This window comes from Cibotium barometz, chromosome 47 (assembly GCF_041138505.1).
Source record: "Cibotium barometz isolate CiBa-2024 chromosome 47, ASM4113850v1, whole genome shotgun sequence".
Classification (NCBI taxonomy): Eukaryota; Viridiplantae; Streptophyta; class Polypodiopsida; order Cyatheales; family Cibotiaceae; genus Cibotium; species Cibotium barometz.
The window spans coordinates 43,680,929-43,753,017 of NC_141092.1; the positions used below are offsets into that span (position 1 = coordinate 43,680,929).

The 72,089-nt window shown below is 43.6% G+C and overlaps 1 protein-coding gene across 1 annotated transcript; it reads left to right on the plus strand.

Annotated features, from left to right (window-relative positions):
- Positions 1 to 4,983: 4,983 nt before the first annotated feature.
- Positions 4,984 to 57,273, plus strand: LOC147611728 (mitochondrial outer membrane protein porin of 36 kDa-like). Its single transcript, XM_086784774.1, has 7 exons — positions 4,984 to 5,091; positions 6,661 to 6,711; positions 51,050 to 51,117; positions 53,387 to 53,497; positions 56,110 to 56,196; positions 56,347 to 56,555; positions 56,681 to 57,273. Exons 2-7 carry the CDS (start codon positions 6,663 to 6,665, stop codon positions 56,985 to 56,987), a joined length of 831 nt encoding a protein of 276 aa, XP_086640900.1. The 5' UTR covers positions 4,984 to 5,091; positions 6,661 to 6,662; the 3' UTR covers positions 56,988 to 57,273.
- Positions 57,274 to 72,089: the final 14,816 nt, after the last annotated feature.

Here is a 72,089-nt window from a genome sequence, read left to right on the forward strand (position 1 = left end):
AGGCACAAGGATACTACCAAAGAAATACCAAATCTTGGGTCCCTAAGCGCATCACAAAGTCCCCTAAGTTTGCACAAAGAAGAGAGCCTCAACACCAAGAACATCGACCACCAAATTACAGTGTTCGTCAAAGATGGGTGCCTGTGCATGTGCTTCAACAACAAGGATACTATGATGGTAATTCCATTATATGGTTGCCAGAATCGAACAATGTGAACAAAACCTCACCACCAACTTCAATCCCAACAACTTCACCTAAAGTTCGACAAGAATGGAGGCCCAAGCAAATCACTCAACCACTCTCGTGCATTCAGCACCAACACAAGAGCTTGTCTGTTCAAGCAAACAATAAGCAGTCTTCCCTACTGCCTCAACATCATTTTAGCAACAAATTCAAGAAGCAATATGGAGACTTAAGAGAACATCAAGAACAAAATAACAATGCTCTTGTCACCCCTCTCGAAGTGAGAAATGAGCACACAAGAAGCTGTTGCTTGCAAATCATGACATAGATGACCCATTAAAAAAGGGTCAAATCTACAAATTTACGGAATTCCATCTCACGGAATTACAATTCAAGGAGTTCCATTTTACGGCTTAAGAACCTGCACTTTCACGATTTGAGCCTCATCACGGATTAAGTCATATCATGCAATAGCCACTATATAATTGTTAAGCTTATTGCTTACTATTCTTTTGGCTCAACTAATGTAGCAGTTGCTCCATGAGTACATATCCATACTCATGCACTAGAGAACGTTTGCACCAAAGCCTCACCATCGACAACTTCCAGGTACATCTCTATGGATGGGGGGGTTATGGTGGGCGAAAGCCTAGTCAATGGCACAACCCATTGCCTGGAATTTTCCTTCAAATTACAAACCTCTCTAAACAATGCCACCATCTTCACAAATCAACGATCTTCAATCCTTAGCGAAGATATCTATATTAGCCTCGCAATTCGACGTAATTCTTTCAATCCTCACCACACAACAAGTGGCTACTTTAACACAGAGCAGTTCAATAAGAGTCTATATGACTCAATACTTATACTTCATGTAAATATGCTTCTAAGAGTACTTAAATATACATAAACACACAAAAAGCACATGGGCAAAAGAAGATAGGATCAGGTCCTACACTCAACAACATTTGACAAGAATCCTGCTACACAAAGGGACATGATCACAAGCCAATTACTTCAAATGATGAATGTCGCTTCAATGAATCAAATGAGGAACTGAGAATCATCTCATTCTGATGATTAAGTCTACGTTCCTCCGGATCCTTCTCTCTCCTCTCCTATTATTAACATCTCTTAGTGTCCCCACTAACAAAAATCACATGTAACCTTGCCGATGATTGCCAAAAACAAAGTGAGCCAAAAAAAAAGAGAGAGAAAAAAAGAGGAGGCTCACACAAATGTAAAAATGCAATTATTCGCAAAAAACCCACCCCCACCCCGTTAGGAATTCCCAATACACCACTAACCTCTTCATTTATCAACTAGCTTTTCTTATTCCTTTCCGAGGAACAAAGACCATTGAACGCCATTCAACATCAAAGCCATCGCCAAAGCTTGTTCATTCTCCCCACACAAAGGTCTTTAACGCGATCACGCGGACGCGATCGCCATCAGGAAGGGGGGAATGTTAATCCAATTCTAGGATTAACAAGAGCTACTGCCATTATCTTATATCAAGGAGTCACGGTAGATACAGCAAAGGGTCATACATTCAAGATATGAAGCAATAGTATCCAAAGGTACAACTTGGATGGGCGCCCGTAATGGTGCGATGAAGTATTTATGGCGATTCCCGCTTCAAGAGCGTGTGGTAGCAAGATAGGGTGAAGTCCTAAGTGATGTACTTCCTAGATATATTATGAGAGTAGTCATTGTAATAGCATTAGGCCTCTTATGAGCCTAAAGTGCCCGGTCGGCCATAGTTTAAGTGAGTGTGAACACTTATGGCCATGTATATAAGTGAATTTCTCTCATAATACAACAAACTCTCCCATTGTGCAATTGAGTCTTGCTCTTGCTAATCTCTCTCCCTAATGCATGCTAGTGAGTGTGTGTGAGTGAAGTGAGGTGAGAGAAGGGACGAGGACCCGTAGTGCAATGCGACGGTGTGACAACGCTCGCGGGGGAGATGCAGTGGAATTGCTTCTCAAGGAGTTGTAGAGCTTGGAGACCTTAAGGGTTACAAGCTCGGCCATTGGAAAGATCCTCATTACGACGGTTGCGGTTCACTAGGTAATCTCTTTTTGGATGTGTTTCAAGGAGGGTTAGGGTGAGCCATAACACGCACTTATCAAAGTCGTAGTAGTGTCTAGACCCATAAAGATGGTCATGAAGCCTTTTGCTCTTGAGATCAATCACTTATCAAAGACATAGTGTCTAGACTTATAGAGATGGTCATGAAGCCTCTTACTCTTGAGATCGATCATGGATCACTTATCAACAAAAACGTAGTGTCTAGACCCTAAGAGATGGTCATGAAGCCTCTTGCTCCTTGAGATCGATCATGAATTGATTAATGAGCAATAAGTCATCTAGCCTTTCTTTTCAAATTACATCTCATATATGGAGATACTTGGCTTTGGCAATGTAGTCCCAAATGGGCTTCATCTGGATCCACTTGGTGAAAATCCCCCATGATGAGAGTGTGTCTCAAGATCTCATAGTTGGTTTTTTCGAGTGGGTTTAGCGACCTCTTAAACCACTGGTCTAAACCATTGGCCTGCTTTGCCTTCAAGGAAAAGTCCCAATGAGAAAATCTTGGTGGGATCATCAATCCTTCCTGTGGCTTCACAAACTTGATCGAACTTCTCTAGGTATTTAATGGGATCTCCAATTCCATCAAATTTGGTCATCAACCTTTTAGCTTGGTCTTGCCTTATCTAGGCCTCAAGGTGCTACATTCATGGTGGCAACCCCCCTTCCCATTTCAAATGCTATCCTTAGCATATCCTCTACATATTCATGGGGTGGCCAAACATAAGGGGGAATGGTTGTGAATAACCCTTTGTCTCTGGGTTTGGGGTTTCAAGACTCATGGGTTTTGCTATGCAATTTCCATTGGCATTGATCCTATACATGCTTGTTCTTAAGGCAGGTTTATATGGCCTAGGGCTTGCCTGGCCTTAAGGCTATAAGCTTGCAAAGAAGAACATGAACTTGGTTCCAAAGTGAAGAAGCTTCCAAGGCGGGCTCCTTTGGAGGTGGTACTCTCACTTACACTGTGTGTGCTTTGCAGAGCGGTTTAGGGATTCGATTGCCCTATGGATTGTGGGCTATTGGTTTGCCTGCCCTTGATGGTGTTGTAAAAAAGATTGCAAAAGAGATATGTCTCGATTGCCGTTTGCGGGCAGTGGGAAGTAATGGCCCAACTTGGCCAAGCCACGGTTAGCAGGCCACGGTTAGAGGCCATCCCAACTCAAGATATCGATGCCTAGAGTTTGGAAATGTGTGGCATATGACATGGTTTGAGCACTTGAATTGAGCACTTTTGACTATGGCGAGCCTTGATGTCCAAACCTTGTCCCCACTCCCTTGTCTCAGACTGAAGAGAGGACGGCTCCACGCCCTTTTTGCATGAAATGAGCGTATTTGGGGCTTAGGGACCATGGTGCCTCTTGTTTTGCGGTTTCTCCACCCAAGTTTGTGTTTATTTTGCTCTTGCCTTCCCAAAGCTCCTCACTTAAGGTAGATTCTTGCCTTTGATGGGACCAAAGGCTGGGTGGGTTTGAGGCAATGCATAAACAAGAATAACTTCCACCTTCTAATCCACACAATTTTTGGAGCTTCTGGCCAATGTTTTTGGAGTGGATGTCACTCTGAATCACAAGGCTAAGTAATCACAAACTTGCAAATCCTAACCTAATGCACAATTAGAATCAAAACAAGATCGAAAGCAAGAAAATCAACTCATCCAAGATTCCAAAACTGTACGTTTTCAGAGTGTGACCTCCTAATAAACACAAGGCAATAACCCAATAGCTAGGAATGAAAGGGAATTAAAGCTAAGCTCTTAGGCTACTCCGCGAGGATGGTGCCAAATATGTTCAAGTCAAGAGCTTACCTTGCCTATGCTAAAACAATTGTCATTGGAAGCTTTGCCTTAGAGTTGCAAGAAGCATTCAAAACTCAAAAGTTTGCAAGTTTCCAAAACTCAAAGGCTTTCAAGAAACAATTTTCTCAAACAAGGACACATTTCTTCGTCTTGATTTTTTTTTTTTGGGGTGGAAATATAAGTGTTCCAGCTCTCAAGACATATGAAAATATGTTTATTTATAAATGTATAAATATAATTAATATAAGTATGCACAATAGCATAAAACTACTACATTACTTACACTAACTAATGGCTTAAACATGCACGAGCATTATGATGTGCTCTTGTAAGATCCATGCCTACTTGTTTCTATATGCTTAGTATCAAGGTGTGAGCTTTGACAAAGTGTATCTTTTGAAATTCAGGTTTTCAAACTCAAAGGTTTGCGAGATTAAAGGATTTCAAGTAACAATGTTTCCTAGAAAGTTGCCATCACTCCAACCATATGAAAATATGGTTATAATATAATATAATATATAATATATGTAAATAAATAAATAAATATATATATATATGTAAATAAAAAAAATATTAGTATACATTTATATGTAAATAAATGTACACTTATATATATATAATTCCTACATTGCTTACACTAATAGCTTAAATATATGCACAAGCACTATGATGTGTTCTTGTAAGATCCATGCTTGCATGTTGCTATACATTATGTTGTTATGTGTGCATGTGCATGGAGAGAGAGAGAGAAGAGAGAGCAACTTTTTCAATATCATTATTTGTTGTTTGTATTTTCAAATCTTCCACTTGAATAATGTTCATGGTATCAATTTCAAGTCACCTTTGCTTGCCGACCTCTAGTTTTAGCAAAAATAAAGATAGTCTAGGCATGGGCGGCCACGGTGTGAAACCTCAAACAGTCTTTTGGTGGTATAGGGTATCTTTCATTTTGAGCAGCAACAACAATAGCGGAAGTTCAACTTCAGCAGCGTCGTCGCCTTCTGCGTTTTGTCAGGTATCCCTAACCCTAAAACCTAAATCTTTTGTAGAAGCGTTTCTGCTGTCACCTTGCCATGTCTCGCTTTTTACTGCGTTTTCCTGAAGAAAACTGTGATCCACTCGTGAGTTTGAATCGGGCGAGGGTTTCCAGTGCTTGTTTGATTCGGATTGGTGTTCATTGGATCTGGTTAGACTCTATGTTTCTCATTTGACAAATTTAGGGTATCTACGCTGCATCACAGTCTGCTACTGACCTTAAAGCAACAGTGCTGCGGTGATTACATCATTACAGTAAAGCTATGTATTTACTTTTCTCCAGCACATTGACATAATGAAGAAAAGGAGACCCTAACGGCGTAAGGATCACAGAAAAACTGGAAACCCAAACTTAAGCCATTTTTGATCGTTTTCTGGTTTCCTTTTGATCCTTCATCGATCATATTATGCATGTACAACCGTGGAAAGACCGCACACTTCACTATGCTTGCACACGTGCAACACGAGGTCACATTATGCTAGGACACATGCGAGTGCATATTCTCAACATACCCACGTATGCATGAAGGCACACTCTCACAGACACGGACACACACCTACCTCTACACAAACCCACCACACACCCCCCCTTTCCAAAAAACACACACACACACACAACACACATACACTTACCCCCTCACACGTTTTTGTATGGATGGGCAGTCATGCCTCTACACAAAGTTCAAACACACCATCTACACCACAAACCCCTCACCCCCCCACCCCCCGATACACACACTTAACCCCCACACGTATTTTGTATTGGTGCTGATCTTTTTCTTTCTCCTTTTTACATCTTCACCCCTATTTTCTACACCTCTGCTTTCTCCCTTCCTCTTGCTGCTCCTTGACTGCATCCCCTTTCTCCTAGATACCTGTTGACCCCAAAAAGCTTCTATTCCAGAAGTGCAATTCAAAACTCATAGATATTTCTTGCTTGGGTCGATCTTCCAAAGAACAAGGTTCAACAAGCCCTTATAGACCTTCTCTTGACCTACCAGGAGCCTATTTACATAAGAAGTGTCCCAAAAGCTTGTGGGGATAGTAGGGGTCCAATCATTTCCATGTTTATCCTTATTTCCCATAAAAAAGGGTCCAAAAAGCTAGGGGATATAGCAAAGTAAGAAGTCCACTGTGAAAATGGAGTATGTATCTCTTGCAATTTGTCTTGTGAACGAGGCTTGCATGTTGCATATATATTTTTACATTAGATTGAATTTTTTAGGTTATGCATAAGTACTTGGGATCTCTCATTTAAGAAATGGCAATGTGCCTGACAAACCTTACCTTGATCAATACTTTCCATACTTGATACACAATGTACCATACCTAACATTTCTAGTGACGTTGATGCATGCATATTAGCAACTTTTGACTCGCAAAAAAGAACTTAGAAAATGTTTTAAAAACATTTCTCTATGTTGTGCTCAATTTATGTGCTTGATTTGAGTAGTTCTTTGTTTGTGTTATATGATTAGAACTTTCTAAAGGTTCTTTGCCTAATTTGTTTCTCCTTGACATTTAAGTTTTTTATTTTTTGGGATTCTAGACATGGGAAAAGGACCTGGGCTGTTTACTGACATTGGCAAGAAGGCAAAAGGTGCGACATATTTTTATATTTGTTTATTATAATTTATGAAAAATCTTTGTGGGTTTACTTGGACCTCATGGTGACTTTATCCTCAATTTTATCAATAAATACATCTTACTAGTGTCTATTTAGTTACAAAGCTTTGAAGTTTCACCATTATAGTCTTAATTATGTTTACTAGCGAGTCCATTGCTAGGTGCTTTTTTATGCTTGAACATCATGAAGAACATGTATATGAAGCTTTTAGGATCATGATTTTAACCTTATTTTACTTATGTGAGGTCTCACTGAAATGTATGGCACCAATGGGTGGCTATATTAGGTTAGCTCTCTCTACTGTGTATGGAGGATGCAGAAGAAGCAGCTTGTTGTGCATGGGTATCTCAGGATCATGAAACAAAGGTGGAACCATGTGGGCAAGTGATGCCCAAAGTTGTCGTTTCGGAGTTTCGAACCTTTTCCCATTCTGAAGAAGTTGGTCAAGGTGTCCATGAAGTTGAACTTACCTGCTAGTTGGACCATGCATGATGTGTTTCATGTTGCTTGGTCGAAGCACTATGCCGGACCTCCTTCCACCACAAATGTCCAAGATGCGTCGAACCTGATATTGCCGACAAAGTTGAAGTGATTGTTCTTGAACAGATCCTTTTACATGGCTTCAAGCATGGCTCTGGGCTTAAAGAGTGTCAATTTCTCATGAAGTTTTGGGACCCAAAGGACGCATGAAGTAGTTTGTTGACAAAAACTTCTTTGAAGAATACTCAGTATTTTTGACATACTATTTGGAGGCTATGTAGCTTCCATCAAGTTAAGAAGAAGGGGAAGCCGCACTTGGATGCCATACATGTATAAGTCTTAGAGTGAGCAAGGGATCCACTGTAGAGGATCATGGTCACGTGTGCACGTCCTGCACATGAGGTCAGTGCATGTCCCGCACGTTTGGAACTCTCTGGAATGATGTAGAGGTGTATTGGGCATGTACTAGGCTTCCAGTCGGATGCACGGTCACTAGTTTAGGTTAGAAGATGGACTCTTTAGGAGTGTGTCTCATGGATAGTCGTGGAATGCTTGTCCAAGGGCCACCAAGGCCTTAAGCCAGGGTAAGGTATTCACAGACCATGCCCAAGGATTATCTAACCTAGAACCAAAACCCTCTTGAGGTTTCATAAACTTGACACTAGCGTATGCATCACATGAACCATGATGGATTGTGGCTAGCAACTCACCACCCAACCGTAGGTTCAATGCCTTGAACCACCCCTGAGGTTGAGGTGTAATTGTCGCGAGCCTGCTTGGTACCAATGGCCCCAACCTAGTGTCCCTTACCACAAGGCCGAACCACCATCCTTGTAGCTCCATGGCCATGAGATCATGCACACTTCCTTGGTAGCCATAGGCCAAGGCATGACTATTTGACCTCTTGTCTAACAAGTGACCCCAAGGTCACTCATATAGCAATAACGCGGCAATTATTGGCCGTTGCTTTATTTATTAGCTTTCTTGCTTTATTTATAAGCTTTTAGCCATTATTAGTTCTAGGCTATTAATTATAAGCTCTTAGCCAATCTAGATTTCAACTTGCTAGCGCTCTTAGTTTGTGTGTGAGCCCTCCAGGTTTCCATGTTCTAGCTAAGCTTTAACCCTTATCTTAGGTTAGCACACGTCCCTAGCCCTAATCTTAGGCCTATTGGGATGTAACATACTTTCCCCGTTTTGTTCATTTCACGTCCTCGTCGTGAATGCATAAGAGACAAATCTCTGGAAGCGAATCTTCAGATTTGGACATTCGTCCATAGATCTACTCAAGTGTGCTGTCTCTTACCTAGGCCAGTGTCAGAATATGCAGCGGAGAAGATGACCAAATCTGGAAACACGAGCAAGTGCAGAAAAATAGATAGCAATGGAGAGAGAGGCGTGTAACTTTACTATGTATACACACGAAGATTCGGAATACAATACACAATGACAAGGGGGCTATGGGGCCATTTTATATGGCCCCAACACTGCAGTCGGCTTGCTCATAGGCAGCTGACAGGCCTAGATCTCCACGACCAGCACATAGACACCTAGTCGGCCAGTTATGACCCGTCGGCTAGCAATGCCAGGGTGTCCACGACCTGTACCAGAGTCGGCCAACACCAGAACTGAAGTCGGGTACTGCAGGTACAGTCGGCCACCTACCAAGAACCACCAACATCAGTATTGGAAAGTTCCTGCCAACTGCTGCCATTAACTGTCAAGCTATCCACCATCTGGTGTGGGAAAGCTTGCACCTGCAGCGTATCCACATTGAAGTGGCCATTACCAGATTTCCACTCATCACAAACCTCAGGACCTAGGAGAGAGTGCTGAAAGCTTGTAAACTCCATTCTCCACTCCGCCTTCCCAAACTACTTGGCTTGTTGCCTTGTCCCGGAGAGCAACAAAATGCTCATCAAACTCCACCCGTACGCCAGTCTTGCAAACCTGATGCACTGACAACAGATGAAAACCAAGTGACGGAACATACAACACCTGGGAGGAATGCTTCCTCCCTTTGCCATCGGGAACTATCTCCAACCTGCCCTCACTGTGAACTAGGATAGTGGATGTATCCCCAGTAAGAACGTGACTAGAATACTTGCAGAGATCCTGTAAATCTGAACGGGAAGGAGTCATGCGCCTGGAAGCACCACTATCCAGAATCCATTCTCGAGTATCCATTGCGGAGAATCCTCCAACCTCCTCCCTGCCTGAAGAAAATGAAACATCGGTGTCCATCACCTCTAGGTGCACAAAAGCCGGAGTCTTCATGATTGCTGCTGAGGAATCTTCACCCTTCTCGGTCCTCTGCTTGGGACACTGCCTCCAATAGTGGCCTTTCTCGCCACAATCATTACAAGTCCTCTCTGCCTTTAGTTTCTCGCGGTCAGCGTCGGACTTCTTCTTAGAAGACTTCTCTGATGAAGCCTTCCCTTTGCCTGAGTTACGGCCTTTCGACTGTTGGCCAGTTAAGGCCTCCGAACCTCCACCCTGTGGAGGGTTCGTGAATCGTTCCTCCTGGTCCAAGACCATGGGCACAAGCTCCTCCCACGTGATGGTGCTGAGCTTGCCATTGGTAATCAAAGACCAGTAAAATGCTGAGTACTGAGAGGGCAAGTGCGACAGCAACGTTTTGGCCATGTCCTTTGACGATATCTCCTTCCCAGCCTGAAGAACTTCCTGTTGAAGAGCCTGCAGCTTGTTAATATGCTCCCGCATCGTCGACGACTTTGCAGGGCTCATAACCCGCATCTATACTTCCAAGGAAATCCTGTTCATGGGCGATACCCTGTTGTAAAGAGAAGCCAAATGCTGCCATATACCTCTGGCCAGCGTCATATGCTTTACATGATTGATTACCTGCGGTGTGCAGTTGAGGAAGATAAATGAATGGACCCTGGCGTTGACACGATCCCACAACTGTGTCTGTGCCTCCCAGTCCTTACGGATCGACGGTAACTCCCCTTCCTCTACTTCCGGCCGTGGATTCCCAATAACGATGAAATCAGCAAGGTCGTAAGACTCTAGAACAGATTCCATCATAACCTTCCATATGCCGTAGTTCTTCCTGTCCAATTGACGGTCCACCGAGAACGTGGGGAGTGTAGGGATCTTCACATGCCTCTCAGCCATCTATAACAAATCTGCCATTGCGGGGATGTAATCTGAAAAAGGGTGGGTGGGTGGGAACAAAGAAGAACTTACAACTGCAAGTGGCTGTCCAGCAAATCAGCCCGCCGTCCTCTTGCTTCTCCTCTTCCCAAACAGTCCCTAATAGTCCACCAATTAGGAACACAACAATCCCCCTCTTGCTCACACAAATCCCAAGAACAATCAAGAGCCTAGGGCTCTGATACCATGTCAAAATACGCAGCGGAGAAGATGACCAAATCTGGAAACACGAGCAAGTGCAGAAAAATAGACAACAATGGAGAGAGGCGTGTAACTCTACTATGTATACGCAAGAAGATCCTGAATACAATACACAATGACAAGGGGGCTATGGGGCCATTTTATATGGCCCCAACACTGTAGTCGGCTTGCTCATAGGCAGCCGACAGGCCTAGATCTCCACGACCAGCACATAGACACCCAGTCGGTCAGTTATGACCAGTCGGCCAGCAATGCCAGGGTGTCGCCAGTACAGAAGTGCCACCCAAGCCATAGAAAAAATGGGAAAAATGGGAGAAAAATACGGGGAGTGAGGAAAAATGAGAACAACACCTACAAGGGCGGGCACACCCACAACAAAGGCCTTGGTGTCTACAGAAAGACAAGAGATGACTTCTAACAGCCAGTGTAAGACTCCTCTTGTAGATCCTGCTATAATGTTCTAATGCTTATTGTCAATCCAACTCTCATCCAAGAGCCGAATCTCAATAAGACACCTAGTCACAAAGTGCATCAAGCTCTATCGTAACAAACTAGCACTGACCCATAGCACGACTCAACTGTCATACCAGATGGCATCTTGCATTAGTTGTCGACAAACACTAGTCCATGGAATGCACAACCAAGTCCCAATGCCTTGTACTTCCGGTACAATAGACCAAGTGCAATATCCCTACTGTCTAATCCTCATCCAAGATTGAACAGAGATTATGTTACCACCCACCTTGCAGCTCCATGGCTATGAGATCCTTGGTAGCCCCTGGCCACCGCGTGACTACTTGACCTCTTGTCTAATAAGTGATCTCAAAGGTCACTTATATAGTGATAACTAAGCTATTATTTATTAGCTTTCTTGCTTTATTTATAAGCTTTTAGCCGTTATAAGCGCTAGGCTATTAATTATATGCTCTTAGCCAGACCAAACCTCCTCTTCCTAGCACCCTTAGCCCACGTGTGAATCCTCCTGGTCTCCACACTCGAGCTAATCCTTAACCCCAATCTTGGATTAATGCTAACTCTAATCTTGGGTTTAGCACACACCCCTAGCCCGAATCCTAGGCATGCAGGGATGTAACAACCAGCCCTTAAGCACTAGAACTTGTCAGCTTGTAGACGTGTGAAGTGCTTCATTAAATGTTGTCTTACTCAGTCGTGAGCAAGGCAACAACCTATGAGCATACCGATCAGCATATGTAGGGCATATATAAGCGATGGGTAGCAATAAGCATAAATCATCTTATTTATTCTGCAAGTGCTGAAGTGCAAGGGCTAGACCAAACCAAGAAGGGGTCAAGCAAGGTGGAAAGTGTAGCTCAAGGGATTATCTTTAGGCTGAATGCTATCTCAGCCAAGGGAAGGTACCCAAGTCAATTCAGTCTTGGTTATTTATAGCTAGCACTCTGTCAGTCTACTCGTTCAATAAAGTAGATACACCATACGTGGTGTGGGTCCTTAAGAGGGTATTTGTTGGGACCCAATACGGTGTATTCGTCTCTCCTCTCTCTGCACTCTTATCTTCTCTACATTATGCTATTCATCGTCAAGAGCCAAGGGCTGAGTATTTTTCAAAGTATGCAAGCTTCTCCATGTTACAATAAGTATTGCTTTGCTTATTAAGAGTCTCTCTCTCTCTCTCTCTCTCTCCATATTTTTAATAGTTTTGTTGATTAAAATTTCATCTTGTTATGTTTCTTGTTTCAATAGCTACTCTACTAGGTGAACTTCAATTTTTCCAAAAGTTATGTTCTTGTATTTTTTGAAAAATTTTTTCTAGTGTTTTTCTTATTTGTATTTGTTTGTTGCTAAATCGTGCAATTATTCTCTCAATTTGTAAGATTGGATTTATTCCAAATCTTATGACTGCACATAAAGATGAAAGAAAGTGTTTGAAAGTCTTACAGTTTGGTGCTTACTTCTGGGCAAGCTTTGACAAGATACCTTTATGGGTTATTAGTCACCAGTTGCACAAAATGTTCTAACACATTGTCAATAGAATGTGAAAACCCTTAGATAATGGTATCTTTGTAGAATCCGACGCACTCGCTGAAGCTTCCCCCCCCCCCCCCTCCTGCTCGAGCTGCCTTCGCCCTTCCCCGCCTGCTCGCACCTCCCCTCCCCGCCTTCGAGCCTTCCCCTCTCCTCGCCTGCTCGCACCCCCCCTTTCGCGCCCCCCGCCTCCCCTTTCGCGCCCATCGCCCCTGCCCGCCTGCCCCACCGTCTCCTTCACGCCCCCCCGCTCCCCCTTCCTCCGCGTCCCGCCCCCTGCCTGCCTGTAAACCGGCCTTCAGAAACCAAAGGGCGGTGGAACAAACACTCGCACATAAAACACTTCAACACCATTGAGGACCTAGAAAAGGAAAACAAACAGGGGGAGCTAGAGTGCTCCTGCAAAAAGTACACGGACACCGATTGGCCCCAAATCGCAGTGGCGCCCCTTGCGGTATTTCTTTAATTGAATATAAGAGCTTTGATTACAATATAAGGCTGGTAATTCAGCCGTCCCAGTAGAACTCCTGAAGCCTGCAAAGAACCTGCATCTGGCTTCTTGTCCACACGGCATCCACAAATAAATCCAGCCATTGTTCATATCGAAAGACTCTTCACATTGAGTCTGCATACAGAAGCTTTCTCCCATGATCAAGGCTGCCACAACCATCCATAGCCTCTCACACTATGAACAGCATCACACCCCGACACATCCAGTGCTTCTGCATCACAACACAGACTCCCAAACTGTCTCTCAAAAGAGAACTCGCATCACAGCACAACATACCATACAGTTGACACACCTGTACAAACCCTCTCTACCTTCCAAGGGTACTATCCATCTCTGTCATGGATTTCCTGTCCCCTGTCCTATCAGTAGCAAGGCTGTACCAAACATGTGTCCATTCCTGTACCTTCTGCCTGCATGTGACCTATCTCCTGGAGAAACCCAAATACATGTTTCCTCGAGAAACCTACGACCTGTTTCCACATGAAACCCTTAGGCCTGTTTCCCTTTGAAACTTATGTCATGTTTCCATACAGAACCATTCATGGCACCATTCAACAACAGTGCCAACAACGGCATACATCAAGTTACCTGTACCCTCATGAAACATCTGGCAACATAAAGATGCCCATATCTGTAGGTCCCACTGTTCCTTTCTAGCAGGAAGAAAACAATCTGCTCCATGAGCACGCAACCATGCGAGCTTGCATCACTCCCATGCCAAGAAACATAACCAAATGACCTTGTACTTGCAGCCAAAAACCCAAGCACATAGCTGAATTTGCATCCAAACAAAAACAGCCCATAAACTGTCCCAAAACAGTCCCAAATCCAAAGCAAAGATAAGCTGAAAGCTCCATCAGATGAACGCCATCGACATGATGTCTATGTTCATGGAAACCCAGTCTCTGTCCACCTTTGTGTCCAAAGAAACCAACCCTTGTCTACTCTTCAGCAGAGGGAGAGAGAGAAAAAAGAGAGCATGTGCCGCAGCTTCAGCCCTTCTACTATTTCTCCTGCAACTTGCCACCCTCCGGAAGAGATCTTGTCGGCCAACAGTACTGACCACATGGAATCCAAGGCTGTACTTTTCTGCAGACCAGCCAGCCGCCTGGAGAGAGAAAGAAAACACATCCTCCAAGAGCTAGAGAGAGAAAGAGAGAGAGAGAAAGCGCTGCAGTCTGCCAGCTTTCCAAAAAGGGAGATAAAGAGTGGGTGAGCTTGCTGAGCTGTGCGCTGCCCTGCAATCTGCCCACCTGCGCTCCTTGATGACCAGCCGTCAAAGAAGAAGCACCCCCGTCTGCAGGCCCGACTTGTAGCTAGAGAGGGAGAACCTCCACATGCTGTTCAGCCCCCATATGCCACCTGTAAACAGTCCGCCTGCCTACTCTGTCCCTCTGTCCAGCCCACGTGCAGTCCATCCACGTGGAAGTTCAGGCCATCAGTCGCGACAGAGAAAGGCTCCTTCAGAATCCAGCAGTCGCCTCCCAAAAAGCACAGCCCTCCACAAGAGTTAGGCGCCCCCTTCGCCTGGCAGCCCCTCCTTTTCCCCAAAAAGCACACGTGGCCCCAAAATAGCATAAGGGCCACGTTTTTCTTTAATGAAGGGCTTTTTGAAACTTTTGAAGGTTTTTAAACCTTTTAAGATAAAATCTCTTTGCCCCCTTTCACACATGGGGTTATCCACACATGGGCTTCCATCTTCACTCCCATCTGATGCCATTCACACTGTCCACCATGTCCCCGTGCACATCTGCACCTTGTCCAGAGAAAAACACAGGGTCGTGACACTGCCCCCGCCCCCGTTTCGCGCTTTTCCCGCCCCCTTTTCGCTCCCCGCTGCCCGTTTCCCCCCTCTGTCTTCCGCCCCTCCCCCTCTGTCTTCCGCCCTTCCTCCTCTGTCTTCCACCCTTCCCCCTCTTCCCCTCCCCGATCCGCTGTTTCTTGCAGGATCCTCTGTCTTCGCTTCGCCCTCGACTCAGCTTCAGACTCTGATGGAGGTTTCTCCCGCCCCACCTCAGAGGGACTCTTCCGCAGCTCCCTTGCCCGCCCCTGAGGATACCCCCATCAGGCTTTCTCTTTCGCCAGAAGAGGAAGCGAGCCTCGCCGCAGAGGTGGAACGCCTCGAGCAGATTCCACCATTTGCCGTATAGTTGGCACTCGTCCTAGCAGAGGGGAGATCCGGGATCTTCTCCAGGCCCGCCTTCTTGCAGATGTGGGCAAGATCCTGGTCGTTGAGTTACTGGGCCGCGGACACTACCAGATTGAGTTCGAGACAGCCCAGAGCGTGGCCCAGGTCCTAGCCATGAGTCTCCTTGACATCAGGGGCGCTCGGGCCTTATTCAGACATTAGCAGCATGGTTTCGACCGAGCAGCGGCCGAGCAGGGAGAGTGCCTATTCCATGTCACAGTCTACTTTCTTGGACTTCGCCTCGAGTACCTTTCGCTCCTTTCTAGGATAGGATCATTGGTGGGCTCGGTGCTTGAGACTGGCCCCACAGCAGCTTCAGTGGTGGCTAGAGCAGCTGGCCTTCCTTCGGTTAGAGTTCTGGTTCCTGACATCTCCTCCCTTCCGAAGGTCATTCAGTTACCTAGGATAGAGGGGGGATGGATCGATCAGAGAGTGGAGTTTTCGGGGCTCCCGAACCAGTGTTTTATATGCAGGCAGGTTGGCCACCTGGCCAAGGCCTGTCCTCGTAGGAGACCCTGACCTTCATCGCAACCAGCAGACCTCCGATGGCCCGCCCACAGATGCGGCTCGGCAGGCAGCCTCCGGGACACCTGCTCAACCCACAGAGACCTCTGATTGGCAGCCTGGACAGGGGCGCCGTAGAGGGAGGCAACCACAGCAGCATGCCCAGAGACCGACGCAGCAGCAGACACAGCCTCAGCATCATTGGGTTCCAGTGAGGAACAGCTTTGCTCCCCTCCAGGAGGAGACCCCAGCGCAGATTGAGGATTAGGAGATGCCAGCACCCCCCCCCTTCTCCCCCGCCCCCCCTCCCCCTCCCCCTCCCCCGCCCCCCCTTCCGCCTCGCTTCCACCCTCGCTTCCTCCCGTTTCCGCTCCCGCTTTTTCAGCGTCTCCTTTCCCCCCCCCCTTCTCCCCCCTCCCCCTCCGCTCGCCTCAGCTCCCCGAGAGGCACTGGCAGTACCCTGGCGCTCACCTGCAGTCCGGCGGGCACTGAGCACCGACCTTGCTCGTGCACCGCAGAGGAGACCTACCATGCCGATTCGTGCTTCACGGATATCCTCTATCCGCAGTCGGCTGAGTAGTCTTGACACTAGATAGCGCTCGGAGGCTTTCGACTACTTTACACGCCTTTTTGGAGCGGAGGGTCCCCATGATCAGAGCTCATGTGGTGATACCTCCGGCTCGAGGGGAGGAGGCACTTGATTTAGCGGTGGCCTTCTCCTTCCCTCTTTGCGGCACTAGCGACCGGGAGTGGACTCTGGATCTCGCTCTTAGTATTTTGCAGACACAGGCAGTTGAGTTTTCTCACCATGTGAGCGATTTGGAGATGACAGACGTGATAGGCCGACTCTGGAAGTTGGCACATTTCTTTGATACCGAGAGTGCGGATGCCTCCGGGAATCGACACTTGGTGGTTCGCATAGTGGTAGACCTAGCGCGAGACCCTGGCTATGTATGCATACATGAGGTTTCTCTCTCCGAGTGGGAGGCAGTCGCTATGGGACACAGCCACACTGGCGCCTGGTCCAAGACTCTTGCAGCACATCGGGTGGGCTGATTCGTAGCTGCTCGGATGGGGATTACTCTCCATTCAAGCCGCTTGTGAAGGTCCGCCGTATGGCTGAGACAGCCTCCACCTCAGCAGATCATCCATGAGGATCATCTCATGGAATGTACAGGGCCTTGGCGACGCACACTATGTATGTTATCGTGGTTGTTTGAGGCAGGAGCTTCAGAGATGCCTGGTTGGGGGTAGTATTGATATTCTGATGATGCAGGAGCACCATTTGAGTGAGCAGGATTCGGTGATGCCTGGTAGATGAGACACATTTTGGTCTGCAGGTTTTGGCCCCTTGGGTGGGCAAGGAGGAGTATGTATGGTCATTGCGGATGTATGGCAGCAGGCCATTGTGGATTGCGGGGTCATTGTGCCTGGTAGAGCGCAGTATGTTATTCTGAGGATGCACGATGAGCATTTTGGTGTGCTCAATGTCTATGCGCCCAATCATGCTAGTGCCAGAGCAGAGTTCTGGACCCTTGTTACAGATGCATTGCCCGAGGCCGCATATTGGTGTGTCGGGGGAGACTTCAACATGCTTGAGGACCCGGCCGATAGGATGGGAGGCAGTCATGTTACAGTGCACGGCACGGAGCTTGCAGCTTGGGAGCGATTTTGTATGACACTGCAGATCACTCATGCATGGCAGCATGAGGCTTTCTCCCGTTCTCAGGACAGACTTAGTTTTTCTCGATCGGATCGCCGGCAGGGAGGGACTAATCTATCACGGATTGATCGCTTCTATGTGGGCGACAGGTTCGAGGAGCGTGGCAGCTCTGTTGGCATTCTCGTTGGCACCTCTTTTTCAGACCATGCACCAGGTATTTTGACACTTGAGGAGAGGACACGGGAGACCAGCTTGCAGTTGAGGATCCCAGAGAGGATACTTACAGACCCCAGTCTTTTTGAGGACATTGAGAGGATATGGCATGATAGCCAGAGCTTTGACCTGGATGCAGCGGGCCAGTGTGTCCAGGGACTCATCCAGCTCAACTCTTTTCTGCACGCTATAGCCTTGACACGGCTGGGAGAGACACGAGAGCGGGAGCGTCGCTTGAGACGTAGCCTTGCTTCGCTACAGCGTCTTCAGGAGCAGCAGCCTACATGTGAGTGGGTGGCGTCCCAGCTGAGCCAGGCACGCCAGGAGGTTAGAGAGGTAGAGGAGCAGAGGCACGATTCTACTATCATCGCCATGCCTCTCAGTGGTGGACGCAGCTTGGTGATAGAGTGACTGGGGAGTTTTTTGAGATCACCGGACCCCGCCATGCTCGAGCAGGAGTATGCCAGCTCAAGAGGCAGGATTGATCGTTAGCCACTGAGTCCGGGGAGATTAGAGCTATTGTCACTGAGTTCTATAGAGACCTGCTTTCAGCGGAGCCACCCACGGAGGCACGTGATGCTTGCAGACAGACTGTGTGGGCCCATGTACAGAGGAGGGTCACAGATCATAGGCGCACAATTTTGGGTGAGCCCCTTTCAGAGGATGAGCTTGTTGAGGCTTTGAGGGTCCTTCCGCGTCATAGTTGCCCTGGGGAGGACGGATTGATGCCTGTCTTTTTTATGCGCTATTGGGACCTTTTGGGGCCAGGCCTCTGCAGGGGTTTTTAGTATGTTTTTGACACTGGAGTGATGCCACAGTTTTTCAGAGGGCTTGATCTTTCTTATCCCCAAGGGGGAGGGAGTGTCAAATGATATTCGGCATTGGAGGCCTATTACGATTCTCAATACTGTCTACAAGGTCCTAGCAAAGGCCTTGAGTTTGAGGATCCAGCCCTTCCTTGGGGATTTGATTCATGCTACCCAGACAGGATTCGTCAAGGAGCGCAGTATCCTTGACAACATTTTCACCTTCTGGGAGGTGACGGCTCGAGCTAGATTTCTCGGTGAGGACTTAGTTGTTATGCTTCTCGATTTTGAGAAGGCATACGATAGAGTCGATTGGGGTTTTCTAGAGGGCACTATGCTTTGCCTGGGTTTTGAGCCAGACTAGATTCCAGGAGTGGCGGCTCTATATTCCACAGCTCGTAGCCAGGTGTTGATGGCAAGAGGACGGGGGCCGAGTTTTGAGTTGACTAGATCAGTCCGTCACAGGGATGCCCTCTCGCCTCGTTCCTTTTTCTTTTCTTTGCAGAGGCTATGAGCATGTATCTGACAGCAGAGGAGGTTGGTTTGAGAGGACACCAGCTTCCAGTCTGGGGAGAGGACGTGCTCGATTTTGAGTTTGCTGATGACACGGGATTGTTTCTGCATGGCGAGGAGGCCAATCTACAGAGGGCAGAGCAATCGCTACAGGTTTTTGGTGTGGCTTCGGGAGCATTGATCAATTGGTGACTGTGGCTTTTTTGGATCAGTAGCGCTCCTGCTCCGGCATGGAGCCCAGACCCGGGTTTTAGATGAATTTCTCCTGGCACAGCAGTGCGGTATCTGGGATGCCAGATTGGACTTGATTTGTCACCTGAGCAGCAGATCGCCTCGCTTCTTCTGAGCATTCGGAAGAAGCTTTTATATTGGAGTACAGCTCGGCTATCCTTGGTTGGGAGGGTGGTGGTGACAAATCAGGTGCTTTTAGCGACTGTGGTTTATCATGTCTTGTTGGATTTTCTCGAGCTCTTGCATCAGCTAGGTACAGAGGCTGATCAGGAACTTTCTTTGGTCTTGGCGGGATGGTCAGTCTGCCCGGGCTAAGGTTGCTTGGGCAGGTATTACTCTTCCGCTGGCCCAGGGGGGCTTGGGCATTATAGATCCAGTTGATCAGAGTAGAGCCTTGTTGGGGAAGCTTATTGTTCGGGGCTGCTTCCAAGCGATGAGCCTTGGAAGGAGCTTCTTTTTCAGCGGCTGCAGGCTAGAGCTCCCCCAGCAGGGGGCACTTGGGCACCAGAGATTCGGTGGATCTTCACAGAGATGAGGAGGACAGGCCTCAGTAGAGGATGGGAGGACAGATTTGCCTTGAGTATCCTGCAAGCTTGGGAGTTGCTGAGACCGGGGCTTTCTCAGAGACCTCCCACTTGTGATGAGGAGTGGGACAGACAATCGCTCATCTGGAGCCTCGCGGTACGCACAGAGCAGGGTCATATGCTAGGTTCTCGGCCTCGTCTAGCCTGGGGACCATTGGCGGCATGCCCAGCGTGCAGTTTTGGAGATTGGCAGGCCTTTTGCAGTCTCCCGGAGGAGATCCAGGCGGAGAGGTTGAGTCACTTCAGAGGGGGGCTGATTATGAGGGATGACATTCAGGAGGCACTGACTAAGGAGTGGTTCACGCCTTTCAAGCCAGCGGCCCCACGGTGGATGGGAGCCTTTACACAATTGGAGATCTTGATTGCTGTCAGAGCTTGCACTGAGGATGGTAGATGCCTCTACTATGAGATACAGGATGAGGGCAGACTTCAGAGAGTGGAGACGGAGTCGCCATTGGTTGCAGAGTGCATCTTTCAGAGGATACGGGTAGTGGCCGCCGCTTCTCGGAAGTGGCATATTGATCCAGACCCTGCAGATGTGGACTCTGATTGGTGCATATGGGCATATGCTGCGTGCCCCTTGGCCCGGCTCCAGTGGGACCCTGGCGAGTACGAGTGGCATGATCCTTATGCGTCCCCCGAGGCCACAGAGATCACCTTTTTCCAGTACATTGTTCGTTTAGGGAGGCATATTTTGACTGCGAGGAGGATGGTCTTTCCAGCTGCATCGGAGCACTGGCGGCTTCAGGGACTCTCACAAGAGTTCCTGGAGGATTTTTGGACCAGGCTCTGGGCTAGCAGACAGGCAAGCAGGATCTCGGCTTTCCAGTGGCTGGTTGCCCCCCATAGGGGCTTTGCAGTTGGCACCTGGCTTGTCTATAGTGGCCTTCCGTCGACCTGCATCCGATGTGGCCACCCATTGGAGACACAGAGACATTGCCAATGGGACTATCCACAGGCGCAGCAAATTTGGCTGAGGATGTTGCGCATTTGGCTCCCCTCTCTCCAGAGGGCATGTATACGTGGGGAGCCGTTGCTTGGTCGACTTCGTTAGGGCCAGCTCTCGGATACGAGACGGAGCAGAACAGCCAGGCCATCAGATTCATTGGGGGCCAGCCTCGCCTTGTTCCTTCACCGGATTTCTCGACAGCCGGCTGGACACAGGAGAGGGATATACGATGGGAGCTCCTCAGCAGCCTCACCATATGGTTCACTTGGAGAGCCCGTTGTTTCAGGGCCTCTGGAGCCACCAGCAGAGACGGGCTATCTGGCAGGAGTTGATTCACACACCCTGCGAGGACAGTATGACCGCATCCGGGGCGACTCGGATCGAGCGATCTTGCGGCGCCAGGCCTTCCACACCACTTGGCGCAGCGGCCCTTTCTATACTCTACACGCGGGTACCCCCCGCTGGCACTACAGGCCACCTGTTTGGATTTTCCCCCCTCCTATTGTATGATATAGCCTCTCAGCTATTTGTACTTTTCTGCACCTAGGGAGAGTCTCCCTAGTTGCCTTGATTGGATCTTTGCTCTGCTTTCTTTTGAGCAGGAGAGGGGTTTTGTAGCCCAGTGGGCTTTTTTTTATAACTAATGAAAGGATCTTTTCTCGGAAAAAAAATGGTATCTTTGTAACTTGTAGTGGACCAGATTGTTAGCTAATGCCAAGAGTTCTGTCATGTGCATCCCGCACTTGGATGCCAGCTAGACTTGGGATGGTAAACTGGTCCCATGTGAGCCCAGTCCGGGACGAGTCAGCCAGGGATCCATCCCAGTTGTCCGAGGTCAGGTGTGCATTGTCTTGCACAGGAGTCCAAGGTCAGGTGTGCATTGTCCTACACATGAAACAGTGCCAGTCCGCGCTGTGAGTCTCCCTCTGGAATGATGTCAGTGATTCTCTGTATCTGGTAGGGTACTGGATGCCAGATCATTGTGTAGGTAGTTAGGGTTTGCTTTTAGGACAAGGGGCCAGCCCATAGGGCTACCCCAAGTCATTGTGTGGGCATGGGGACAGGGTAAACCACCCCCAGGAGGGCCAGGAAGGCCCTGGCTGTACCTACCAGCCATGAATAGGTCATGAAGGGCTGTAGGAATAGCCCTAGGGGCAGGCCAAGGGAAGCATACAGGCTGTACAGCCTATTTATGGCTGGAAGGGCAAGTATGGGGCAGCCCATACAGGCTGCCCAGTCCCCAAACAGCATGTAAACAGTGCCCAGCCCTATCTTGCACAGGCGCCTAGTACCCAGCCATCAAGGGAGTGATGCGCAGCTTTTATTTGATTTATTTCAGCATTTAATGCTGATTATTCAGTCGTGGACAGAATAAGAGACAGCCGATTGGGATTATAGCTGGCCGGCTGCTAATATTTGGTAGTATAAATACCAAGGCCCACAAACCATTGTGAGATATGATGGATATATAGCCTATTGTTATGGATATATGGTCAAATCTATAGAAGAGGTAGAGCCCAAATGTTTTGAGGAGGCACTTGGACATAAGCATAGGGAAGACATCATGGATGAAAAGATGGATACACATTTGTGCTAATGAGACATGGGATTTGGTGCCTTTACCTAAGGAAAAGAAAACAACTAGACGCAGTCTACAAAGTGAAGCATAATTCAAATGGTTCTGTTAGTAAAAGTAAAAGGCAAGATTGGTTGGCTGAGGGATATACATAGACTTCACTCAAGGATGTTACACCTCAAGAGGCCTACTCTAGTAATAAACCTTTAGTTTCTCGTTTCAGAACATTTGGCTGTGAATGTTATGTGCATATTCTAGATGCATCCAGGACCAAGCTAGATGCCAAAAGCAAGAAGTGTATCTTTCTTGGATATAGTCAAGAGTCAAAGGCATATCGGCTCTATGATACAAAGGCAAAGAAGATTGTGGCCAGCCGAGATGTGGTATTTGCAGAACAACCACACTCAGTGGAGAAAGGAGGTCCATCCACTCTATCGTCAGTTGGAGAAATAGTCCACCATGAGCCCAACCCACCAATCAGATTTCCTCTCAAGGAGGAGGAGTTTTCAGATGATGAATACTCTCACACATCACAACAGCTTGCTGCTACACCACAAGGAAAGCCACTTCCAAAGTGGGCACAATAGCTCTTTGATAAGCGTAATCCAGTACCTGAGAAGCCAGAATCTTCAGTAGATGGACCACGCAGATCAAGGAGAATAGAGGAGCAAAGAAGAGCATCTGATCTCATTGTCAATATGGCCCTGATGGCTGAGATAATGGGAACATTGAAGGAGCTAGCCACCTTGGATGAAGCCTTAGCAAATCCAAAGTGGAAAGCCGCAATGCAGTCTGAGTATGACAGCATCATAAAGAACAACACCTGGGAGCTAGTTGACTGACCACCAAAGAGAAAGGTAATTGGTACCAAATGGGTTTGGAAAGCTAAGTATAAGGCTCATGGCTCACTTAAAAAATACAAAGCTAGGTTGATTGCATAGGGATTTGCACAGGTAGAGGGTTTCGACTTTGATGAAACCTTTGCTCCCACAGCTTGTATAACAACTATTAGGGCGGTACTTGCCTTGGCTGCTCACAAAAAGTGGCCAGTCTTTCACATGGATGTCAAATAAGCATTTCTAAATAGCCATCTCAAGGAGGAGGTATATGTAGCTCAACCACTAGGTTTTGAGATGCCTAGATCAAAAAACAAAGTTTGCATGCTGAAGAAGGCATTGTACGGGTTGAAACAAGCCCCAAGGGCATGGTATCACAGGATAGACCAATTTTTCAAAAAGATTGGGTTTATAAGAAGTGCTTCTGATGCTAACTTGTATGTTCTAAAAAGTCATGGCAAGATTGTTTTGGTTGTCTTGTATGTAGATGACTTAAACATTTCAGGTGACAATGAAGAGATGATCCAGAAGACAATGGATATGCTGAGCCATGAGTTTGAGATGACAGACTTGGGTCTTATGCATTTCTATTTGGGGATTGAGGTCTGGCAAGAGTCAGGTAAAATCTTCATTTCGCAGCAAAAGTATGCTTGGGAGATTCTCAAAGCATTTGGGATGACAAATTGCAAGCCTACGTCTACACCAATGGCAGTGAACATGAAGCTTTCTGCAGAGGATTCTTGACATCAGAAAGTACAGGAAGTTGGTGGGGAGTTTGATTTTTCTCATTAACACTAGACTTGATATCAGCTTCACAGTTGGTGTGTTGAGCAAGTTTTCCAAGAAGCCACGAGAGAGTCATTGGAAGGAAGGGATGAGGGTACTTAGGTACATCAGAGGTACTCTTGAGTATGGCATCACTTACAGCATGGGTGACACTCTAACAGGTTATTGTGACTCAGATTGGGCAGGAGATTGTGATTCTAGGAAATCAGTTTGTGGATATTGTTTTTTGCTTGGTTCTGGTGCTTTCTCTTGGACCAGCATAAAGCAACCTACAGTGGCACTTTCTTCCACAGAGGTTGAGTATAAGGCAGCTTGCTTTGCTGCATGTGAGGTAGTATGGCTGAGGAGAATCTTGGTTGACATGGGAGTTCAGATCAGGGAGGCTATAGTCTTGAGGTGCGACAGTTAGAGTTGCATGGCTATCTCCAAGAACCCTGTGTTTCATGCTCGCATGAAACACATTGAGATTCAGTATCATTATGTGTGGGAGCTGATAGAGGATGAGATAGTGGAGCTGGAGTACTGCTCTAAAGAGAAAATTGCGCCGACATCTTCACCAAGGCTCTTGGGAAGGACCAGCTCACTCGGCATCTTCATCGACTTGGCATTGGGCCAAAAACCTAGTTCATCTTCGGGTGGACATTGAGGGGGGTAATTCACCAAGTGCTAAGGCAATCCAGGGCCAGGACAGCCAAGGAGTGCTAACGCAAAGGGGTGACGGATTGCAGGTCAAGGGCAGAGTTATCTCAGCCAAGAAAGGTCAAGTTTTCCTGTATTTTCTTTTCAGATTTACATCATTCTAATAAAGCAAATACACCATTCGTGGTGGGGGCCCTACAGAGGGTATTCGAGACCCAATACTGTGTCCTCTCCTCTCTCCCTCTATCTCTCTCTCTCTATTTTTTGCACATCTTCATTTAGTTTTGTGCGTTAATTCTGTCGTGAAAGGTGTGCTGATTTCTGAGCATGGAAGTTACTGATCTCCCCCGAAGCTTCCGCATGTTGCAAGTTCAGCCACACACTAGTGGGGAGAAGAGGGAGAGGACAATCAACAAGATAATCAGCACAACATTAAGGGGATTGTGGGAGTACAAGATGTAGTGGAAAGCATAAATTCATTATACAAGTAGGTCCTTTTTATAGGAGAGACCTCATTACATATTCTAAGCACATGCTAGATGTGGTGCCACCACATATGCTAAATAAGATTCCACCACATATTCTAAGTATGATGCCACCACATATATCGAATATGATGCCACCATGTATGCCTTTCAAGAGGCTGCTCCTCCACATGAGACTTATACATAATAGCGGTTGTTCACACACATTGGAACCGCTTTATTAAAGGCTTACATTCAGTGCTGGTCTACTCAACCACCTAGCCCTTGTTTATTCCCACATTAATCACTATTAATGTTTAACACAGATGAGGCCCACTTTTTGCCACTTTTTCTTTGCTAAGGAGTTGTTTAAGTTAGACATGTTTAGTGTGGCCTTAGCATTTTTTAATCCATTGGGAAGCTCTTGACCATCTACATATAGGATGGATGACTAACACAATGTCTGTGCACATAAAGAGTACTCTCAGTGGGACTATTTTGTTATCCTTGGCTGTCCAAATGTGCACGAATCTTCTCATTCCAAGCTGGAGGAGCTTGTTTGAGACCATAGAGTGCCTTCTTTAAAAATTTAAAAGAAACACCTTGCTTTCATGTCCTGCAACCACAAATCCTAGAGGTTCTTGTACATACACCTCTTCCAAAAGATCCCCATTCAAAAATGCGGTCTTTATATCCAATTGATGCATACTCCAACCATGGTAAGCTGCCAATTTAGTGGCTGTGCAAATGGTTGTCATTTTTGAAGTTGGGGAAAAGGTTTCATCATAGTTTATCCCCTTCACTTGGAAATATCTTTTAGCAACCAGCCTTGCCTTGTACCTGTCAATGGATCCATCTTGTTTTGGTTTGATTTTGTACACCCACTTCGTACCAATCACATTCTTGCCTAGAGGCAAGTGAAACTAAACTCGTCATGCATGCTTCCCAATGCTCATTGCCATGAACCTGCTCATAAAAGAATGGCTCCTCAGAATCATACATACTACCCAAGCAAGCATAATCCATTTCATGCCTGCTAGATTCACTTCTTCTTGCTGCCCTTGTCCTCCTCAAAAGGAGCACCAAGCTTGCTTTCATGGAGGGTACAAATCTGCCAGCTAGGCGTGTATGACCATAGAGCGCATTAGCAGGCTGATTTCCCAGCTCAACGAGAGGTGTTTGCTGTCACAAACCATGCTGTTCAGAAATTTCAGAATGTGGGAATGTCACTTGATTACGAAACAAGTCATCCGGGTCACCAATAACTTGTGTAGAGGCAAGTGGCTGAACCAAATTTTCAGCAAATATGACATCCCTACTGGTGATAGTCTTGTGAGTAGAGAGGTCATAAAGTTTGTAACCTTTACTCTCATGATTGCTTGCCACAAAAATACATTTCGCAACTTTATCATCTAGCTTGGTCCCCTTTTCTTGGTGTGAGGGACTCCTCTGGAGGATCACCTGGCGTAAACAAGATTAGAGAAACCGAATAAAAGGTGTCAAATCCCCACGGATCTCCTTGTAGAGCAATACGAAAACATGACTCAAAACCTGCAAAACAAAGCCAAACAACGTGAAGGGGGTGCAGGCTTGACTCACCACCCAACCATGACAGTCGTGGGTAAAACCCACGATTCTTGGTTGTCCTCACCGAGCCACGAGTTGAGCTAACTAGCAAGATGCAACGACCAATCACTACTCCACGATGTCCCATACCGCTACGGAGCTACCCTCGCGGGCCTCGAGACTGCTGTCGACCTCGGTTGCATGAAGCAGGTGCACGTCTGCACTAGATCCAGGCTCCTGACCGTAGAGCTCTCGCAAAGACTCGTGAGATTCTATAACCAATTGACTGACCTTGGTCACCCTTTTATAGACTCTTGATCGGTCATCGGGCATCCACACTAGGGCGCCCACCCATCCACACTTGTGCCCGCCCGTCAGTCTATCCTTAGCCCAGCTTGCCAATCAGCCTGCCTAGCTCCAAGCTTCCCCAAGCTTCGAAGCTAGTCTTGTTTGCATGTTGCACATGGTAGATACGCTCTGTGCACATGACTAAAGGGATGCAAGAAAGCTCACCACCCAACAGCAGATTTGCGTCCGCAAACCTCTCCCGAGCCAGGGGCTAAGGCTCCACTCCTACGGGTCTATGCCAGTCAGCCTTGATGTAATTCCATCGGTCGGTGTGGAATGCTGGGATGAACCGAATGCTAATCAATACACTTAAATACACCAAGATTTAATGGACAACAAGCACAATACAAGATGTAATTTGCTGAATTGAGAAGAGACGCACAATGAGTCGGAACGGCCAATCTCTCTCTCAAATAGTGTATATTAATCTTGGGAGAATCAAGGACATGGTGTCATGGGCATTTCTGACAAGATTTCCATACCAATGCATATGAATACAGTAGTGCAAACAATATGGTTGTTGGTGAAGATATGCAACTCACACTACTCTCTCAAGTGCCCATGTTCTTCTCTCTATTGTTCCACCAACACATGGTAGAGACAAATTTGCGAGAGAGCACGTAGGACAAGAGAAAACTACAGAGGGTATGTGAACATGGAATCCAACTCCTTCTTCCTACTACTTGCTTCCATAATTGAGCATTAAAGTTTACCAATTGCAAGTAGAGTCAATGACAGCAGAAGTCTTCGTGTTGGAAGCGTTTGGAGTGTTGAAATCTTCAATTTGTTGCGATCCTTGGTGACAAAAGTCTTCAAAAGGATGAAGGGAACCTTGGGAAAGCTTCCCCTATAGTTCAACTTAGAAAGGAATGGTGAAATTAGGCTTTTCAGCCAAAAGACTAGAAGTTACAGCAAGAGAGAGAACTGTTTTGCTGAATTTCAGTCATTGGGAGTGTAGGAGAGTGAATACCACCTGGAAATACTCTTGGAAGCTTGGAAAGCACACTAGCAAGCTTGGATTGGAGTTGGGAAAGAGAAAGTGTAGAAAATATAGCCAAGGAGACTCAAGAAAGAGGGCGCCAACTTCTAGAGAGACAAGGAAGAGAGATGATGAGATGTCCACCTTGGGGGTCAGGCAAAGAGGAAAAGTGACTTGTGGTGCAAGCTAGAATGGACACATGGTTGGTTGATCTCTTTGAACAAAGGAGACAAGGTCTGGGTGGTGGGCATTAAGCTTTGTCCGCCTCGGGATATCAGTGTGTGCGAACACAGGGTTGGTCATAATTTATAAGTGAGTTTTGGTCGTCCAAAACTTAATGAAGTGTGTACACACTCACTTATAAATTAATGCTAGTTCCTAAGACTAGCTTTTAACCAATACTTACCACCTTGTCACATGCCACATAACCATGTCAGCAGAGCAACAAACCGTTTCACATGCATGGTTCACGGGTGGGTGGGCGTCCCCTTACCTTGAACTACACATTAGTCAAGCAGGCATGAAAATAGCATGCAAATTGTGCATACTCCGGGAAAGAAAAATGTGGTGGCCGATGCAGTCTTAGTGGCCTCTCATGGGGACTTATCTACTATGCGTGATTTGTATCATTTGGATGCTGATTTTTGCCATATATGGACTGATTTGATGGCTGGTCACTCACATGCCTCTTATGTTATCAACGAGGGTTATCTTATGAAGGATAACTGCCTATGTGTGGTTATGGAGGAATGTCACGTTCCACCTTATGCTGGTCATAGAGGTATCATGCCCACTACACGCATGATTGAGAGAGATTTCTTTTGGCCAAGCATGCGTGAAGACATTGAGGCTTATGTACGTGCATACAATACGATCCATGCCTCCACGGGAAAGGCCCCGTTTGAGATTATTTATGGTAGAGTGGTTTTGCCACCCATCCTTCGTACAAAGGATGAGATTTTTGCAGCTGATGAATATGTTTGTGACTTGGATGTAGCCTTTGCTCAAGTACGGACAACCATTGCAAGGTCACAAGATAAGCATAAAATGGCTGCTGACAAGCATAGAAGGGACATGCAAGTCAAAGAAGGTGATTGGGTTTTACTGAAATTTGAGAAGGCTAGGCTTCGGAAGAGGCCAGGACAAGAAGGATCATATCCTAAGCTTTCTCCTCGCTATTATGGACCCTTCAAGGTGATTCAAAAGATCAATGAAATGTTATACAGGCTTGCTTTACCTACTCATTGGAAGATTCACAACGCATTTCATGTGAGTCTTTTTCGGAAATATGTGGGGCCACATCCTGACGAGCCTATCACAGAAGATCAGCCAGAGATTGATGAGCTTGAGGAGATCCTCCAACCAGAACAGATTGTCTTTCACAAGGAGCGAAAGCTACCTGCAGGAAAGCTTTCCAGGAGATATACCTTGTGAAGTTTAAAAATTATTTGCTCATTGATGCAAAGTGGGTAAATGAGGATTATTTTATTGACTACCCACATTTGTTGCAGGCATATCTTGAGGCTTTTCAGTTGAGGACAACTCTTTAGAAGCCTGAGGGGGATGTCACCAATTGGCCGACCATTTGGTCCATCTCCAGATTGTGTCTCGTTCACTTGAGGCCAGGCCGGTGTCTCATGTGAAGGGGCCAGTATTTTTGCTTAACATGGACGGGAGCCAGACTGGTGCCACCCGTGTGTTAGCAGGATGGTGTCGTATGGACGGGAGCCAGACTGGTGCCACCCCTGTATGACCTGGACTGTGTTCTATCCATGGGATTGTCACGCCATGGAAGAGCCAGTATTTGTGCCGTGTCTTGCCTATGGGACTGTCACTCCATAGGGAGGCTCGTGCCTGGATCTGTGTCTTACCTATGGGGCTGTCACTCCATAGGAAGAGAAGGATTTATGTTTTCTGTCGTGCCATTTTTGTGCCCGACAAATGTTTTGCACTTGTTCCATGAACGGGAGATATGTCCATGATACTATTTGCACATGCATTCATGTTTTGCATGTTTAAAACTGTTTTCGCATGACTTGTATTCTTGTGTTTGCCTGTTTGACGTGCCACTTACTGAGCGGGGATGCCTGCCAGTGAGTCGTGAAGTTTGCTGTGTCTTCTGACGAGTTTTGTTGCGTGTGAACAGGTGGTAAGTGTATTGCACTTGTTTGTTTAATAGCTTTCTTTCTAACCTTTAATTTTATAAGGTTGTAAGTTCACATTCATTTAAAAGTGGGCACCCATTATGGGCACCCACGTGTGGGCCAAGGTGGGGAGGGAAACCCCACTCTTAACCCTTTATGTGACTTCCATAGGCGGCTATAGGCGGCTCTGCGCCACCCCTCTTCATGTGGCTACACCTTCTACACAGGCAGCTGCTGCTGCTCCTCCTCGATAGGCTGCTGTGCCCTGGTGTCCTTCTCTAGTAGCTGCACACAGGCGCCTCGGGTATTTGTCTTCCATTAGTGAGCTACAAGTAAGTGGATTTAGATTTAAGTAAAGGATTTTGTTGTAAATCTGATAAAGGAATCTCTCTACCGCTAACACCCGTTCGGTGCCGGGTAGTCCATGCTTTTGGAGAACCACGGTCCATGGGTGCCGAGATCGGGAGAGCCAGGCGTTAGTACGGGAGCGCCTGTTTGTGCGTGGTCTTGGAACACTAGTGGGGCGCTCTCCGCGGATTCCAGTGAAGGCACACGACCGTAGAGACTCGCCCACTCAAGTGGGTCGCTCTCCTTCGAACGTCTGCTTCGAGTCTCTTGTTTGGTACTGTATTCATCTTAGTTGTACATGGACATCATATGGTTCATTGAACCCATGGAGCATTGTATTTGTTAAATACTCCCAATAATATATCATATATTGAGGGGGGGGGGGGTCGGCCCGTTCCGGTCCCAGTGCTGGTGTCCATCTATCAACATTTCATTTCATTTTAATTTTCAGTTGTTATTAAGTTGTCCATTTAAATTGTGATATTTAAGTTGTGCTATTACGCGTGGGTGTCCAACAGAGTCTATTCCCGCTTGATGGGATCGGTTTCAGGTATAGCCGGTACGATGGTAAGTACAGCAGGTACAACAAGTACAAATGTTGGTACAACATATACAGTGACTAGTACAATAGGTACAGTGGTTGATACAGCAAGTATAGAAGCTGGTACAACCGGTACAATGGGTGGTATAGCAAGTACAACAAGTACAAGGATTGGTACAACCAGTACAAAGGCTGGTAAAGCAGGTACAAAGATTGGTACAACAAGTACAATGGCTAGAAATCATAATAAATGATTAAATACCCTTGCCTTCAGTATTTCTTCACGATGGAAGCCTCCAAAACAGTCCCCAATAGTCGGTATTCTTCATGGGGAGCCTTCAAGAGAGAGAGAAAGAGAGTAGCCATCATTAGGGCAGCCTGTAACGGTGGTAGAGGCTAGTGTGCAGCAAGAGAGCCTCCATTAATGAAGAGAGAGGGCTCCAATTTATAGATTTGGGCCTCCCATGAGCTAAAATGGCAAGAGAAGGCTACAATGACAAGTAGAGAGCCACACAATAGCTGAAGTGACAAGTGTGAGGCCACTTGTCTCACTTTGATCCACTTTCTAACAAGTGAGGCCACTTGTCTCACTTTGGTCCACTTTCTGGCCACATGTCCCAATCTAAGAGATGGGTCTTTCCATAAACTTTATCTATAAAAATATCCCAATTGGTAGACATTCTGTCATAGGCACTTTGCCAACTCTTGGTATCTGCTAATTCCAGATGTAATGACGCGAACAGAATTTCCATCGGAGTCGGGCCAAAAATAGCAACTCTCCTAAATTTTAGGAGTGTGGTCCTTTGTATTCTAGGATAATCCCCCATTCCCAAAGCTTGTACTTTACAAATATTCAGACATCTTGGAGTCCACCAGACCTCTTTCATACTGGGAAATGTCTAGGCTGGTGTCATCCTCCCCAACTTCTTAAAAGTTGTCTGCAACTTTAAGCTTGAAGCCATATATCCAAGATATAATCATGTCCCATCAAGTGGGCGAGACGAGACAGTCTCAAAAATCCAATATAGCTGAAGAATCCATGTCCCAAAGAAATGGGTGAGACTAAATAAGTCTCCATAATAGTAATATCATGTCCCAAAATAAATGGGCGAGACAAATCAGTCCCATAAGTCTAGATATCATAATCCATTTCCCAAGTAAATGGGCGAGACAAAATAAGTCTCTTGCCAATAAGGCATTGGTCCACATGACCCTTGGCATAGACATAAGTCTCGTGCCAACCAGGCGTCATGTTCACTTTACCACTTGCACTCCGTGTTGGTACTCTGACCACACACCTTGGATGAGAGGTGGGCTCAAGTAACAAGATAAAACAATCACTCGCAGGCATAGATGGCCTGGTGTTCCATAAGCATTTCTGCTACACGGTTTACAGGCATTTCGGCCACCAACTCACACTACCCTCTCAAGTGTCCACCATGGAGTAGAGGTGGACTTTATCCATAAAAGCATCATATCCATGAGATATCCAAAGATTTCTTCTCGATAAACTCGGACAGATTCGTCCAAGAAAGAAATCTCCATAGATATAATCCATCCCAATAAAAGGGAGCAATAAACAATGTTTCCCAGATTCTTAAGATATCCCGAGATATATCTCTATATAGCTTGCCTGTAAGCTTGATAATATAATCCACAATATCCATATGGAAAGAGTGCTAAACGTGTGCACATAAAGCCAACTCCATACTTCCAAGATAAATTTTGTGAATTCATAAATCCTTAGACGAAGCTGTCTATTGCTCATGCTCTTGCTTCATAGGCTCTGAAGTGGCTGGCCATGCTTAATAGCAATGATGGTAAGTGTGGTCCCCACTTGAGATCTTTTCTCTTCCTTATTGATAGAAGGAAGCCTCCGCTTCCAAGAAAGCCTATGCTCTGATACCAATGTAACTCGCGGCGGGTGCCCGGGGGACTAGGGCCTTTGACACACTTGTTGATACCATCAATGCATATTAAAACATTTAAACATAAAAGCTGGACAAAACATCCACAAATGCTGAAAATGGAGCTCGCACGTGTGACACCGCATAGAGGCCGGAATGGGCCGACCCCCCCCGCACCCCCCCCCCCCCCTTTGGAGTATTTTATTACCCAAGGAGAATAATATCATGTACAAGCAATGATGGTCTATATCCCATCATTTCCATTGGTTGATTTTGGCAAATAAAAAATGAAATCCATAGCAATACTCTCCCAAGGTTGGTTGTGAATTAGTAGTGGTTGCAGAAGTCCAGTTGGTTTCTGTCGATCAAACTTGGACCCTTTGATAGATCAGGCATTTCCTAATATACTGCTCAAGATTTCTTCTCATACTTGGCCAAAAGAAATACATCTCCAAGGCTTGAGTTGTGGCTACAATACCACGATGAGCCATGTAAGGAGGAGCATGACATTCCTCAATCACTTTTGACTTGAAATCATTTGTCACACATAACTTGTCCTGCATTAACAGAAATCCATCTCTGATGGCATAAGAAGTCACTATGTCACCATGTTGCAATTTGTCCCACGACTTGAAAATCTTCATCAAAAGCATACATATCCCTCATAACAGTGAAATCTGTTTGATAGATTATGGAGACAACATACTTGACAAAGCATCAGCTGCCTTATTTTCTTTTCCTGGTGTGTGCATAATCTGAAAATGAAATTGTGCGAAATAGTTGGCCCATCTAATATGCTTTTCAGAGATCTTAGGTTGAGATAGAAAATACTTGAGACTTTGATGGTCTATTTTGATGATAAACTCACCACCCAAGAGATAATGCTTTCAAATATTCAAAGCATGGCTGATGGTCATTAATTCCTTTTCATAGGTTGGAGCATTCTTTTTCGAATTTTGTAATCGTCTGCTTTCATAAGTAACTACATGTCCTTGGTTTAAGATTGCACCAATACGCTCTGCTGAAACATCACATTCTACAATAAACATCTTTGACAAATTTGGAACAATCAACACCGATGCTTTATTGGCATAAAACTTCAAAGCCTCAAAAGCTTCTTCTCCATCTTGGCCCATTGCTTTCTTTGTTAGATCATGCAATGGTCCAACAACCACTGCAAACCACTTGATGAACCTTCTGTAGTGAGAGCATAGTACCAAAAAGCTTCTGACTTCATGGCACATGCACACTGGTCAACTCTGGCCATTCCATAATAGCCTTGACCTTGTTTGGATCCATCCAAATCCCATCTTTGGACACTATATGGCCCAAATAGTGAATTTTTGATAGGAAAAACTCTCTTCTTGCCATTTGCATAAAGCTTGTGCTTTCTCAATTCTTGAAAAATAGTATCCAGATGCTTTTTATGCTCTTCCTCATCATTAGAATGTACTAAGATATCATCAAAGAAAGCTTGTGAATTTTTGATGGGCTTTGAAGATTCTATCCTTCATCTTGTTAAATGTGGTAGGGACATTGGTGAGACCAAAGGGTAACACAGGAAATTCGTATAGCCCAAAGTAGTCCTGAACGTTGTTTTGTGCACATCCTCTGGAGCAATCCTTATTTGATGATAGCCACTCTTCAAGTCTATCTTGTTGAACTCTTTAGATTCATCCATCTTGTCTAGGATATCATCAATCCTAGGTATGGGGAACTTGTTCTTCATAGTAATCTTGTTGAGGGCTCTATAATCCACGCACATGGGCCAAGACCGGGAACCAACAATACTAGAGAGCAAAAGGGTGAAGAACTAGGCCTAATCAAACCCTTTTCCAATAACTCTCTTACTTGCTTCATAATCTCCTCTTGCTCGGCTAGGCTTACGTGGTAAGGTGGCGGGTTTGGAGGTGAACTCCCAGGAATGAGGTCGATCTGATGATCTTTTGGCCTCTCTGGTAAAGAATCTGCAAAACAATCTTCATACCTCTTTAAGAAATCAAACAATCTTCATACCGCTTTAAGAAATCAATCCTCTCCATTTCCAAACTAGAGAGGGACTCTTTAGGCTCAGACTCTTTATTTTAGAGTCTTTTACAAAAAGCAAGTACGAGGAAACATACGATTTCATTGCTTTGGAAATTGGCTACGGCTGTCCATATCCTCAACCGTTCTCCGATGACTTCAGTATTTTGGCAGGAAATCTTGTTAGCAGTCGTCTCTTGTCTGTACACTATGTCAAGGCCTCTGTTGTGGGTGTGTTCGCCCGTATTTGGTGTCTTCCCATTTTTCCTTGCTCTCCGCTTGGAGCTATGTATGGGATGTCGGCTGCCCCCAAGTGATAGCCGACTATGTCTGTTGGCTGCTCGACTGCTCTAGTGATACCCAACCACCCCTCAGTGCTAGCCGACTGTGTCTGATCTAGCCGACTGACCTTTTATGCTAGTTGTGAGCAGTCAGGCTGTTGTCGACCAGGGACCATACAAAATGGCCCCTTGCCCTCACACTTATTCATTGTGTATTCTGGGATTTTATTGGTGTATATAGCAGAGTTACACAAGCTTCTCTCTCTCTCTTTCATGTGTGTATTGCTCTCTACAGCAGTTGTCTTCATTTCCGATGTGCATTCTGACAATATGTAGATCATGAGACTTTTGTTATGGGAAATCAAAGCCATTGTGATGTTTTACTCGGTATGCCTTGGCATAGGAGAGAGGGTCTAGCCATTGATTGGGACCGAAGCAAGTTTAGGTTCCCTTTCAAAGACAAGAATGTATCTTTTGATGTGGGAGTTGAAGGAAACTCTATTCCCATGAGTGCTCCTGTACAAAAGACCAATTGGCCCCAAAGTGTGGCGCCCTCGTAGGTATTTATTTATAACGCAAGGTCGGCGGAGCCCTTGTACAATTCCCGAGAAGATTCCTCCTTGATCCACGGGGAGGAGATCTCCTTCAAGCTTTCACCCAAGATGTGTTGTGGGATACAAGGGTCTTGGCCCCTTATTTATACAAGTTTGGGGGATTACAAATCTATTACAAAGCCTTTTTCCCAAAAACCATTGAATAGCTTTTCTCTTTCTTTTCTCTATTTTTTATTTAAAAAAAACATGGCCCTAAGCTTTTTTTTTAAAATTCCATGCTGCGTTTGGGCTGCTCGGCGCTTTTCTCATGTGCTTTTATTTAGTTTTGTTCCTGCGCGATTTGCTGCCGGCGTCCACGCTTCGCTTGCTGCCCACCTTGCGCTTGGGTGCTACATGGCGCTTGGCTGCTGCCCGCGTGGTTGCATTGCGCGCCTGGCGCCTGCTACGTGGCAGCCGGCTGTTTGTCCACGTGCAGTCCAACCTGCCACGTCAGCCAGCCGTCGTCCCCTGCTATAGCCAACTGTCATCCCCTGCAGCTCCACGTCACCTGCCACATCAGCTGTTGACTGGGCTGACCGTTTACCCACAGGATGTCTCAGCTGCTGATCCTGCATCAAAGTAAGAGAAACACACATATACATGCACATGAACAAACATATGAGCATGCACACATGCACACCAAAACATGTATCTGAATCCACACACATGTACAGACTTACACAGGCATTCACTAGATTAAACATGATTAGTGAATGCTTAAACATGCTTAGATCATACTTACAATGCTTAAGACAAAGATGTAAAATGCTCAGTCCTATAACATACCTCCCTCTTAAAACTAAGCAATCGTCCTCGATTGTTCATTCAAAGGATCTGCCAACTGAAACAGAACCTAAGAGCAACGAGAAAGCTGTCCTGCCAACTGAAACAGAACATCGCAATACGTAAATAAGAGCATTCACTTTGTGAATAATCATGTCCCCCTGCCATCCCACAGGACCCACGATCAGCAGTACATCATGAACAAGAATAAACACTGATGCATATCAAACGAAAGTCTAGAATAGGCGTCCCCATTCTCTGAAGATATTTGTATATCCATGAATCAAACCATGTGACTAGTACACATATATCATAGAAATCCCATAGGCAAATATATTGTCAGGTCAGTATCTTGGGTGTGCTGATAAGAACAGCAAGTGAAACCGGCCTTCAGAAACCTGACGGGCGGTGGAACAAACACTCGCACACAAAACACTTTATCACCCATGGGAACGTGAAAAAGGAAAACAAACAGGGGAGCTAGAATGCTCCTGCAAATAGTACAAGGACATCGATTGGCCCCAAAACGCAGTGGCGCCCCTTGCGATATTTCTTTACTTGATCAAATATGATTACAAAGTACATCTTGTCGAATCCTTTACCAATAGGATCCCTTTTAGCTTTTCACCCAGGACTTTCCAAATAAGATCTCTCGCTATTACAGCAAAGCATTCCATAGAGAAGGCACATCTGTACGACACCTCCCTGCTTGAAAAGGTCTTCTCCATCTCAACCATGGATCCCGCAAACCTTTTCCCAAACAGCAATAGGGCTGTACCAAACCATATGTCCTTCCTATAGTCACAGCCTGCATGTAACCTTGAGAAAACTAGAACCTGTTCACATGAATCCAGAGACATGCTTTCCACATGAAACCAAAGACCTGTATCTGATATAAAGATGCATAAAGGAAATTTTCTTATTACAAAAGTGTTATTCTCATTAAATTTGATTTTTTTGCAAAGAAAGATGCATAAAGGAAATTTTTTAATTACAAAAGTGTTATTCTCATTAAAAATGATTTCTATGCATAGAAAGATGCATAAAGGATTTTTTTTAATTACAAAAGTGTTATTCTTATTAAATTTGATTTTTATGCATAGAAAGATGCATAAACTATAGGCGTGTTTCCTCGATACCAAAGTCCTGTTTCTTCATGAAAGACTAATGTCCTGTTTCCATGACAGATAAATCCACATATGCATCATCCAATCACGATGCCAAAAACTCAGAGAGAGAAAGATAGAGGATGTGTCAAGCAATCCCTGAATACACATAGGTCCAAGGCAAAGAGCAACACACATCTCTTCCAAGAACATCATCTTGTGCATCTTAACTTGATCCTCTTCATCCCAATCTCGTAAACAAAGCTTGCTTGCGAAGAGAGAGAGAGAGAGAGAGAGAGAGAGAGAGAGAGAGAGAGAGAGACTCCTTGGCTGTTAGCCCCTCGGTGCCTCCTTCAGCTCACCTTCTTCCAAGAGAGATAGATAGAGATCCACGTTGACTGCTTCCACACATGCAGCCACTTGGCGTAGAGAGTCTCCCATCTGAAACTCGTCTGGCTGCCCAACTATCTGCAGAGAGATTCTTGCTTGATGCCTGCCTGGCTACCCATCAGTGATTGCCCATCTGGTTGCCTGCTTGGCGGCCCTGTACTGCCCGTATGTAGTCCACAACCGGCGGTAGCAGCACACTTGGCAGCAGCGGCGGCACATCTGATGGTAGCAGCTAGCGGTCAGCAACACAGGTAGCAGCATTAGCATCCAGCGGCGACGACAGCACCCCTGTGTACCCGGCGGCGGCAGCGGTTGTACCCGGCGATGGCGGCGCCAGTGCCCGACGGCGACACTTGTGCCCGTGCCCGTGCCCACCTGCTCGTTGTCCAGAGGGAAAAACACAGGGTCGTAACACCAAGCGACTTCCAGATCTCATCCGAGTGAACTCTGTGACAAAGGAGCAGAGTCACCCCCTCGAGTAACAGGTAGTACTCCAGAATCCACAGCTGAACCTGTTAAAGCACTTTCTAAGGTAGGCTCCAAACTAAAAGCCTCGAGGTAAAGTTGTTGTATCCTCGGTGAATCTGCCAAGTCACCCTCCTCCATCCACTTCGAATCCATAGGTGAATAGTTCACAAACTTCACCAAATATCGGCGTGAAACTTTTCCTCTGACTTTTCTTTCTTTAGTTGCCAAAATCTGTTCCGGTTGAAGAATCTCATCGAGTTTTTCCACCTTTGGTTGCGGCTCATCAACCTGCTCTGTAGGCACCGCACCTCTGAAAGGTCTAAGAAGACTCACATGGAATGCATTATGAATCTTTCAAAGATCCGGTAACTGAAGACGATAGGAAACATCACTCATCTTCTCAATCACCTGAAAAGGCCCATAGTACCGCATACTCAATTTAGGATATAAGCTCCGTTTACCCTTCATTTTCCTGAGTCTAGCCTTCTCAAATCTCAAAAGCACCCAATCACCCAAATCAAAAACCAATGATCGACGGTGAAGGTTTGCTGCTTTCCTCTGTTTCTCTTGAGTCCTTTTTGAAGAGCCACCTTGACCTTTTTGTAAGCCTCATCCATATTCTCCACAAAATGATCTGTCTCGAAGATCTTATCTTTTGTATGCAGGATCGGAGGTACTTTCTTCCCGCCTTCCACAATCTCGAAAGGTGCCTTACCTGTCGAAGTGTGAATGGTGTTGTTGTAAGCAAACTCCACCAAAGGAAGATACTTTTCCTACTATTCGTCAAAGTGTGAATGGCGTTGTTGTAAGCAAACTCCACCAAAGGAAGATACTTTTCCCACTGTTCCTTATGATCCGAAACATAACACTTTAGAAGATCCAATACAAGTGAGTTGGCAATTTCTGATTGCCCATCTCTCTGTGGATGAAAAGACGATGAGAACTTTAGCGAAGTCTTCATGTTCTCGAACAATGCTCTCCAAAATAAACTCGTCATTCGAGGATCTCGGTCACTGACAAAAGATGTGGGCATCCCATAGTATTTGAAAATATTCGTCAAAAATATCCTCACCATTTGCTCTGCATTAATCTTCTTCCTGACTGGAATGAAATGAGCCTCCTTGCTGAAACGATCTATGATAGTCTAGGTGCCATCATTCCCACTCTGTGTCCTAGGAAGATCAAAGATAAAATCCATAGCAATACTCTCTCACGGTCTATCTAGAATAGGCAAAGGATGAAGTAACCCAGGTGTCTTTTGACGGTCATACTTCACCTTCTGACAAATGATACAATCACGAACAAAAGCATCAGCATCCCTGCGCATAGTAGGCCAATTAAAGAATGCCTCCAAAGCCTTCACTGTAGCCTCAATACCACGATGGCATGCATAAGGCGGAGCATGGTATTCTGTCAAAACCTTCTGCCTCAATTGAGATGTGACACATAATTTGTCATGCATCATCAAAAATCCTTCCTTGAGAGAATAATGATCAACTCGCTCCCCTTCAGTCAAATGATCAAAAATCCGCTCAAAATCTGAGTCATGAGCATACTGTTCTCGCATATCATCAAGTTCATGATGAAAGATAATGGAGACGGCGGCCACATGTGGTTTCCTAGACAAGGTATCCGCAACCACATTCTTTTTGCCATCCACATGAACAATTTGAAAGTGAAACATGGACAAAAAGTTTGCCCATCTCATATGCTTCTCTGAGAACTTCGTTTGAGTAAGGAAGTATCGAAGAGTCTGATGATTACTCTGAACAATGAAATCAGTTCCAAGAAGGTAATGCTTCCAAGTAGAAAGAGCATGAATAATCGCAAGAAGCTCCTTCTCATACACTTGTAGATTCCTTTCTGCTGGTGACAGAGTTCTACTCTCATAAGCAATAACATGTCCTTCCTGCATAAGAATAACTCCAATGCTATTCTCGCATGCATCACACTGTACCACAAAAGGTATATGAAGATCCGGTAAAACCAAAACTGGACCAGTGGTTAGCTTTTCCTTAAGCTTGTTGAAAACGTCCACTTCCTTTACTGTCCATCGGAATTTTACATCCTTCTTGGTTAGGTGATGTAAAGGTTTCCATTCCCCCGGGGCTGATTTGTGACTGCAAAAACTTTTCTAAAGCCATTTTGTGGGGGTGCTCCAGTAACCTTGGCAAGCTGCCTAATGGATTTCATGCAGGCAACCTTGTTCTCAAACTTAACAATAGATGGTCCTTGTCTTGGAACAAACATCAATGGGCCTTCCGCTTCAAGTTAAGCTGGGCCTTCGCTCAAGAAAGAAAACATGCCATTTTGGCTTGGCTGGTCATTCATAAAGCAACCTGGACCCTTGAGAAGGCTATGAAGATAGGTCATGGAAATGGTCTTTGTTCCCGCTGCAAAACCAAGCTTGAAACTGTCCCCCATCTATTTTTCTCCTGCCCAGACACGAGTCAATTCTTGAGTGTTCTGAACAAAGCTTTTATGAAAATTAGGAACACCCCTCAGTTGGAAAGAAGTCCTCCTAGGAGAATGTCACACACTGGACCCCTTTACGTGGCAGTCCGTCAGAATTCTTCTTCTATGGCATGTTTGGAATCAACGGAATGAAGCTCTTTTCGAAATTAAAACTAATCATCACTTTTATCTCTTTCTGGACAGTGTACTCAAGCTAATACACCAGCTTCAGCCTAGTGGTGTTCTTATGGAGGTTGATCGTTGGTAGGACCTACCATGGAGTAAATGGAGGAAGTTTCACGGCTCCGCGCATTGCATAAGAAAGGAAAGCATGCTTCAAGGTCTGGCTCACGAATGTCAAAGAAGGCTTCAGCACTTTGATTTCTACATCCAGGCATCGGAAAGCTTCCGAGGGGTTCCTTAAACCCTCCCGGGCTCAGTCTACTGTACATGATGTTTGATCAGCCCCTCTCACTGAATATAAGCCAGTCTAGCTTCATCTGGGCCTTGTTTGCCGCAGTCGAGTTCATCAGGCTGTTCATCAAGTCTTGTTTCTCCAACCGGCTCATCAAATTCTGTTTTGGTCTACTGTTTCAGTTTTGTTGCATTTGTCATAGAAGGTTTAGAGTTAATCCCTTTACCTGCAGGGTTTAACAGTTCGCGGTGTCTACCCATGGACCTTCCTCATGGGAACTTGTAACCTTACCCTTTTTTAATATATTCCGCTGTTTTAACTTTGAAAAAAAAAAGAATGGGATAAACCTCTTGTAATATGAACAAAAACCTAAGAAACTTCTCTCATCACGAATAGTCTGCAATCCGGCCAATTCTTTATCGCTTCAACTTTTGCTGGATCCATCCTGACACCATCCTTAGACACTGTGTGTCCAAGAAAGTGAAGCTCCTGCATGAAAAATTCACTCTTCTTTCCATTGACAACCAACTTATGCTTTCTGAGTTCCTCAAAGACTTTGGTTAAATGCTCCCGATGCTCCTTCTCTGAGTGAGAAAACACAATCATATCATCAAAGAAAGTGCCCACAAAAGCACGGTTGGGTCAAAAAACCCGATCCATCATCCTGTTAAAAGTCGCTGGAGCATTCGTAAGACCAAAAGGCATGACCAAAAACTCATAAAGTCCAAAAGTTGTCCTAAAAACTGTCTTGTGCACATCTTCTGGCCTGATGCGAATTTGATGATATCCACTCTTCAGATCAATGCGACTGAAGTAAGCTGCTCCTTGTAACCGATTCAAAATATCATCGATTTGAGGTATAGGGAATCTGTTCTTGATGGTAATCTTATTCAGTGTCCTGTAATCAGTGCACATCCGCCAAAAACCATCTTTCTTTTGTACCAAAAGCACTGGTGAACAATAGAGCAAAGAGCTCGGCTGAATCAACCCTTGTCCAACAGATCACGCACTTGGCTCATAATCTCTTCTTGTTGGGTTGCACTCACCCTATAGGGTGGCTTATTCGCTCTGGTGAACTTCCAGGAATCAAATCAATTCCATGATCCTCAGGCCTAGCAGGCGGCAATTCCCCTGGCAAAGCCTCTGAAAAACAATCTTGAAAACTTTTGAGAAAATCCAATCTTTCTTTATCCAACTTAGATAGGTTAGAATCTGTGGTATCCTGATTCTCTTTAACAAACAGTAAGTAAACAGAAAGATGTTTCTTTATTAGACAAGAAATGGCCGAGGCCGATACAATAGGAATAGATTCCCCTTTAAGCTTTACATCAAGAGTGTGTTCCTTATTCTTAATAGTGAGAGAGATTTTCCTGTTGAAAGTATCTACTACCGCTTTAACCTTATGGCACCAAGGCATACCCAACAAAACATCACAATCCTCCAAAGGCATTATGAAGAAATTATCCTCTTTGTTCGTGTAAGTTTGCACACTGAGACGCAGTTTCCCAATTATCGGTGTAACCTCAACAGAATGTCAATGACAAGCCAAAGTAGCCTCATGCAACACACCCATCTCCTCTGGTTTGATGCCCAAGTTTGTTGCAAGCTCGGGGGTGATGAAGTTTGCACGAGCCCCAGGATCGAAAAAGATCAAAACCTCCCAATCTCGAAGTCTTTCCCATGCTCTGCATAACTTTGAAGATGAATCCCCTTGCTTCAATCCTATCAAGTCAGGTACTAGTCTAGCAGATGGTTTCTGTTTCTTTGCTTTAGGCTCTTCCTGTGAATCATCTGCTTTTTTAGGTGCTCTCTTCGGACACCTATAGTATCGATGCCCTGCACAAGAGACATTTGTTGCCAGCTATAAGCTCTTTCCTTTCTTCATCTGTCCTTTGAGATAAGGGCTGAAATTTTCTCTTATTGGATTGCCCTTTCTCTTGTGGTTTAGTGTTTTTGGTCTCTTTCGATTCCTTTGATGCTTTCTTGGAGAAGAGACGTTGATCCTTGAATCCTGACATTTGACCAATAAGCATGGCATATCCAGTCTGAGCATTTTCTATCATCTGAGTCATATTAATTACCTTTGTTTTGATGCAATAATCTCGAAGCTCCTTGGGTAACCCACAGCACAATAAGTCTCTATCTGCTCAACTAGTGACACGGGCCTAAAGGATGTGACCGGTAGCAGAGCATCCTAGAATTTCTTGTCATATTCTTCCATATTGTTACAATCTCTGGAATCTAATTGATGCTCAGCTGTCACCTCAAAAATCGGTGTCAACCATAAGGAAGAGAAGATTTGCTTGAACTCCACCCAAGTGCTAGGTGCTATTCCTTGATGAAGAAGTGTCGACCACCATTGAAGAGCATTACCCTTTAGGAAAGAAGCTGCCTTTCGTACCTTAGATGCCTTTGTGAAGTTACCACCAGAAAATGCCGCATCAAACTGTTGAATGAAGTTGAGAGCCTTCAAATGATCCTTTGCACCACTAAAAGTATCAAACTTTACTGCAGCACCACCCTCTTTATAATCTTTTGGCTTCTCGCCCTGAACAAGATCATCATAGGGATGTGGTTTGAGAAAAGAATTGCCCACAGCATTAGATCCCATGCCCATCATACCACCTCCCATACCAGGCATACCAAAAGCACTTCCACCACCACCACCATAAGTTCCATACATACCTCCATGCATACCTGGTTGCATACCATAGCTCCCAGTCATGCTCATGTTGGGTACACCCATCATGGAATGAAAGACAGAGCCTCCGCCAAAGTAACCAGGATGAGAAGTATTAAAAGGGTTTCCATGGATAGATGGGGGAAAAGAAGAAGAAGAATCGGGGTATGATTGAAAATTTGGGTGGATGGGAGCCGAATGTTGAGGCTTAGCTTTCTTCTCAGACCCCTACCTCCGTGATTTAGAATCAGCTTTGAAGTTTCGTGGAAAACGTGAGTCCTTCGCGAGTTCCATTAATCCCTCCATCAAACTCTACATCTTTGCTTCATAGTTGGCATCATCATCTTCAAGTTCTGGCATATCGGAAGGTATTTCTTGCTCACTTTCCTCGTCTTCATCGAAGTAGTAGTCGTCCTCTTCCGAAGATAAATCCTTCATCTCCGCACTAGTTCCAGCCATAGAATTAAATGTGTTGACCACAAGCTCGCCCTCGTGAAAAAGTTGACGATGGATCTCGGCAATGGAACCTTGAAACCGGCCTTCAGCAACTTGACGGGCGGTGAACACACTTAATCACACTTTAATCACTTTACGAACTGGAATAATAAATTTGGAAGAAGATGAAAATAAATAAGTGGAGCTAGAGTGCTCCTGCACAAAAGACCAATTGGCCCTAAAACGTGGCGTCCCCGTAGGTATTTATTTATAACTCAAGGTCGGCGTAGCCCTTGTACAATTCCTAAGAAGATTTCTCCTTGATCCATGGGGAGGAGATCTCCTTCAAGCTTTCATCCAAGATGTGTTGTGGGATACAAGGGCCTCGGCTCCTTATTTATACAAGTTTGGGGAAAAAAGCTATGCTTTTCCTCCTTAGAAAAATCTATGACAAAGCCTTTTTCCCAAAAACCATTGAATAGCTTTTCTCTTTCTTTTTCTCCTTTTTTTAAAAAAAAATTAAAAAAACATGGCGCTTAGCTTTAAAAAAAAAAGTTCCATGCTGCGTTTGGGTTGCCCGACGCTTTTCTCATGTGCATTTTTTTTCCCTGCGCGATTTGTTGCCTGGTGCCCACCTTGCGCTTGCTGTATGGCGCTCTGCTGCTGCCTGCGCTTGGTTGTTGCCCACGCTTGGTTGCTGCCTGTACTTGCTGCCTGTACTTGGCTACTGTTCATGTGGCTGCACTGCAGCGCCCGGCGCCTGCTACGTGGCAGTCGGCTGTTTGCCCACGTGCAATCCAACCTGCCACGTCAGCCAGCCGTCGTCCCTTGCTATAGCCAGCCGTCATCCCTTGCAGCTCCACGTCACTTGCCACGTGGCAGTGCCACATTAGCTGTTGACTGGGCTGATTGTTGACCCACACCATGTCTCAGCTGGTAAGAGAAACACACATACACATGCACATGAACAAACATATGAGCATGCACACATGCATACACACACACACCAAAACATGTATCTGAATCCACACACATGTACAGACTTACACATGCATTTATTGGATTAAACATGATTAGTGAATGCTTAAACATGCTTAGATCATACTTACAATTCTTAAGACAAAGAGGTAAAATACTCAAACCTGTAACATAGCCACAGCCTCTCCCCAAGTGAACGAGGAAGATCACGATGCTCCAGCATTGTCCTTGCCATCTCCACAACAGCCTTGTTCTTACGCTCAACTACTCCATTCTTTGATGGCGAACCTGTATTGGCCAGCTCTCGTTTGATGCCATGTTCCGCACAAAATCGCACGAATGCATTGGAAGAAAATTCTCCTCCTTTGTTAGCCCTAAGAGTCTTTATTTGCAAGCCAGACTCTTTCTCCACCATCACATGCCACTCCTTGAACCGAGCAAAAGCTTGGTCCTTTTGTGAAAGAAAATAAACCCATGTGAATCTGTTACAATCATCAACAAGTAGCATAAAGTACAAAGAACCTCCCAAGGATGCTGTCTGCATAGGCTAACACAAGTCAGCGTGTACCAACTCCAAAGGTTTCAAAGCCCGCCTAGAAGCTTGCTTCGGAAAAGATTCCCTGTGCTGCTTACCACGAATGCAAGAACTACGTCCTTGCCTATTGCCAACATTTGGCAAGCCAACCACCGTTTGGTCCTGGAAAGCTCGCTGTAGTGCATCCACATTCAAGTGGCCAAACCGAAAGTGCCACAAATCACCAATCTGTGAACCTGACAAAGAGGAGAGTGCGGAGAGTTTGTATATACCATTCTCCACGCCGCCTTCCCAAACAACCTGACCAGTCTTGCGGTCCCATAGAGCAACAGAATGCTCTTCAAACTCCACCTGGAAGCCAGTCTTTCAAACCTCATGCACTGACAATAGATGAAAACCAAGTGCGGGGACGTAAAGAACACGAGAGGAATGCTTCCCCCCTTTGCCATCGAGAATGATCTCCATTCGGCTCTCACTGTAAATCGGTATGGTGGAATTGTCACCAATGAAAATGTGACCTGATTGCCGTTTCAGATCCTGAAAAAAGTCATGGGAAGGAGTTGTGTGCCTAGAAGCACCACTATCAAGAATCCTTGGCTCCTCGTTCGAAGGAGATGAAGCATCGGTGTCCAACATCTCCAAGTGCACAAAGGCTGGAGTCTTTGCAGCTGAAGTTGAAGAATCAGCACTCTTCCTAGTCCGCTTGGGACACTTTCTCCAATAGTGGCCCTTTTCGCCACAATCATTACAGGTCCTCTCGGCCTTCAGTTTCTCTCGGTCTGAATCGCTTCTTTTCTCTGAAGAAGACTTTCCTTTGTCCTTATTGTTGTTGTTGTTACGGCCTTTCGACCGTTGGCCAAGCAAGGCCTCAAAACCTCCGTTGTGGGGGGATCGTGAATCGCTCTTCCTGGTCCAAGACCACGGGCACAAGCGCCTCCCATTTGATGGTGCTGAGCCTGCCACTGGTGATCAAAGAGGAGTAAAAGGCTGAATACTAAGAGGGCAAATGTGACAACAACGTTATGGCCATATCCTCTGTTGATATCTCTTTCCCTGCCTTGAGAACTTCCTGCTGAAGAGCCTGCAGCTTGTTGATGTGCTCCCGCATCGTTGAAGACTTTGCAGGATTCATCATCCGCATTTGAACTTCCAAGGAGATTCTCTTCATGGGTGATACCCTGTTGTAGAGAGAAGCCAAATGTTGCCAGATCCCTATGACCAGTGTCATGTGCTTTATGTGGTTGATTACCTGTGGTGTGCAATTGAGGAAGATGAAAGAACGGACTTGGGCATTAACACGATCCTGTGCCTGTGCCTGTGCCTCCCGTTCCTTCCGAATAGAGGGTAACTCCCCTTCTTCCAACTTTGGCCGTGGAATCCCAACAACAATAAAATCAGCCAAGTCATTGGACTCCAAAACAGATTCCATCATTACCTTCCATATGCCGTAGTTGTTCTCGTCCAAGTGTCGGTCCACCGAGTGTCGGGATCTTCTCGTGCTTCTCAGCCATCTCAAGGGTTCACAAGGTCTTGTAAAGGGAGGGTCGGTGGGAAAAAAGAAGAGGCTGCAAATAGAATGCAAGGTGGCTGTCCAATGGTAATGGCCACCTTCTACCTGATCTCCAAGTCCCGTACAGCGGCCAGCCTAAATAGTCTCCAATCAGCACCTCAATTAGCAAACCCTCGACGTCCCACTGTCTCCAAGCTTAAGGCCACCTGGGGCTCTGATACCATGTCAGAATGCACAACGGAAATGAAGACAACTGCTGCAGAGAGCAATACACAGATGAAAGAGAGAGAGAAGCTTGTGTAACTCTACTATATACACCAATAAAATCCCGGAATACACAATGAATAAGTGTGAGGGCAAGGGGCCATTTTATATGGCCCCTGGCTGCTGGTCGGCCAGCTCAAAACAGGCCGACAGCAGCCTGACTGCTCACGACCAGCAGAAAAGGTCAGTCGGCCAGATCAAACCCAGTTGGCCAGCATTGAGGGGTGGTCGGGTATTAGTAGAGCAGTCGGGCAGCCAGTAGACACGGTCGGCCAGCACCTAGGGGCAGCCGACAGCCCATACACAGCTCCAAATAAATGGAAAAAAATACGGAGAGTGAGGAAAAATGGGAAGACACCAAATACGGAGGCCCTGACATAGTGTACAGTCAGGAGATGACTGCCAACACATACATCCCTATCTCAATCCTAAGTTTCCCGAGGATTGGGGTGATTTGAGATTGCATCCCTTCAAAGCCAATACTTGACATTTTCGGAGTGCCTAACCTCTCCTTAGGTAGTTTGAGAGCTTTAATGATCCGAGGATGGATATAATGGTGAGTAGCACTAGTATCAAGGTGGATAAGAACAGGTTGATAGGCAACCTTGCCCCAAGCCATAAACAGCTTCCTCTTCTCTGAAGGAGTATCATCCAGTTGCACAAGTTATTGAGGGAGAGCATTCACGTGAGGTGATTTTTGCGGTTGATTCTCCTTCTTTGGCTTCCTCAGGCATTGTCCAGCCATGTCCTTTTTCTCCACTGTTGAAACATTTTCCTTTCTTGGTATACTCTGCCAGTTGTTGATACGTCAGCTTCCTTCTGACCAAATAGGCTGACTCTTCTCATGTGCACTCGGAGACAACTCATCATCGACCTCTTCTATGGGCAGAAACACCCAGTCATCTTCCACAAGGTTGGCTGAATTCTCGCTTTTGTCATTTGAGGAATCCATCACATTGCTAGGCTCCTTGCCTCCATTCTTTTTTTCTTTCTCTTGGGCAATCCTCTTGTGACACTCATTGATATAGTGTCCTGGCTTGTGACAAAAATGGTAGTTACCTTTCTTCTTCTTTGAAGGCTCACTCTTCGTTGAATTATCACCTTTTGAAGATGATTTCTTGCAATCGACCTGGGACTTCGCTTTGTCCTTCATAACAAAAGCCTGTTCACCACCATGAGAGCGATTGGCCCTAGTTTGCTCCTCCTGGAGAAGCTAGCCCACACGCTTATCAAAAGAAACTGGATCTCTACCACCCCTCATAGAGAGATTAAGAGAGGTGTGAAACCCAAGGTAAGAAGGAGGCACAGAATTCAAAGTATTCGTAACAAGCTCCGTGTAAGGTACCACTTCATCAATGTTTGGCAGCTGTTTCCTTAAATCTTTGACCTTTTTGAGATGTTCTGTCATAGCGTCTCCCTCACACATCGCAAGAATATCCAGTTGCCTGTTGAGATAGGCAACCCTAGCCTCATTCTGTGTTTGATACATATTGTCCAGTATATCCTATGCCTGTTTAGCAGATTTACATGACCGCATATGAGGTATGATATACCTCTTCAATGATAAGGCAATCAGGGACATAGCTTGTGCATCATGAGTCGCACCTCCTTTGTTCCTGCATATGTGAAGGATGATCTACAACCTGTACATCTGCAACCCTTTGTGCTGTTATTCTTTGAGGTGTAGCTGGTTGGAGTGTTTGTCATCACCAGACACAATATCCCAAAGTCCTTTGGCTACCAACACATCATGGATCATAAAACTCCACAAGGAGTAGTTGGTTTAGTCCAACTTATCCCCTTGGGTGAGCACCTCAAATACATCTTGTGCTTATGCCATCACTTCCTCAACAATGCAAAAAGGCCCACTGTTCTACTGCAAACACAAATACTAGAGCAAAAACCCAGCACTGAACTGTGTGCCTGCAAGTGCAATGACCTGTAGGACCAATATAGCTCAAATGCACTGCATCAAAAATACCTGATGACTTGCAAGGAGTTTTGGTGATGCCAATGAATGTTGCCAATGCTTATCTGCCTGTGAGCCACGTGTGCAGCACATAGTGCTGCCTGTTGTTGCCTATGTCCGCCCGTGCAGCTCCAAGTGCTGCCTGTGCAGCATGGTTTGGGACCGCTTCCATATATCTCTAACTTTTCGCACGAGAAGTGCACTCATTGAATGAAATGGGAGACCTCGTGAGGTTACTTCCCATTCTTAAGCATGGTTTGCTGCCAACCGCTGCCTATGCGGCGCCAAGAACCACTGCCTCAGCACTGCGCCACCTGGTGCTTGTTAGCGACCCGCTACGTGATACACAGCACCACCTGCAGCTAGTTAGAGCCGTCTCTTCGCGTGGTCAAGATGGTCAGCAGCACCACAATGACAGGGTTGACAAGGCTCTAAAAGCAAATGTTGGCAAAGCAAGAGCAAAGGAAGCAGTTGATAGCAATGGAAAGCTTAAAGAACAGACACAGAGAGCAAGAGATGAGTCGGCAGTGGAAGCTCACACGTAAGTCGTGTGAGAGAATCTATATTCAAAAGTAAAAGGGCCCCCTCATACAGAGGACAAATGGAGTCCAACAACCTAGTGCCAATTGTCCCTATAAATGAGGAAGGTGCTACTAAGGTTATAAACCATTCAAGTGAGTGCTAATAAGTGCCTAATGTCCTAGCACAACAACTCCTAACACCTACATACAATTCCACTACTACTGTGAATATCTCCTACAAAGATTGCAGTTAAGCTGAGGATGCGGACGCCTGACTTGCATGAGTTTACAGCCTTGGGTGTCGGTAAGATTGACAAGGCAAGCTTCTTATAATCAATTTGGCTGCATGTTATTTGTGCACTGCATAAATTTTTGCATGGTTTGTGTTTCACCCGTTTAGCTCGGCATATTTTCCTAGAATGCCCTGTTTCTTTGTTGCCTCTTCTTGGAAGTTATTTCAACCTTACTGGTTGAAATAATTTGTGATACAAATCTAAATGTTGCCGGTGGCAAGTTGCAACAAGAATGAGAATGGAAATACTCTTCTAATGTGTCCACTTATGTGTTGAGCTTATCATTATCTGTACTAGTGTGAACTCTCATGATGTTTTGAGGTACTGTTTTAGCATATGCCATCTCATTTTTGGCATATGTCTATGTTTGGCTTGTTTTTTGTTCATGTGATCAACGAAATGTATATACATGGGGTTGCAAGTTATTTAACGAAGGTGACATGCATTTTTCAGATCTTCTGAACAAGGACTACCTACAAGACCAGAAAATCACAATCTCTACGCAATCAGAGACTGGTTTGGTGCGTTTTTTTTTTCTGTAGTTGAATTGTTTTTACACACTTGTATGACCAATGCTTAAAGTGTTAATTAATGTGAAATATTGGTATTTAACAGCTGGTTTGTGACAGCGTAGGGCCAGTCAAAGTTGAAAAGTTCTATGGTGGTTAACATGGACGTTTAGTGGACTTCTTGTATGCTCTTTTGCTCCGTCATTGTCACCATATGCAACATTCTTTAGGCTTGATATTGAGTTATAATCTTGTTCTGGTAATCTGTTTAGGTGCCATGCATGATGTATCATGTTTTGGAATCAGGATTTGCATCTTGTTCGCATTGGGGGGTCATTTTAGCAAGGTGGACTATTTTTTTTGAGGAGTCAGCTCGTAGGAACCCATGCCCTCACTTGCATCGCGAGACATTCTTGTGCTAAGCCCTGGTAAACATTGGCGAGTTGCATACTTTGCATGTTAAAGATGGAAATTTATTTAGTGGTCCTAACTTTAATCATGAATAAAAGCAAGGGTACATGAACCAAACAAGTGAGCTTGGCATTTGAATTTTGCCCTCTTCTTCCTGTATTTTTGAAAAGGGTAAGTGCTGCTTCTCCACATACATCTACACAGTTTCACAAAGCAAAAGTATATTCTTCAATGCATCTACCTTGTTAAGCATCTTCAGCAGACACAAACTTTTGGTACCAATGTGTCCATGGTGTATGCTAAAGCTGGTCTTGAAGTTCCTTTATGATGGAGAGAGAAAGCTGAGGAAAATGGAGCTAAGTTCTTATAGGAGGTTTTCTTGGAGTATTTTAAGCCATATTACAATCATCTTTAATCTTTGGAATTAGAATTGCTATGCTATTTTGTTTCCTCAATCCAAATCATGTAGCCTGCTCTTCAACTTCCAACACCTTGTGTGTATCATTCTGCTCAATGTTTTTGCTTGTATTATTTTCCTCAAATTTGTGTCAGAGTTTTTTTTGTGTTGCCTTAATATTGTTGTCGTGAGTACTCATGGAGTGGGGTAGCAAGTTCATATGGACCATCACTCATTTCCCAATTTGCTTTTTTGCATCATCTCTTTTTCTTCCACCATGTGTTGCATACCTTTTTGCTATGTCATAAATGTATTTTACTACGCAGTTAGTGTAAATTACCTTAAGCTTAACGATGCTTAATAAAAATAGCTTGCAATGGCTAGTTTGAGGGATATTTTGGCTCTAGAGCATACTACAGCCTTTAAGGAGGAGGTGAAGAGGAAGGAGCTTGGCATAAGAAAGCCTTCAAAGGTAGAGTGGGAAAGAAAAAAGCTTAATATGGGGAGAGTTGTTGCCATAGTACATGACTTCTTACGTGTCTTGAGCTTCATATTATATATATATAGTATTTTTCCATACGCAGACCCTCTAGAATAAACAGAATGGCCTGCTTTTCAAACAGCAGGCCAAAAGAAACTGAAGTAGAGAGAGTAGGAAAGAGAGACAATACACCACATTTGGGCCCAAATGGAGGAAAAGCTGGAAGCGGATCTCTTGTTAGCCTATTCTTAACATGAGGCAGAGGAGATGGATCGAACTACTTTAAGAGTTTGATTTTAAAATTAAATTTGTCCTTGCAAGGAAAATGTATTAATTAGTTGATGCTCTTAGTCATCAAATTTTTAGTATGGCTAGCTCTATGCCCTCTAATCCTCTTCCAAAATAAGTCAAGGGTCTTTATCAAAAAGATATTGGCTTGCTGTAGTTTCTTTATCAAACGGATACTGGTTGTATGACGAGAAGCCATGCTATGAGGGAAATTCGCAGAGCCCATTGAAGGGGCAAATGCCACCGTTTGGTCCCTTCACTAGTCTTGACCAGTGTTTCACACACTGAGCAGATCTTGAAGCATTCACTGGCATGGATTGGCTCGAAAGATGGCCACACAGCATGAGTAGCATGGGATTTTATTAATAAAGTGACTTATAATGTTTATAAGTTGGTGTTTTCACACATCATTAATGAAGGGCTAGACATTTTATTATTTTGGGCATCTAAAGGTGGACAAAAGGAGGCGCATGAACCTGGAGGTCAAGTATAGTGGGTGGGATCTAGTCTGGAAGAAGTCAGTGAGAGCTCTTTGTGCTAGTCCTCGGGCAGGCGTTGTTGGTCTGGGCCGCAATAAGGACTTTGAGAGAGAGAGAGAGAGAGAGAGAGAGATGTGAAGTGGATTAATGCTAGGTCTCTTGATCAACCTTCTAGTCATTTTTTTGAAGATAAAGTGTCCTTATCAAATGGAGTATTTTTGGCAGGCCTTCACCACAACTGGAGTCAAGAAAGGAGACCTTTTCATCGGTGATGTGGTGACAAAGTTCAAGAAAAGGAATGTCACAACGGATATCAAATTGGACACAAATTCTAATGTACGCTCACTTGCCTTTATGATAACCTAGTAATTTGGCCCATGTTAGAACCAGTGTTGATTTCTACTGTGTTAAATGTGATCTGAATTTAGCAGACATTCATTGGGTCAAACTATTTCTTGTGAATGTTATCAAAGTATGTGCAGTCTTTTTTTGAGCATGCCATCTTAGAGTATAGATGTATAGATGAATTAGCATTGGGTACAGCAATGTTTCTGTGTAAATAAACACCAATGCATTTGCGAGGGAATGCATTTTGTATAATGGACCAAACTTTTGGCAAAGTATATTGTAAGGTAGCGTAAGTAATCTAGTTAGGATCAATGCGTCCTTGTTCAAGGCAGTTTCTTGAGGGTTATTTTGAAAGGATTTGTCTGCATATCCATGCACAATGGGTTCTCCACATCTTTATTGACTTCAGATTTCTTGCCTAGGCTGGCTGCAAGAAATTTCATTAGAAAGCTCTCTTACTCCATTTCTTAGTACACAGTTTTTCTGAACTTCAATGTTGTGTGCAAATGGTTGCAGAGGCAGGCTTCTACTTAATTATTTCTAGTTGTTATACTAGCACTTTAGTCTCTCTGGGTGCTTTAGTTGATTGCATATGGACAAGGTTTGCCGTTTTTGGGGACACTCTACAAGGTATACAAAAATTGTCATGCCGGGTTCTGACCCTCCTTTTGCAGCTGGCCTCTTTGGGGTAGATGCCAGTAACAAGATGGCGGACTTCTTGTAGGCTCTATTTAGATATACATTACCTCATTTTCATTACTACATACCAAAAAGGTATGTAAACATAGTCATTGGAGATGGAAACTTGGGGCACGCTTTGGGCGGCTTTCCGCACTTAGAAGTCTGTGGCTGCATTACTATTTGATAGAGGCTAGCAGTTTTGATGAAACATCATGCATTATAAGAGGCTGATACACCTTTTCTTTTCCCTTGCATGATACATGTGAACTTTTTGATTTTTTAGCACCTATAGTACCACCACATGACACATCGGAGTAACATTCTGCCTCACTGTTGACTACGGGCTCATAATAGACCCATTGCTAGAGGACTCTCCTAGTCCACTAAGTGCTTGTGATTGCTACTCATCATTTGAGGAACCCATCTGTTTCTTTACTTCAGCCTCTATAGAATCCATCTCACTTGGTGTATGCCAGCTACTCATCTCATCAGCTACTCATCTCATCAAATACGATAGCCTCCTTTCTCACTAGAATCTCACATGTAGTGGGGATATAACATCTATAACCTTATTGTTCAAGGGAAATGAATATTTATGAATTGATGACCTCATGGTTTTTTTTGTTGAGGGGAAAAATGTTATGAAACAAAACCTTGAAACCTCAAAAATTTGGAAATTTTTATTGTGAATACGGGTAAGACCAACAGCGATGCATTGGGTAGCTTTTCAGACCATAGACCTCACACCTCTCGAATGGAGTCAGAGAAGTTGCACACAGTGAACAGTGACACTCCACAACTTTTATGAATTAAGATTTATCTTCCCATACACCATTCTAGAGTTTGCAATCTGCTTCATGATCTTGCCTCATTTGTATTAGTCACATACATATAGAGTAGTAATGCATGTATGCATGGATGTGCACATACGGTTCACGTATATTCATATATTATATTTATGAATTTATGAACTTTTGAAAAAAAAGCTTCATGGTTTTTTTGTTGAGGGGCAAAATGTTTCGAAACAGAGCCTCGAAACCTCAAAAAATTTGGAACTATTTCTTTTGAAAATGGGTTGGACCAACAGCAATGCATTGGGTAGCTTTTTAGACCATAGACCTCACCCCTCTCGAATGGAGCTAGAGAGATGTCCACCTTGGGTGTTAGGCAGAGAGAGAAAGCTAGATGGTGTCCAAGCTAGGACTGACACATGGCTGGTTGCTCTCTTTGAACTAGTGAGTTTTGGTCACCCAAAACTTATTTTAGTGTGTACTTGCTCAATTATAAATTAATGCTAGTTCTTGAGGCTGAGTTATGACCAATACTTACCACTTGTCACAGTCCAAACAGAAAGCCAAATCCATTGTATCACATGAGTGGCATCAATCCCGTGCATAACAGTCACGGAAACAGAAGTCCTGTGTATGCACATAATGAGAAAGCGCGGGTGGACCAGTTTGGTGGCCAACTAGGGGGGGGGGGGAGAGAGAGAGAGAGAGAGAGGGAGAGAGACTTGTATTAATGTCTTCAACGACCCAAGACCAAAAAGAAACACAATAGTCCATGAAAAAAAACTATCCATGGTAAAACTGAAAACTGAAAAAGAAACTAGACTATGAACCTGTGTTGATAATTAGGATAGTTCAAGTAGCAAGGTGGCTAATGAAGTGTGCCTTAGTAAGTAGGTGTGGGGGAACCTGGCGTGGGCTGATTCGTGGATGATGTAAGAGGGCAGTGAGGGAGGTTGGAGATGGGTGATGTAAGATTAAGATTGGAAAGGCAGCGGGATAAGTAATCCTCATAGAGAGTCGAGGTCTTGTGGAAATGAATGCGGGTGATGATGGAGAGAGAGAGAGAGAGAGAGAGAGAGAGAGAGAGAGAGAGAGAGAACTGACATGGACTTGGAACTCCTGAAATAGATTTTTACCACAGTTACTGTGGATGAAGTTGCTCCAGGTTTCAAGACTGTCTTCAGCTTCACAATTCCAGATCCAAATTCTGGAAAGGTAATGCCATCCAAGTGCTTCTTGACATATAACTCCTTTTCACAGTTCCATAGCTGCAATGCTTACACAAAATATCACATATTTCCTTTGGTGTCGTTGAGGACACTCTGCTGGTTATCTGATACTTCCAATATTCTGCGTATGTGCTAGGTGGAGCTACAATATCACCATGAGAATGCAGGAATTAGCTCGATCATTGGCATGACCGCTTCTCCGGTGGTGGAGGTTAATGGGGCATTTGGTAATGGAAGGTTTGCCATTGGTGGGGAGGCTGCTTTTGACACTAGTTCTGGAGGGTTTACCAAGTACAATGCAGGCTTTGGGTTCAATGAGTCTGATTTCAGTGCGGCGATACTCTTGTATGGTGCTTTTCTCATGGTCATGTTTATTGTCTATTGAGTTCACGAAAAACCTTCCAGTTTTCTTCATCATTTGGATATATGTTACACTTGGGAAGTTTTAAAATGTATTTTGCTCGGTGCAGGATGGATAAAGGTGATACATTGAAGGCTTCCTATCTACATAACATCAGCCCGGATAAGAAGACAATTGTGGTTGCAGAGATAGCTCACAAGTTCTCAAAGATTGAAAATACCTTCACTGTTGGAAGCTCTCATGCCTTGGATCCTATCACCACCATGAAGACAAGGCTGAACAATCATGGGAAAATAGGGGCTGTTGTGCAACACGAGTGGAGGCCAAAGTCTACTGTCACCGTTTCAGCTGAGGTTGATACCAAGGCTTGGGACAAGCCAGCCAAGGTTGGGCTGGCATTGGCGTTGAAGCCCTGAAGGTTGCTCTTATTTAGTTGTAGTAGACGCATGTCTTGCAGTGGGTTCATTCAATAATATTATAATAGAAAAAACAGGGGGAAATTTTGCTTCTAGTTACAAGTGGCTTCTGCCATTATTTTTGAGTCAAACTGTCCTTTTGCAAGGGTTGTGATAGATATGAATTGAAGAAAGTTGGTTCTTCTTGATCTCACTGACCACAGTAGGTGATAATTGACCACTGTATACAAGAAAATGCAAAACTTTGAATGTGGAATATTGACCTTTGATCAGGGCTTTCATACAAACTATTTGTTGTTTTCTTCCTTGCTTTATAGTGCATCCTTACATCTTGTGGATATGAAGGTGTCCCCGATCTCGTCTTTCCAGGAGGCAGACCTGTGGTTTACTAAGTAATAGCTCTGTATGCAGTTTTTGCTCAGTTAAAAGACGTACTAAAGATAATCATATGAGAGGCTATGTTCTAGAATGTCCCAGAGAAAAGCCCCCCAAAACTACCTCATTTCTCATCTTAAAACCCCAGGGAAATGCAGCCCTTTATCCTCTACTCAAGTTCTCGGGTTGGTGAAAATGCATGAGCACAATGAGGTAAAGAAAAAATTTACAGCCGTAGCCCTTGTAACTGCCATTCTCATATCCAGTATACTGGTTTCATGTTTGACAGATTACAGTCGTTTTAACATGTAACCCCCCACCTGTGAAAAGGGGAGATCTCACCTGCCCAACCCCCCTTGGATGGGGGATCTCCCTTTCCACCAATGCCCATCTGGTGTGTGAGGGATCGGGTAAAGGAGTTAGCTATGGCGTCCTATCAAGCGTTCATTGCATCCTAGGAGTGTAATGCAAGGGTTAATGTCTAATAAATTGCACTTTACTGTGGAAGACATTAGCATCTACAGTGTAAACTGTAAAGCTTATGAATATATCAACACGCGCCATAAGTGTATCTTAACAGAAGCCTTTTAAATGTTTTAGTATTTCTGAATATGATATTGGGGCTAAACGTTTTTTGCCTACTAATTTGTTATTGAGTCTCTGATGAGAGGGGTGAAAATGCACGCCTGACAGGTAGAAACCCTAACGTTTGAACCTTAGTAGCACATAGATTAAATTCAGGCACTAGATCAGTTAATTAATTGAAGGGCCCGCCCGAATATGTGAAATATGTGAATGCCTTTAATTTAGTAGTACTCAATATCCCATGACTTTCAGATTCCCAGGTTGAAGAACTATCGAGGCCTTTAATTTATGAAAAACATGGTCATCTTCATAAGGCAATTCATTCATAAAGAAACAATAGGCATAGATAAACTTCTCCTTGCTGCACTAAGAGATCTGTTTGCATCAATTCGTAAAACAGGAACCAAGTTGTTAAAAGCATCATAAATGTGCCTTCAAAGATCATCTTTTCCTATGTTTCTTTGGTGCTGAAATATTCCAAGTTGTGAACAGCTTGTATTTGCCTTGAAGCTGAAGGCCTTAACAAATCGTCTTCTTTTGCAAGCCATATGTGATTTTGTTTCAAATTTTCAATGAAGGGCAGAAATCTATGCCTAGTTTGGTCTCTTCCTCCAAAGATCCCTCAAAACTGGAGGGCTTCATCACCTACTCTAGAGGTTTTCCTGCTAGGTTCGAAAACGTTGACAGAGGGCCGTGGTACTAAATTTATATTCATCATAATGGGCAGATGTTGCTTGAATGTTATTTTATGGTAGTGTGGTTTCAATGATCACTGATAATTTTAGGAGTACCTCCATAGATGGGTATGGAGGTACTCCTAAAATTATCAGTGATTAAAAGGGTCTTAATAATATAACAATTAAGAATAAATGTCCTTTTTTGAGGATAGATGACCTTATTAACCAGCTTTGTGGAGCGTGATATTTCACGAAGATTGGTATCAGGACTAGTTATCATTAGATTAGGATATTTGAGGGTGACATCTAAGATTGGTTTTAGGGCTAGGTATGGGCATTATAATTTCTTGGTGTTTCCATTTGGGCTCATGAATGCACCACCAACTTTTGAGCAAATGATGAACGATATTTTTTGGTCTATATATTTGGGAAAGTTTATATCTTTTTAGATGATAGCCTTGTTTTGTTAGAACCGTGGAGCACATGCTTTAACATCTAAGAATTGTGGTAAATATTCTCAGAAAAAGAAGTCTTGTTTAGCAAATGTTGGATATCTTAGAAAAGAAGTCTTGCTTGCTAAAGAGAGCAAATGTGATTTTTTAAAGCAAGAGCTGACGTACTACCATTAACAGTGTTTGCATTGATTATGAGAAAAGAGGGATTCTTTAATAGAATCTGTGATACGTTTCACTGGGAGGAGGACCCTCATGAGTATTTAGATTGAGAGAGTATTCTATTCAGAATGGATTTCTCCTGAAAGGTCTATGTACTCAATATAGATGGTGTGAAAAGTTGCATCATGTTTGAGTGTCATGACATGCCTTTTGTAGGGCATCTTGGGGTATTGAGGGCTAAGCATTTTGTAAAAAGAGATTTCTTCTAGCCAAAGCTAAATGTTGGTGTCGAACAATATGTTAGAAACTATCAACAATGCCTAGTCAATAAAGTTGAGTGATTGAGACGTGGTGGCTTTTTGTGTCCATTGGAAATACTTGAAGAATATTCCTATGGATTTTATAGTTGGATTACCACAAACTTCAAGGGGGAAGAATTCCATTTAGGCGATTGCTGATCAACTCACTAAGATGGCAAGATTTATTCCTACAAAAAAGAAAACCTCACTTGTGTAACTTGCTCATTTGTTTATTGAGAAGCTATTTAGTCTTTATAGCTAATCAATTCATATTGTGAGTCATTGAGATCCTAAATTCATTGGGCATTTTGAGCATGAGGTTTTTAAGAAATTGGGCACTAAAAAGAGTATGAATTCATTTGACCATATTAAGTTTGATGGGCAGACAAAATGTGACCATCTTGAGTCTGATGGGCAGACAAAATGTATAGAGGCCATGCCACATGCACATGTCTCTATGAGTTATTATGATTGGGAAGAGTATCTTTTGTTAGTAGAATTTTCTTACAAGAGATGCTAAATTTTGAAACAGTAAGAGATGCTGCATTTTGAAAGTAATTTTATGGTAACCAAAAGCAATGACCTAGAATCCTGGAAGAAGGTAATTGAGAATTCCCAAAAGATTCTTAGGTGTTGCATACTGAAGAAATATCCAAGTTTTGTTGCACCTTATTTGATCTTAAAAAATATAAATGATGTTGCTTATAGGTTGTGTTTGCCCTAGATATGCATCCTATCTTTTATGTTAATAGACTAAAAGGGGTGCTAGTTGCATGAGATAACTTGTTTTCTGACCAAGAGGTGGTGAAACTTGAGGATCTATTTGTTTATGTTCCCCATGAGCTAGTGGCTACTATTGTGGATCATGGGGATCACACCCTTCGCATATGATTATTTTTGAGTGTTTGATTAGACGAAGGGATCGTATTGATGAAGATAAAACTTGGGATAATGTTGCTTCACTCCGACACCAATATTTAGATTTTGGCCGTGTTGCCCATTGGCTAGTGGTCACACTAGTGAAGGTCGTAAGCACTAGGGGGTGCATGGTATTAGATACGCATGCCTTGAACTTTGTCTGAGGGTGCTGGCTTACTAGGGGTGCCGTGACCTATGGCACAAGGGTGGCTTACAATAGTGTAAGTGTGGTTTAGAGCTTATGGTTGGGTGGCAAACCCCTTCATGTTCCCTTGTTCACGTGTTCTTATGTTGATTAGATGTGCATGGTGTTTGGTAGTGGCTTGGATATGCTTCTTGGGAATTTATATATGAGTAGTATCAATATTAGGCGGATGCACATGTAAGTCGACTCTGGTGTTTCATATACATTATAGAGCTGAATGATCTACCCACCCCACTAGGCACACTCAAACCTTTTAAGGCCCTACTATACCGGGAGTTTTTAATGTGAATTCCATGGCTTCTTTAAGTGCTATAAATCCCTACAGTAAAGGTAGATGCACACATATATAAAGGAGATCTAGTAGCGCTTGGAGCTTCATGACACCTCTGTTAAGGCTATGAGATAGCTTCGAGAGAAACCAATCATCTCTACTCACCTCAACATGTTGTGGGGACCTTTTTGATGGCTGAGCTTGTAACCCTCGTGGTCTCCAAGCTTGGAGCTTCATGACACCTCTGTTAAGGCTATGAGATAGCTTCGAGAGAAACCAATCATCTCTACTCACCTCAACATGTTGTGGGGACCTTTTCGATGGCTGAGCTCGTGGTCTCCAAGCTCAACACCACCATGGGTAGCTTACCATTTGCCTTCTTGTGTGTGTAAGCATTGTCACACCGTCGTGTTGCACTACGAGCACTACTGCCCCCTCTCACCTCGAATCACTCACACACACTCATAGCATGCATGAGAGAGAAGATTAGAGAGAGGTTTAGCAAGAGGGAAAGCTCAATCGCAGTGTCCTTGCATTATGAGAGAAATTGCCTTATATACATGGCCATAAGTGTTCACACACACTTAAACTATGGATGGGGAGGTGCCCTCGAATCACTCACACACACTCATAGCATGCATGAGAGAGAAGATTAGAGAGAGGTTTAGCAAGAGAGAAAGCTCAATCGCAGTGTCCTTGCATTATGAGAGAAATTGCCTTATATACATGGCCATAAGTGTTCACACACACTTAAACTATGGATGGGGAGGTGCCCAAAGCTTCTATTTAGCCTATTTCTTGTACATCGCTTTATCTCATAATACATTGATGCATACAACACTAGGGAGCACCTCCTAGCTCATTACCACATGCTCTTGGAGTAGAAAAAACCATTAATTATCCGTTGGACCTTTACGGCCTCCCGTCCGAGTTTGAGATTTGGATGGCTTATTTGTACATGAGTTTGGTGTTCCATCCTTGACATTTGATGTAGAGTACTCATGCTTTGGCATATAATTGGGTTTGGTAAACCTTGTTAAAATCCTAAATTGGGTATTAACATCTCCCCTTTCGGAATGTCGATCCCATCCTCGTGTGATCGGATTGAAGACTTTGTCAACGGCTAGATGTTTGCTTGCCTTGAGAGGAATGGAGAAGAAGCTAATTAATGAAGGGACTGTTAATAACAGACGAGATCCTAATTGGCGTGGGGCCATTGTGTGTGATCTCTCTCTCTCTCTCTCTCTCTCTCTCTCTCTCTCTCTCTCTCTCTCTCTCTCTCTCGTAATCACATGCAAGGTTACAATATTTATTGAGATTAGTGGGGATTCTATGGCGGTTATTGATGGAAGAAGAGAAGTAGAGGTTCGAAGGAGAATTGATAAGCAAGCCCTATGAGCACATCGTGTTGGTATTAATATGTCCCTTTACATGCTGTCCAAGGATTTTGTAGTGACCTAATGTCCAAGTTGGGCTATGCATTATCTCGGTTGTGCAACACCACAACATGGCATACGAGAGTGATGATCATAGTGAGGATGAGGAGTTCCCCCTTGATGGGATTTGCACACTTTTCCCACTACACCACCACTCATGCTTTAGGCCTTTAGCCTTGGAAGTTAAGAAGGGAGAGAAAAGGGTATGCAGCTAGGGTAAGGAAAGAAAAGAAGATTAAGCAAGGTAAGAGAAATCATCGAATGCCTTGATTTTGGAAAATCACCCTTATAGTGATTTTCTTTTCCTTGCCCGTAGACACTTATGAACATTACCCAATCCCTAGCTAAACCTTTCCAGTGTAGAATGGTAGATAGCACTTATCTCTCTATCATTTTTGGGTTGCTTTGGCAAATGCTCCTTCACACCTAAGAAAAGGCAAGAGGGAATGCAATCGCGGAAGGATTTTGAGCTACCAATGTGACACCCCTTCATTTATTTCTCATGGCTTAGTCGACCATGCATTCTTTGAGATGAAAGAGTGGCAAGATGCTCCCCTTGATGATATACACACCTTTGCTTGTTTTACTAATCTATTTCTTCATGCCATGAAATGCTCTTCTCTTTAATCTTAGAGGTTTTCATTGCTAGCTAGCAAATGAGTATACATCTCACACACATGGAAGGGAAAAGTTGGCAAGATATAACACTTATGAAGATTACACAATCCCTAGCTAAACCTTTCTAGTGTAGAATGGTAGATAACACTTATCCCTATATCATTTTTGGGTTGCTTTGGCAAATGCTTCTTCACACCTAGGAGAAGGCAAGAGGGAATGCATTTGCGGAAGGATTTTGAGCTACCAATGTGACACCCCTTCATTGATTTCTCATGCCTTAGTGGACCATGCATTCTTTGACACCAAAGAGTGGCAATATGCTCCCCTTGATGATGTACACACCTTTGCTTGTTTTACTAAATGCCATGAAATGCTCTTCTCTTTAATCTTAGAGGTTTTCATTGCTAGCTAGCAAATGAGTATATTTCTCACACACACGGAAGGGCAAAGTTGGCAAGATACAGACAATGGTAAATTTGCCCAAGTTCCCATCTCACCTTAGAGTTCAATGGCACCCCTTGTTTGGAACAATAGTGGTTGGTGGTACTATGAAGTCTTCGATTTTTTATGTGAGCACCCATTGCGCCTAAATAAAAGACAATACGGATTTCATCAGCTTGTGTTGTTTTATAGCCACTTTATCTGTGATATATGCCACTTTACCCCTTTCACAAAAAATGCAGTTGAACACTGTCTTTTGTTGCCCCTAAAGCTGGTCGAACTACTACACTTATGAGCAACTCAACTCTAAGCTAAGCAAGACTCAGGTCTGGCATCTGATGTAAGAAATCATGGCTCTAGCTTCTGATGGATTTCTGTCGTGTAAAGGAAGCATTCCAATTAGGTTATGGGTTATTGAATACTGCCACCTTTAGTAGGGTATTTACTATTGCCTTATTAAGGAATGCATTTGAGTAGAAATAAGGCTCCAAAGAAATGGTTGGGAAGACCTTAATCATCACTAGGATTTGGCAAAAAATCCCCTCAATTATCTGAATGGAGGTATATCACTAGGTTTAACAACAATTGAAAACCCATACCCAATGCAAATTGCAAAGTTCCCCACTATTGAATAACTAAATGATTGCCTTTTCCCTTTGATATCCCTTCAAACAAAATTGAAGCTCCTTTCTTTCTTACACAAGGGTCCTTGGGATTAAATAAACTTGATTATCCATTAATTAAGAAGTTGCTTGAAAATAAGTAGTAAACATTGTCATGGATTTTGGCACTTACAAAGACAAACATATCTCACAAATTGGTGAGTTGTGGGAGTTTTGAGAAGAAGGATGAAGAGTTTTGAGAAGGAGGATGAAGATCTTTGGAGTCCCAGATTTGCTCAATCATCATGATAAGTTTCACCAAGATAATTTATGGATGACCAATGAGTGATTATTAATGAGTTATAAAAACATTGCCTCATGGACATGTTGGAAACATGCACACAAGCTTAGAGCAGGTTGATGTATGATGCATACTCTTTAACCACATATGTACTAAAGACAAGATAGTTGGATCAACATCGCTGTCCAACAAGTGTGTCTTCTTAGGGTTTAACATAAATAGACATGGGTGTAGCTATGTTTCTGTAGTGCTGTTGAAAAAGGCTCAAGGGAGTCTATATATGGCCTTATCTCCTTGTTGTCACCAAGGCGAGAACATTTGCATTAATGCTAGCTTTTTTTTGGGGGGGTTTTGGGTTTGAGGAAGATATAAAGCTTGTTGTGTGTTGTAACTTCGTTTCATTGTTTACTTTTATTTCATGCATTTTTGAAAGTAAACCATGTCCACTTTAGCTTGATTTTTGGTGGTTAATAATAGACAAGGGGAACATCCTTGGTTTTATGAGGATATGCCAGTTCACATGAGTTGGGCATGCTGCAACTTTTGGCCACTATGTTTAAAATGCATTAGTTATATCTTGGCGAATTATCTTAAAATGACGACCTAGATCATGGGCATACATGGTAATTGTGTTTAAATATGCATTGATTATATCTTGGCCAATTAGTGGTTCTCATTTAGAAGAGGTGGGTGGAGAAGAAGCTCATGTGAGGGAGAAGGTGAACTACATAGTGGTTCCAAATGACTCAGAGCATGGGCATACATGGTCATATATGGATGATCTGGACACATAAGATATTATTTTTACACCATAAATATTCTATATGGGTATAACATTTGCTAATGAAACTCATATGATAGATTTGGTACCTCCATAGACTTATGGAATTGAAATTAGGCCTTTGAACATAATTGAGTATACACGAAAAAAAGTCATATTAATCATTAGAGAAGTTTAAGGAGTGAAAAGAAGAAGACTTAATGACATTTCACCATGTTTATATCGTCTCAATGTTTGCTTACTTGTCTCTCTCAACCTTGATTGGTTTGTTTAATGATATCTCATTTGTTGTTTTTCACTGAAAGTGTTGAACCTTGTTTTGAGCCTTATAAGACTCATCTTCACTTTAGAAATCCAAACTAGGTTTTCAAGTTGGTGTCGAACCCAACATAAATATACTTGCTTTTCTCTTTATTCTCATCAAATATGTTTCCAAAAAAGTTAAACCCAAGGCAAGCAAAATAGGCTAAGACAAGAAAGCTACACAAATTTCCAAAATGCCTACCATATGCAGATGATCATCATCAACCTAAGGTAAGAAAAGTAGGCTACTATAGTAAAGCTTTATTTGGGAAAGAAAATAATCCCAACATAGGCCAAAATCAAGTATAAGACCTAAAGTAATGTAAAGAGAAAAAACACCAAAAGTAATCTAATAATACCTAAATTTCAATAGAAAAAGGCAGTGACACTATCTAAACCCACGCCATAAGGCCATAACCTCGCTTATCTATGGCATCAATCTTGTCTACCTATGGATAACCAATAATTTAATGACTAGTTTAGAACCTTCCCTTGATATAATGTTTGCTTTCATTTAGGTGTGTATAATAATATAAACATAATGAACACTAGGAATATCATGCTCCACCCACGTGAATGCATTTTGTCTCTTTTAAGGAATATTTGACTGAAAATTAGATCTTCAAAGATATAAGTCTTTAAATTGTTAGCTTCATGAGTTGTGAGATTTTATAATATTTGTAGATGTAGATGGGGAAATGGAGCTTGATATATAGAAAGGTGAAAAATGAAATTAAGTATAAAGCCTAAAGAAAAATGAAATCCTCCTTAGAACTAGAATGAGTGATAATGTAAGAGTGAGAGTAAAAAAGAGGAGAATAAAGAGGAACCATATGGTCCACAAGAGACTACATGTTTGCGAGTTAGAGATACATGCAGCAAGTTGAACTAGTTCATCCATAAAGAGACTACGCTTTGCCGAACTGTGCACGCCAAAAGTTGAATTAATTATTCATTCATAGAGGGCCAAATCCAAAGAAAGGAGCTTTGTTGGCTAATCTAGAACTATGTGAGTAGGTTGTATGCTAATGGAAACTCGGGTGCAATAGATAGTAAGCTAGATAACTAGTGTGGATGAGCTAGAGAGTAGAGTGACAATGTAAATACCCTTTGGGGCCTTCAACCCACATGGCCCTCCATAGTCACCATGTGGTAGCTGCAAAAACCTTGGGTGAAATAGATAGTGAGCTATATAACCTGTGTGGATGAGCTAGAGAGTGGCTATGTACATCGCCCTCCATAGTCAATATTATCGTTCATCCCGCTACCCACACATCTTATCTAATTTTTGAGTTTAGAGTAAAAATGAATGTTAGATGAGTGGGAGTTGGCAACAATCTCAAAAGATAACATGCTAGATGAGAGGGAGTTGGCAACAATCTCAAATGATAACATGCTAGATGAGTGGGAGAGTTGGCAGCAATCGCAAATGATAACATGCCATCTGCCACTCAACTTACATGACTAGCCTACACTCAAGTCTACCAAGTAAACTAACTAATTATAGAGGACAAGCTAAACCATTACTTTACCCATGGTACACATCCATAACAATGATCCATGTCTAAATCAAACTAGTTGCACATTAAAAAAACAACATTTGAAGGACAAACATTTATTAAAAAAAAAGGCTATAAGTGTAGCAACACACAAGTAGGTGAACTGACCTGTGTGTTGGTGGCTATGGTAGCTAGGCCATACAATACTTTCCCAAGGGTGAATCATGGCATGAAACAAGCTTGAAAAATTATACCTTTATTTCAAATTTCAAAATCCAAGAATCGTCCTTTCTCCTTGGCCTCTTTTCTCCCTCTCGTTTGGCCATGGAGAGGGAGTAAGTTTTATTTAACAAAGAGTAGATAATTCACACATCGTACCATCTTCATAGGCAATCCAATGCTCATGAAGAAGATATGAGTACATTAACACATAGATAATTAAAAGAAAAATAACTTCCACCTAGTTGTACATGTTAATATAATAAGTAAACAAAATGAACTTCATAGTATGATGCTTGAATAGGTGTGTGCCAATATAAAATGCATACAATCAACAAACAAAAATGAACATAGTATGACACTTGACTAGGTGTTTATCAATATACAATGATGCAGCTAATGAATGTATCATTGTTTACAATGATGCATTTGATGTTTAAAGAGTATCATTGTTCCATGCACCTTCAGCCCCCCCTTCCCTATGGAAAGAAAAAAGAAGAAGATTCAAAACCCAAACACAAGAGGTGATGGCCTTGACTTAAACATGACATGATGCTTTATGCTTAGAAATAAACGTGATGATACTTTATGCTTGGAAATAAACCCTCATTTACAAGCGTTCCAAGGCATCCACCACTGGTAAGATTTTTAAAAGAAACCCCACAAACTGGAGTAGACAACAATTTTGATAGGGATGCTAAGGGATGTCAATGAGTAGGGGAGGCTAGATGCTACTACCTATATAATAAGAAAAACCATAAAACTTGACCCCATATATGGGTAGGATAGATTAAATTCAACATGACCTTGGCTCCTAGCCTTATTGAGGTTGAGCAAGGAGTTCCAAACCCATGGCAAGGTGAATGTAACATAGAGCACAAAGCAGCAAAGATGAGCTTTGCATATCCATGGCTACTAGATATACATGCAGGCGATGAGCTCGTGCATTTATTGAGAATGGCGCCTTGAGCCACAAGGGTTAAATGTGTCCTACAAGCATCGTGATGTCTACAACAATAAGCATTGTGATGTGGGCAAGATGGTGGTGGGAGAAAAATAAGTGTATTTTCCCCCACGTGAATGGCTAAACATGATAGGATTACACATGTGGCCATGTAGACAAGCCATGATGGGGGAAAATGAGTGCATGAATAGCCATACATGACCTACATGATGAAAATTTTGTGTAAATTGGCAAGCCATGAATTACCTAGCCTTGAGCTTCTTGCCACATTAAACCACATGGAGTCTAGTTGATCCAACTGCCCAAGCTCTCTTTATCACAAAATGGTACTACCAACTCTGTGTTGTTGAGACCTTCAAGAATGTATTGTTGGTGAAGCATACTTGAGCTTGCATAGAAATCCCATGAGAAATGTTGTGCTATCACACGACTCTAGATGGGTTATTACTCCTTGTTGTGACACTACAACTTCTCTATATAAGAGGCACCGTGCACCTACTACTGGGGAGTAGAGCTAGTGCTAGAGTGGAATTGGGATAATCTAATGATTGATTGTTTGTTTTTTCATGCCCGTGAGTTGCAAAACTTGTGGTAGGGTGATTGTGTGTTGACTTTGATGTGTGATTTGGAGTGTAGTGTTGTGTTTTGTGTGAGTAGATTAAGCTTTTCCTAACCTATAAACCCTTTTTTTATGTTTCTATTCATTTTGCTTCATTGGATGAAGATGGATAGTTGAGTTGAGATTCCCTTTGCAAGATTGAGGCTAGAAATCTCTCTTGTTAGGCTTTTCCATTAGCATCATAAGCATGGCTAATTAGACTCAATTTAGCAAATTTTTACTATTTTTGCGAAAGGCCAAAATTGACCCATTCCCACAATAATGATTCATTTTGTTGTTTGAGGGGTAGAATAATCAAATCAAATTAGGCTCAATTTAGGAATTTCTCATTATTTTGAAAAGGCCAAAATTGGCACATTTACTCAAATAGCCCTTCAAAACGATTCATTTTGTTGTGTTTGAGGGGTAGAACAATCAAATGGGCATCTCTTGTCAAGTCATTTGGCAGGAAATCGAGAAAAAAAATAGTAAAAACAACTCTCTGTTTTTTGAATCATGGATATAGTAGGATTGTTTCGATCCTAGAAGTGCCATCGTTTGGGGTAGAATTGCCCGATCCAACTTATGGAGTCGGACCATTTTGACTAGGCAGTAACAACTAAGGAGAATCATCTCTAGGTAATAATCAATCTTAAATTGGCAATAATCATCATTGAATGTGGGTACTAGTACCTACAAAATCTATAAGGAGTATTTGGTAATCGTGCAAATATTGCACAACGAGGTGCCTCTAACAGAGTTTACAGATAATCAAATCGACCGATCCTAAAAAGTACAATCATTTAGATCCCAAAAGTTAAAACGCCCAATTCTTGAATCGTTCACAAGAGTTAAAATTGTTTGAGTTTGATTGCTTTACGATCCCAAAAGCAAGATTGTCAAATCATGAATCATTTTGATTGGAATCGTTTCGACTAGAATCATTTACTATAGGACCATTTCAACTAGGATCGCTCAGTTTTTGGAATCATTTCGGCTAGAATTGTTTCTAGTGGGATCATTTTTTACTGGGATCATTTTTTGGGCAAAATCGTTTTAAGTGGAATCGTTCTAACAAGGAACGCTTTGTTTGGAATCCTTTTTGACTGGAATCATTTTCTAGTAGAATTGTTTTCAAGGTGGATTATTTTTGTCTAGGATCGTTCTGGAGGAGAATCGTTTAGAGTGGGATCGTTCGAATAGGATTGTTGATCCTACTGGGGTAAAATTCCAGAGGCATTACAAAATTAAAAAATTTATTAGTGCAAGGAATAACCCTTAGATAGTGACCTAACAACCTAGGGAAAAAAACTCTCTCTCTTTCTCTCTCTCTCTCTCTCTCTATATATATATATATATATATATATATATATATATCTAAAAAGGAAAAATAGAAAAAGTATAGAAAGTCCAAAACATCATAAAACGCTCTAAAAATAATATAAAGGATCTCAGCAAGCTATTCTAGCATTGACCAAGTGCTTATGCATTTATGTTCAAGGTGTCATTTTTGCAGCTTCATTCTCAAACCCAATGCAGCTTTATCATACATGCCAACACTAGGGCGTGGGAAAAGAGTGGGACATGACCAAGGGTTGAACTAACCACCCTAGTAGCTCTAGGTTCCAGTTTGAAAGTAGATCAGGAATCCTTCACAAAGAAGGATACTAGATCAAGGGTGTGGGGCATCAACCTAATTCAATGTCCAAATACAAAAATGGCCAAACGAGAGCGTGTAGCTTTTGATAAGAGAGTCATTTTTAATAGTGAGGAGCAAAATGCCTTGTGTTGAATGCAATCAATACGACCATCCCAATTCTCATTGTACATACAAGGCACTTGTTCTTCTATACTGCATATATTGTAAAACCTTTGACCATGATAGTAAAAAGTATCCCGCTTCATCCACAATAGACTCAAAGCCTCCATCTCCCGTGCACCAAACAGAAACAGTCCAAAGGGTAGAAACTGCTCAGGAAGCAGTTAATCGGACACTTCACTGTTTCTATTGTTGTGGACCTCACAAGGTGGCAGACTACCCAGTTTGGAATACTTCCTTGCCCATAGTCATCACACTGACACCTTGCATGAACGATGTGGCATTGATCACATGTTCCAAGATTGCCCAAGACGAGTTGCTTCAATAATGCAACTTGTCTCACAAAATACAACTCTTAACATCTTAAGTGTACAAAACGGGCAATTGTCCACGGTGCCCTTGAATGTTTCTACATGCTTACAAGCTAAGGTACGACAAGCAATAAAAAAAAACGTAAAAGACAATACCTCAACATGCATAGAAGAACATGTCTTAAAACAAAACCTAAAAAGAGAAAACGAAACTTTCTAAAACCAAGAAAAACAAAGGACAACAAACTATCAAAACCCAGGTCAAATTAAAAGACAAGGAAAAGGAGACTATAGAGGACATAGACCCAAAAGGGGACATAATCTTAAAAGAGCCAACAGCTATACATGATGCAAAAGTATCCACCTCAAAGACTACAACACAAACGACAACAACCATACCTATGACACAGCATACAAAAACCCAAAAGAAAATTCGATCTTGTCGCATGGGTAAATATAATGAAAAATTGAAAAACCAAAGAATGTCAGAGAATGAAACAAGTTCTAGTACATCACTAAGTGAGGATGAAACAAGTTCTTACTCTTCGCTCAGTGCACCACATAGACCAATCAAAAAACTAGAACCCACCCAACCACCCCAAATGGATAATGATAATCACATGACATATGTGGAATGCAAAAAGCAAGCTCAGGAGAGCATGCTTAGCTTGGTTGAATGTCTTACAGGGTCACCGATTGTGATTGAGCCTCATAATGCCAAACCTAAAATAGCAACCAAAATACAAAGCCTAGAGGAGTACCGCTTTCCCTTTTAAGAGGAAGACATACTCTCTACAGAAGAGTCATTTGAAACAGACTGTACGAACTATAGGCTTGAGAAAGCACGGGAGGAATTCGATAATTCCCTTACAATATTAAAACAATCTCTCAAAACCTAATTGGAGGAATGCTCTTCTCTCATAATAAAGCCAGCATCACATCAACACTTGCACCTTTAATGGCTTAACCTGAGTTATACAAGGACATAACGAACTATATAAAATAGGAATGTCAGGATTCGCAAGTTTCCAAACAACCCTCATTATAAGAATTATCAAAGGGCCAAGTGTGCCATTGTACGCATTGGGTAGGATTTGCAAGTTTCCAAACAACCCTCATTATTATAAGAATTATCAAAGGGCCAAGTGTGCCATTGTACACATTGGGCACTCTTGAAAAAGCTGAGACCCAAACAAAGGATAAAAGTGAATGGGAATATGAAACAAACATAGGATCTGAAGCTGAAACACTTCTGACTGGCCTTCC

Excerpts from the sequence above, each read along its gene's own strand:
- LOC147611728 (XM_086784774.1), top strand. The coding sequence starts at position 6,663 with ATGGGAAAAGGACCTGGGCTGTTTACTGACATTGGCAAGAAGGCAAAA. Across the intron at positions 6,712-51,049 it reads CATTGGCAAGAAGGCAAAAG|ATCTTCTGAACAAGGACTAC; the intron begins GTGCGACATATT and ends TGCATTTTTCAG. Across the intron at positions 51,118-53,386 it reads CGCAATCAGAGACTGGTTTG|GCCTTCACCACAACTGGAGT; the intron begins GTGCGTTTTTTT and ends TATTTTTGGCAG.